At 40.6% G+C, this 72,089-nt stretch overlaps 1 protein-coding gene across 5 annotated transcripts; it reads right to left on the reverse strand.

Annotated features, from left to right (window-relative positions):
- Nucleotides 1-12,147: 12,147 nt before the first annotated feature.
- On the reverse strand, nucleotides 12,148-49,028 carry PLPPR4 (phospholipid phosphatase related 4). 5 transcript variants are annotated; one of them, XM_038414916.2, is made up of 8 exons: nucleotides 37,251-37,365; nucleotides 35,033-35,149; nucleotides 34,622-34,800; nucleotides 28,357-28,486; nucleotides 24,729-24,924; nucleotides 19,480-19,537; nucleotides 17,672-17,845; nucleotides 12,148-13,717 (listed from the first exon to the last, which is right to left on the reverse strand). In XM_038414916.2, exons 4-8 carry the CDS (start codon nucleotides 28,481-28,483, stop codon nucleotides 12,380-12,382), a joined length of 1,893 nt encoding a protein of 630 aa, XP_038270844.1. In that variant the 5' UTR covers nucleotides 28,484-28,486; nucleotides 34,622-34,800; nucleotides 35,033-35,149; nucleotides 37,251-37,365; the 3' UTR covers nucleotides 12,148-12,379. The 5 variants fall into 5 exon arrangements, with proteins under 5 accessions (XP_038270844.1, XP_038270840.1, XP_038270841.1 ...); XM_038414912.2 differs by lacking the exons at nucleotides 34,622-34,800; nucleotides 35,033-35,149 and adding an exon at nucleotides 48,537-49,028 and having other exon boundaries at nucleotides 37,251-37,436; XM_038414913.2 differs by lacking the exons at nucleotides 34,622-34,800; nucleotides 35,033-35,149 and adding an exon at nucleotides 48,124-48,277 and having other exon boundaries at nucleotides 37,251-37,436.
- Nucleotides 49,029-72,089: the final 23,061 nt, after the last annotated feature.

The following is a 72,089-nucleotide window of genomic DNA, read 5'->3' on the forward strand; positions in this document are numbered from 1 at the left end:
AATCCATTTGTAATGCTGCAAAGGAACAAGAGTTCTTGGTTCCTGATGTGACTTTGGCTATGTTTTTGTATCTTTGCATTTTGTAAAATCCAATAAAGCTTTTTAAATAGAGGAAAGAAGAACAGTATTTTTTTAAAAAAAACTTGTACAATTAGATATTAATGAGAATAGAACGAGCTCATCCATTGACTTCACACTGTTATGGTTTTCTTAAAGTTTTGACATTATTAAACCAATGACTGAATTTGTTCAGCTATCTTGAATCAAGGCAAACTCCTCAACTCAAGATGAAAAAATGGAGTCTACAGTGTTTGGGCGCCAAACTGTTTGCCATTCTCTGATCTGTGAAAGGGGTCAAACCAGGGCCCTAACAGCCCTGAGGTTGAGGAGGCATGTTATCTTCTAGGGCCCTGCACAGCGCTCAGCATTGGTGCAGAGATGAATCATGACTATAGAGGCTTCAGCTGCTTGCTTTTTAAATAAGAAAAAATATTGTTGACCTCAATGGAAGATTTTCTTGCGTGAGGAATATGGAATTAGGACCTTATTCTGTGCGTCACACAGTGCCTACATAAGCAAAATTCCATTACCTTCAGTATGAGTTTTGCCTGTGTAAGAACTGCAGGATTAAGCCCTGTAGTCATCTTTTTATTTCATTGGAAACTTAAAGTATTTACATGCAAGATTTAATTGCCTTCAATGTTTATTTAAAGCTTAGTTATTTCATTTCATATTGAGTTTTCAATAGATTAAGTTTTGTTATCTGTAACGTGAAGTTTGTACAACTTCCTTAAATTATAAGTAACTGTTACATGTCAGTTTAAGATTTTAAAATCAAAATTCTCATTGAACAAGGGGTGCTAGGTACAATAGACTGCTGAGCTGTGTTTGTCTAAAATGAAGCAATGGTGCTGTACATCTATCAGGTTTCTCCATTATGCTCCATTTGTTTCCATGGTAACAGATCTCTTCCCCATCACTCTAACAACAGGTTACTGTTGGTACCAGCAAACCACTGAGATATTCATAACTTGCTTAGTGATCTTCTGCTATTACTGTCTAACATCAGGCACTCACCATCCTTGCTAACAAATCCACTTTTTAACACCTGATCATTCAATGGGATCTGCTCACATGGACAATGGGATTCTGAAAGGATCTATCTTAATGGATCTCTTTGTAAGATCAGGGCATCAATCATTACCTGATTGTTATCAAAGAAAATTTGTTTGTATTTAAACAGTGAGACAGAACAAGCTATACAGTAATTCTGCGTAAAACACACCTCAGGGTGTGGGCAAGATGAAAATAGAAGACAAGGGCTTTCCAAGAACCAGAAATGCATTTATCAGCACTAGCACATGGTCTGAAGTGTTATAATACTATAATTAGAGAATGATTTAAATTTTTTTTTTAAATAATTGTTTTAAAAATGATGATTTCAAAGAACCAACATATAAAATAGCCCTTTAATAGAGGTTTTAAAATATTATTTTACTTGTGCATCCCTTCTGTATCCTCAGTCAGTACAGATTGCTCTGCTGCATTCTCTTATATAATGACTTTTTACATTTTCTATTAATATCAAGACCGTGTAATCTTTCAGGTTATTTATATGGTGCAAGGCTTTGTTTGACAAATCAGCTTGATGTAGACATTTCTGCAATGGATTTCAAAACAAGGCATTAGATTCTAATGTGTAAAAGAATGTACATGTTTAACACATATCCAGTTTAGGAGAGAGATCATTTTTGGGCACCAAGCCTGGAAAGAACCCCATCCAGGTGGGTCCTTGTTCCTATGTATCACTCCTTGCAAGATTGGGGCATTAAATTTTAAGGTCTTCAAGGCAGGGACTGTGTCTTTGTCTGTACCTCCCACAAGGGGGCTTGATCCTCATTGAGTTCTAAAGATTTAATACTACTAACAGAAAACCAGATAAGATTCCAGGGGGAATTTAGGAAGGCAGGATGTAATTACTGCAAGATAATTTTGGCCATGTCACCAAAATTAGTGCCCTTATGAAAATGGTCATGAATTTTCTATTTACCACCATTTATTAGCACCTTCTTTTTCTATACCTCATCTGAAAGGCAGTACCACCATATTTTGTTCTTTTCAGGGGAGCACTGATTCAGTACTGACTATGGCCCAATCCTACGCCTGTTGAAGCCAGTGGCAAACTTCCCTCAAGTGGGACTAAAATCCGGCTTTGTGGGAAAAGCACCACATATTGAATCACCCAGACCATTTCCCACTGCACTTTGTGATGTCCCCATACAAATTGTAAACTGGCTTGATTCTGCTTATTTTATTAAGTGCAGTGGGCTTATTATTTTATTAAGCTCACAGTCCAAGCTGGGATGTCTGTATTGATTAAATGCAATATTTGTTTCACCGTTGTTTAAAGGCAAATTTAACAGTTATCCTGAATTATAGGGAAGTACAATGCAAATGTACATATAAAAACTCCAGTAGCTTTTCACTGTAGGCTTCCATCTCATTTTGTTAATCTCAAATCAAATTGATTAACACTCTTTCATAATTGGCATGTACATGTTTTAAATCTTCTACTGACTTATTTGTTCTTGTTTTATTTCACTTGTTAGATTAAAAGCAATTTCTCATCATCTGTGTCCAAGCTTTCCATTGTCAAAGCTCTGGAGTTTGTGTAAACAAGGCATATTGCTTATCTTAGTTTTGGATTCATGTGAGTCCTTTTTTTCCTTTGCTCATTCTTCAATCAATGTTATGATCATTGTTAGAGGAATTAAGAAAAATCTGAACATATTAATTATCTGCCCACGAGGCTTGTTAAATCTCAGGTATACATTTACTAAAAAGTATCATTTTGTTTTTTGCTACAGGTGCTCAATCTTTTCTCTAGGAAAGCGCTTAACTTTTCTCAGGTTCCTTTGAAAATCCTAACTTTACATGTTTTTTTTCCCCCTATTTATGTCATGAACTGTCTGTTTGTTTATTAAATCTTTTACTACCTGTGTATCAAAAAGACCAATAGAAACAAAGGGAATGACAATTTCCCATAAAGAGTGATAATGTCACAGGAGAAATGAGGGGCATTTTAAAAGTACCTATCCCCTTAGTATCTGCACATATTATCCATTTCAGCCTAATGCTGTATTTTACTCAGTGTGTTAGCTGCCATATTAGGTTCACCAAACAGATTGTGGTATTTTTACCTCTTAGTCCCTGTAAGAAGGTGGCTTGCCCAGGGACTAGAAAGTGTGGTGTTAAGCCAACCCTGATTATGAAATGAACCTCACTTTAGGGAAACCAGGTGACCTTCTATTATGCTATATTATATGTAAAGGCAGGAAGCTGTAGTGGAGGGAGGAAGCCGAGGAGAATGAGCTATCCTTGGAGACACTACCAGGAGTAAAACGGCTGCAGCAGGGCCTTCAATCAGTAGGGCTAAAGCTGAAGCATAGAGTAGGAGAAAGCTGTCCAGCTAGGGAGGCCTGGGAGAGATCTCTGCCAGGCAGGGACGAAACTATAAAGGCCAACTGGGCTGAAAAATGTATGAGTATGCGCATTATGGTTTTTTGGGTTAATCAGGAGAAACACTGAACTGGGCTTGAGGCCAAAAGGGCTGAAGTGTAACAGAGGACTGAATAAAGTGGCCCCCAAGATGGGATATATTTTTGAACTACCTGTGGAAAATGAGAGGCAACATTCTGTAGGGCATCCTCAAGCCATGAGAGGCATTTGGCTGTGCACCAGTCTCATTGATCACTGGAGCACCTTGTTGCCAAATGTGGGAGTATCCCTTCTCTTTTATTTTCTTTCTGAATTATACAAATCTGATCCTTGAAGTACTACAGGCCATAGATCCAATTATCACTGCTGATAAAGCAGGGCAGTTAAACCTGGCATCTTAACCATGGCAGAGCTCAGGAATTGAGCCTATTGAATGATCAATGCATGTAACAGTCCCATTATTGGCTTTCAACAACATGAGCATTCAGATACTACTTACTACCAGAAACGCAGCCAGCAGCTGTGCAAATGGGGAGAAAACCCAGGAATGTTTGTAGCAGTAGATGGAGGCCTCCATGTTGGAATGATCTAATTATTTGAAAACTCTCCTCTCTGTTGGGACAAAGAGGATGGTCTATTACATAACATTGGTGTTATGGGGTAAACATACAAGCGAGGATAGCCACTGATGCCTTCAGTAGGTCCCAGGTACTCTTATTGATGTGCTAGAGAATAGAACTTTCAGCTACTGATAACATCTCTGCATATTTAAAGTACAGCTGGCACCTTGCAGAGCAAACCACAGCTGGGAGTGATAGCATGGTCCAGCCTGGAATTCCATGCAAGCTTGAAATGCAGAAACTCCTGTTTTCTAGTCCCAGTTCTGCAAATGTGTCTCAGTATGTGATTGTGGGCAAGGCACATAACTCAGGCTGATGAAATACCAGAAAAATATATATGTTGAATAATTTATTTGACAAATATAGCTGGTACTCATTGAAAAAGGATAGTAATATTCACCAGCAATATAGCTGATTGGATATCCCCAGAATGTTACCTCACTACATTATTAGATGGAAAAATGGCTCTACTTACTTAATAAAATATTTGTTTTCTTTGCGTGTCAGCATTCCCATGTGCAAAATGCGGATAATATTTTTTCCTACCTCACAGGGCATAGTGACTTTTAACGATTAATTAATTAAAGTTGTCACAGTGCTTTGCAAATATATAAGTGCTAGAGGTAAACATTATCTAACCATACTGGTATGTGGTCCACTATTTTACATATGAAAGCACCAATCAATTATTGGCAGATAAAGCACATTTTAAGAGTGGATGTTGTCAAGAAGTCTTTTCAGCTGTGCTCTGTATATACTTGTGGTGCTAGAGAAACAAGTGTTTAACATGAATGTGTGGTATGAGCTATTGTTGAGCTGTTATTTATTGCAGTAAAATTATTATTTTTAAGACCAAAAGACTGCTGCTATCTTCTACAGCTAAGAAGAAAGCTAAGGGGGAGGGGGAAATAGAGGGGGAGGAGGAGAAGAGAAAAAAATACAAAAAAATCCTATAGGAAAAAAGAAAATGATTTGTTTTCTCCCTAGAGAAACAGTAAATTAAGCTATTGCTCTCAAATGTATAACATTATCCTCTTTGCAATGATCATTGATCTAGATTTCTAAACACCTGAAGACCAGTGAAGCAAAACAGATATTATAATTATCAAGCTAAATGCTCTTTGGTAGTTACAAGAACAGGAAAAAAACCCAACACCTATTGAATACAATACACACACGCTAATTTCAGCTCTGAATGCTTTGGTGCGATGAGAATGGTGCTTTCAATTATGTTGTATTTAGAAGAGGCAGATATTTGACAGGTTTCAGATTCTTCTTAATGTTCATGCCCACCACATGAAGCAGTAATGCAATTTGGAAACAACTGGGTGACAGTAGCACTAGTTGACAGTCAATAATCCTTGTTTTTTCTTGGAAATCAGAAGTACAGAAAACTATTACCTCAATCCTGAGTTGGCTCTAAGTCACCTTTTGTGCCCACCCCTCTCCCACTTAGAGAAATGTTTAAACTTTTTCCTTTCTGAATATTACAGGCCTAACTAGAAGCATTATTCCTATACAAATTAGGATACTGTAAGATTAATTGGCTGTATGAAATTTTTAAATGTAATTTTTTCTTGTCAGATACAAAGTAATTGCATTTATGTGCACAGTCCTGATTCCAAAGTTTATTTATATTGGGTAATTTCCAGGGATCCGGTATGAGTCCCGGATATTTTGTCCCTCTGATGTGTCAATCAGTGTTTCATCCCATATAAAACATCCAGTGTAAATACTCATGCATAAGTTTAAGGTTCATTCTCTGCAGAACTCAAGTGCCACAAGCTTAATTCCTTTGGGGTCTCATATGCCCTCAGAAAATGAACACCTGGCGAGAGTGAGTTAATTATTCAATTCAAGGAAATAATTGCAGAAAAAACTGTTTTGTTTTATTTGTCGAGCTCTAGTAAGTGGGTACAAGCAAACCAATTGGGGCAAAGTAAGAATGACTGAATAATTTTCAAGGTTTGGATTCATGTGTTTAAGTATTCCCTCCCCCATTATTTCCTCTTGTTCTTTCAGTCCCATTTCCTCTTTATCTCCCACTGTAGAATCTCACCTACCCTCTGCTCAAATACCTGGGTATCATTCCTATTCCAGACTCCACCACATTCAGGTTCAGAGAATGTCAGTGGGAGCGTCTCCATTGACTTTGATGGGCTACGAATCAGGTCCTCAATCTTCCATCTCCCACTAAGTCCATACATTCAGTGCTACAACCTCCTGACATCCCAACCCCAGATCCAATCTGAGTTTTTCCGGAGTGGCTACTTTTATTTTACTGTTGTAGATTCATAAGGCCCAGCTGATCTGGTTGAGTTCTAAACTACTTTTCTCTCCCCAATTCCTGGCATCTGAGGGCTTCCCTTTTCCTGTAGCATACCGGAGATCAAAGCACTATTAAAGCCACAAAGTATGCAAGATTCCTAATCTCCCATGCTTTCACAAAATGGCTCACACATGTAGGAATGTATTTCTTTTATGAGACGCATAACTGAATGTGTTACTGAGCATCTAAAGCGCTTGAAGAATTTACCATAGGACAGGTGAAGGTCTACTGGACTAAGGAAGTTTTATATAGAAGAGCTGAAGTTTAGACACAATACTTCCCTAAATGTAAACTAGTTATTTTGATTGCATTCTTTAAAGCATGAGCTGAAGGCAATAGTGGGTAATGTACCCGTGTGTATGTGCATATGGGTTGGGGTGGAAAGCTGTCAGATTTTCCTTTTCTATGTATAGTTTTAAGCCACTTGTTAATGCTTGAGTTTTGATGCCTGATTCATACTGAGCTATAAGATTTGTTAGATATCTTATCTACATTTTTGTCAACATTGAATTTACTCAGAACCTCAAGCAATTTATGAATCCTTGGTTGTAAAGGCCTTTAAAATATTCCTGACAAATCAGATGTGCAGTTATGTCACATAAAAGGTCTTTAGATTTATAGTTAAGTGATTACAGTACAATCTGGCCTCATTTGACTTCTCACTTCCAGAACCTCTGCAGCTTGCTTTAAATCCAGAACAAAATATGTTTAATAGATTCACTTTATTCACTCATGCATGCAAATGCTTTGAACAGACCTTTTGGTATATTTAATTTGAGGCAATCAATGGTTTCTGTATTAAAAAAACAGACACAGGAACAATTTATGAAAGATTGATGTCTGAGCCAAGCATGCAGACTCAGTAAAACTGGAAATGTAGAGAAAGACATAGTGGACCCAATTCTCCATGGCCCTGCACCTCATATAGTTATTTACACGAGTGCAAAGTGGGCATAAAACACTGGTGAATCAGAATAGTTATGAATTACACCCCCTTTGTGCTGGTGTTAAGGACTACAAAAGATGCAGGGCAATGGAGAATCTGGTTCACTGTACTTGGCTACATATTAAAAGGCCCTTAGTACTCAGAGGTCTAGTCACCTTAAGATGCAACACCTGCAAATACTACCTGCACAGCCTTTTGCTTTTGTTCAATTCCCTGGCTACACACACACACACACACACACACACACCTACCTGTAATGTCCCAGCTCAGCCTGGTGGTAACATACATGAGATAGGCATGGTGAATAATAATGTAAACTCAACTGAATTCACTTAGGGACGGGGCTTAAAGCCTTTATTAGATGCCCAATAACCACAGCGTAAGAGTCCTGGGTCACCATTCCTTCCAAGACCACAAAACCTAAAGGCATGTCCATGCAGTTTAAAACACTAACACACTTGTATGGTCTACGCTATGCACTTTATTTAATGAGGTAATATTGTCCCTCATCTTTCTGTTTAGTGTAAATATATAGAGAGAAATAAAAATTACTCCATCTCATGCATTAATTTTCCTTTCTTTCCCTTCCCGGTTTCACTACACTTTTTCTTACCTAGAATAGGACACAGGCTTTCTTTCTCATTGTATTTCCTGTCTTTGCCTTCTCTCCCATCCCAATAATCTCTTTCTACACCACACTTCTCTTTTCTAATTTACCTGATGAATCTATCATCCACACACTTTCTAACTGCTGATTTGGTCTCTCCCCTGCCTTTGTTACATGTTTCTCTAGGAAAATGCTTAACTTTTTGCTGGTGTGGGTAGAAGAGGAATTCTCATCCGTTGCTTTTCTTCTACCTTCCCCCTTTTTCTTTTCCTTCCATTGTACGTACATTTTAAGTCCTGTCTTTCCGATTCTCCCTCCACAAGAAGTTAGTTTTCTTATGTCCCACAACAATTAATTTATGGCTTTTCTCAGTTTCCTTCTATGACTCTTGACCCCCCTCTCCTCGCCCTTTTTTTTTTTTTTGCATTCTGAGCATTGCTGATTATGTGAGTAAAATTCAGCCTCTAAAGAAGCGGAGTAAACTCCTCTGCCTTTTACTGGTGAGAACAAATGAAAAACTGCACTGTCCCCTTTTATGGAAATGACTATGCTCAATCGAAAGCACATTAATGTCAAAGGCTATCTTTCCATAGACTTTACCAGGCTTAGGATCAGGCCCTCCATGTCCAGATTCACTGGCTTCACATTTTCATGTGGATTTTTTCCCACAGATCTAAGATTTTCTGTCCTTAAGCAGTCCCTTATGACTTCCTGTATATTTTAGATGGCACGGCTAATGGCTGGGATTAGCTGCTAGATTTTACATTTCTTAAGCTACACATTAATGATACAGAAAAGAAGGGGGTCAGGAGTGGGGAAATGGGAACTTGACTTCTACGGCGCTACCAATGAAATTACTGAACTTCAATGAGGAATTTAATCTTTATTTTTATGATAGCACAATAAACTTACACAGTAGCATTGATATGTACTTATTTAACAAAATACATTCTAGCAATTTACAAATTTTTCCATTTGAAAACATTGCATAACAGTTTATTAAACACAATTTTATATATAGAATTCATTGAAAAACATATTTAATTTTATATTTCCAGTATTTTTTCTCAGTAGAGCACAGCCTAACAAAGAAATTGGTTCCCCCTTTCACAAGTACGAAAAATTAGAACACTAAGAAGATGCCACCTGTCAATTTATTTCATCCATTTTAAATTAAGGTATTAGTGGAATGTAAACACAGGTTAATTTTACAAAAGGCTCCTTATCAGAGATACATGCAGAAAGCTGAGTTCCAATGTATATCTTATTACATTTGTTTTCTAATGTAATATAATTTGATAAGCCATTATTAAAAAGAGTAGCCTTTGGCACTTTGAGTAAAAAAAGAATATATCAATATTATGTAAAGAACACAATTTCAATGATTACACAAGTGCTTTAAAATCTTTTGTTAAGAAATAGGAAAGCTTGATAGGAAAAATATCACACTGCACTTAAAATAATGCAGCAAATTTCAGAGTAGTAAAAGCAACATATGCTAGATACCCATAAATGGCTCAACTAAAACCAAGGAATAAAGAGCAACCACTCCCACCAGAAACCCTGTCATCTCCAAAACAGTTATATTGCTGGAGAGAATAGTGTATAATCCTTGGTTTATTGCCAGTATTTCCAGTTGCAGTTTTCCATTTTTTTTTCAGGTTCATCTACTTATGTCCCCTCCTCTTGAATTTATAGCAATGACTGTGTCATACCCATTCAATTAAAGCTAATCCTACCTGCTCAATTGTACACCCAAACTAAGCTAAAGCCAACATATTTTTATCCAAGACAATCCAGGTGTTTGCAATCCCTAGGAAATGTGTAAAAATGTTTGATATTAAATACCAAGGACTGAAGACTCATATTTTTATATATATAAGATATACTCATATATATATATACACACTCATATATTTATATATATAAGAAAACAAACCTTGTAAATATTGTAATCTGAAACTGCATATTCTAAAAAATTACTTTTCTTTTCTCACCGTTCCCTAGTTTCTATGGTTACGTTCACCACTATAGTGCCCAGTAGTAACACTCATCGTTAATAGCAGGCTACACCAACACCACAGGATAGTTCCTTAAACCTAATCTGCAGAATTCAAACTTGGAATCTCAGAGGTGGGAGGGTGGGGGCGTCTTTGTTTGGACTGGTGGGGAAAACTGGCTCCATTAAGGGTCTCCCTGCCCCCTTCCTTCAGGGGTTTGGGGAAGGGGAAAGCATCACCTGAGATGGTAGGCTGGCCAGCAGGGCTCAGGTCAATCATTTGTCCCTATACACTGGATTGGGGAGAGGATATATAAACCCTGTTCCTCTGGCTGGAATCCCCTTCCATGCCTCCAGTCCCTGGGATTAAAGTAGGTCCTGGGATTGTTTGGTCAGCTGTAAGCATTGCACTAGGCACCTTATTTCTGACTAGGAAGGATTTTTTCCCCTTACTGCCAGATTGGGTGTTTTTTGCCTTCTCCACAGCAGCTCAGTAACCTGGTGGAGTAGATTAGGTTCAAGCTGCTGCAATTTAGTAAATTGAAGATGTCCAGTACAGGTACTCATTCCATGGGGGCCCAGCTCCCTCATGAACCAGAATTGGAAGTTGACTTAGGGGGTGCCTTCCCCTAAAGAAGTTGACTTAGGGAGTGCCTGGAGAAGAATGGGGTTAGGGCTCCTAACGTCTGATTCAGCAAGGAGACAGCTCCCCATCATCAGCCCCTGAGCCCTCCTATGAAGGCTCCCAGCAACAGGCTAGAGACCATCTGTGGAGAGTTGGGGGACTGATCCACTAGGTGGAAACAATTAAGGAAGGAATCAGGACCTGAACTGTACAAGATATTGCCTGGTAGTTCCCAGATGAGCTAAATTAATAAAGTTGCAGCCTAATTACACCAAATCCCTTGCAGCTTGTCTGTCCTCCTGCATGTACAGGACAAAGCCATTTCAGTTCCCTTTAGAGTCTAGTTTAGTAATTCCTGGCAACAGAGATTCCAAGAAAGCAAGTTATTTCCTCATATTATAAAAGTATTACAGGAAGGATCACACCATTAGGAGTTCATCCATATTCTCTCCAGTGCCAGGACACAACCCTCTTGATTCCTAACTGAAAAAAGTCATGTTTAAGGAGGTTCTTATGAGTCTGTCCTAGGGACCCCAGTAGCACCTGAGGCACAATGCAACACTCGTGTATTGATTCTGCATACTAAGACATTCCAAATTTAAAGCAAACCATTATAAATAAGGATTCACTACGATGAGAGTGAAGCTTATGGTCATTTTGTGCTAAGCTAAGCAAGTGAAGTGAGTATGTCCAAGTGTGAGCTAGAATGCTGATTAATCAATAGCTAGTGACTGATCAGGCAGTAGCAATTTCAGTTTTCATGGCTCACCTTCTTTCACAGCAAATTTCTTTGCAGTTATCAGTGTCAAGCATTATCTAGTTAAAAATTAACAGAAAAATATAAGGTCTGCAGAGAGACAAAATGAGAGCTTGTAAAAATGCAAAATCTGTATTATTTTATGTGCTTTAAAAGATCCCTTTAAAAACAATATTTAAAACTGTTCTGCAAGTTAGCCCACTAAGAAGAAGCCTCTTCATTAGCAGCACCTGTACTTAAACAAAAGTTGAGCAGCAGCAGCTAAACTATTCAAACTAGATAGTTATTCCATTCCAATGGAATGTCACCCACATATTTTTTTTGTTGCAGTAAACATTTCAAAGAACTACACAAAATCTTTGCAATCTTTTAATGTGACAAATCCACTATAACAAAGCTGTAAATATTTCCTACTCTACATGAAAGCAGCCAGCATCATCATAGTATTAGCAATATTACTTTTAAAGTAACTGCACATCAATATGTCATGTCTGTTGAGTTTAATGCATATGTAAATTTTCAAAATATATAAAGTTATAATCAGCACCACCCTGTATTAAAGTTTTGGTGCAAAATCTGCAAAGGTGAATATACAACACTGATATAGCCTTTGCTGTGAAAAATTTATTTGTCCTCAGACATAAATATAAATAAAATCAAAAAGTTGGCACATTCAGGAAATAAAGTGTCTGTGTTCAAGACCATCATTTTGATTGATATTGTCACCCTCAGAGAAATGTTTTTAGTCTGATGAAACAAGTTGTAAGAAAACTCTTTGTATTAGGTTCTTGCATTGTGCTTTCCCCCTCCCCCCAACCACATGAAATCCACAAGCTCATGCACACCATACATCAGCAACATCCAACAATAGTCAGGCTGATGCTCAGTAAATTTGGCACATCAAGAATATTTCTGAATCCGCTCAAAAAGAAATAGAGCACAAGCTTTATCAAAATGTGTTAATTCTTGGTAATATGGATCAGCTGACATGTCTCCTTTCATTCTTTGTAAGCTCTTGTGGGGGATGTTCCTTTATAGAAGATGTTTCTGGTGTTCTCTGGGCTGCTCCCCCTTTCAGGGATTAAAATAATGTTACCTTTTCTTCGAAGTGTGGAGTCACGGCTCGAAGAGATGGACAGAGTTTCTGAGCCAATCTCACTTCCCTCCACTGGTGTGACTCTTATAGTGGTAACCCCATGATGGTGATGTTCGCTGTTATCTATGTTACTTCTTTTCCTGTCACCAGATCCATAACTGTCTTTCAAGGATTCACAGCTCTCAGAGTCTCTATTGAGATCATTTAGCTCATAAATTTGACGAAGGCTACCTTTCTCGGGAGCTTTCCATTTCCAAGATCCACTCCCTTCACCTTCTGATGGCACCTGAATTATGGGTCTGTTATTTTCTGGATGGGCCTCAACTCTTACAATACCACTGGGTTCATGATCTGTCAAGGTTTTATATCGGATGGCTCCAGTACAGGTGACTGTGCTGCTCTCTGAATTCTTAGGACTGCTTTGAAGCACTCCTTGCTGCTTTGACATGGCTATTACTTGCATGATCCTTGGCTGACTGTTGCTTCTACATGCAACGCTTTTCTCTGCAGCTTTCAGCCATTTGGCCCTAGCTGAACTACTTTTGGGAGATGTGTTTATATTTTCCTGGGTCTCTTCAGGAATATGGACTAGCTGTGAAGAACCAGGACGTGACTGAATAGAGACTCTTGGCCCACCAGAAAGACCAGCGTTATTACAACCCGGAACGCTGCCAGGCTGAATTTTGAGGTACTGATTGCTGGGGCCATGATGATCACCATTAACGCCCACTCTGGATGGCTCAGAGCTTGATCTCATTTCAATAGCCCTTGGTGGTGAATGGCCAGATTCAGTCTCTATTACTTGCAAAGACAATTTTCGACTTTCGTTCTTGTTCTTCCATTGAGAAAGAAGTTGCTTGGAACGGGCAGAGTCCATTGATGCGTGAATTGTTGCGTTTCGTCTTGCTGGATCTTCCAGTGATGGCGTGTTGACTCTTGGCAAAGTGTTGCTGAAAGTAACCATATTTTCCTTTCCCATGGGGCTTCGTGGAGTTATAATCTCTACATCAGCATTTGCTCTCTTGATGTTAGTCAAGGATCCAGAATCTCTATGGTTTCGATTCAGAATACTCTCAGAATGGTGAGAGGAACGTCCATCACTATTGCCACCATTTTTACCTGGTAAAATTCTGTTGGCATCTTGACTAAGGTCTGTCAAAGATCTTAATGGTTCTCTTTGCAGATTCTGGTGAATTACATTCTCTTCACTTGGCAAGAAGTTCCCCACAGCATAAAGACCCTGATATTTGGATAGAAGCATTAGATAATTACGGAAAAACAAATATTTTCAGATACTTTAATTATACTTTCATGGCTTTAAATAAATAGAAAACTCATAATATTAATACAGCTAAATGGACAGGATTTGTTCAGTTTGTTTTCTTTCCATTACTACTTATCCTCACCAATACAAATCTTATTTATTGTTCCAAATTTTGCCCTCAGCTCTCTACATGCAGGTATGTATAAATTGGTACCATTGTGATCCTTTGTTATACCCATTTAGTCTAAGGATTATTTCCCCCTCCTACAAAGCAGCAGATACAGTACAAGGAAGAATGGTTTGTTTTTAAAATAATGTTTTCACAATTCCTGGCCTTTGCTTAAGTAACGTTTACAGCTACACAACTGTCTGCTCTGATTTACTAAATCTTGTTCCAGCTAGATTAGTTCTCTGCTCAATGGTTTTGCCCTTTCTACTGTGTAATGACCATGTAATACAATATCTACATGATAGAACAATTTGAATCAATTGGCTTCCAAGGTATGCAGAACTTCAACGAGGTTTAGCTTCATGACATTTACTCCATTCACTGGACCAGCTGTAAAACAATATCATTTTAAAGAAATTCTAGTGAGAGAGAATATTTAATAAACAGTCCAAATGCTTGAGCTAATCACTCAGGTTAATTCTTTGCACTACTCCCAGATCTGTTTGTAATTACACAGTATTAATTTTTCCTTCTCAACCTCCCCATTGATTTTTTTCTTTTTATTTTTCAGAGCAGATTAGCTGGCTGCAGAGTATTTAGAACGAAGAGTCTCTGAGGTAAGCCATCATACAACACCCTATGGGCAAGCTGATTCAATAACATGCTTGTGTGTGTTTCAAACACAGGCAGAACTCAATTTTGCTGTGAATTTTGTACGTCTTTATTGTCTTGTCATTTTATGTGGCATCCAGAGTAAAAAAAAAAAAATCAATTTCAGATCAGGTTGCAATACACAGGAACTGACCATTTTCACATACAGTGTGATTTCAATAGTCTACTCATATTGGTGTTACTTCTATCACTCTAAAAGCTATTGCCTCTAATATCCTCTGGTGAGGGCATTGCATAGCAGAGGTTCTCAAACTTTTGTACGGTGACCAGTGGTGAGCTAGAGCCGGTTCGCACCAGTTCACGTGAACCAGTTGTTAAATTTTGAAGCAGTTTTAGAACCGGTTGTTAACCCACTTCCCTGCAGGGGGCACTGAGGCTTTGATGGGCTCCGGCCGGGAAGTGATGTAATTCCTCCTCCGGCCATCAGGGGCGCTGCGCTGCGGGAGCCATGTGGGCTGCTGCTGGGCCCTGGGCACAAGCCTTGTTGCTGCTGCTGCTCCCCTGGCCCTGTGGCTCCCGATGCTGCCTGGTGGGTCCCCAGCTGCTCTGCTGGGCTTGGGCTGCGTCCTGCCGCTCTCCCCGTGAGTACCCACCACACTGCCCGCAGCCAGCCCCTGCCACCAGTCAGCCCCGCCCTGCCTCCAGCCAGCCCCACACCCCTCTGTCTCCAGCCAGCTCTGCACCCCCTGCCCTGCCCGCAGCCAGCCCTGCACCCCCTGCCTCAAGCTAGCCCTGCCCCAAGCCCCTGTCTGCAGCAGGCCCCATGTCCACTGGTGCCCTGCAGTTCCCAGGGCAGTAACCCTGCACACCTGCTTCAATAAGGGTGACAGGGAGCAGCTGGGACCCACACATGTGCACACCCTAGAGTGACCAGACAGCAAGTGTGAAAAATCAGGACAGGGGGTGGGGGGTAATAGGAGCCTATATTAAAAAAAGACCCCAAAATCGGGACTGTCCCTATAAAATCGGGACATCTGGTCACCCTAGCAGACCCCCAGGGAGTGGCGGGGACCCACACATGTGAAACGGAGCTCATTTCTAGTTCAGGACCATCTTTTTAAAAAAGAATTTTAGACAGGGTTAACATACATGTGTATTTTCCTGGACAGTCAGGCTTTTTGGTTTTTAAATCGTTGTCCAGGAGGAATTTTTAAATTTTAAAAATTCCTCCCAGGAAAATACAGACGTACAGTAACCCTGTTGGTACAAAAAAATACATACTGGGGCACATTCCTTAAATCACAACATTTTATAGGGAACCGGTTGTTAAGATTTTGGCAGCTCATCACTGCTGGTGACCCCTTTCACACAGCAAGCCTCTGAATGTGATTCTTCTTATAAATTAAAAACACTTTAAAAATATTTAATGCTATTATAAATGCTGGAGGTGAAGCAGGGTTTGGGGTGGAGGCTGACAGCTCGTGACCCCCCCCTCCATGTAATAACCTTGCGACCTCGAGGGGTCACAACCCCCAGTTTGAGAACCCCTGGCAGATAGCCTGTACTGTCATGTGATTATCATGATGTGACTGAACATCATCTGTTTTAATATTATATTGAAAATCATTTCTGACTCATTTTGGTTCATAGCTGGATGCAGGGAAACATCTTTTCCTCAGCCACACAGGACCCAGGCAAAATGCTGTCACTAGAATTCCTTGAGCATTGGGGAGGCTAGGAGGTAGCTAGCCTGACAGTGTTCTGAAGACTTAAAATGATGTACATCAGTCAGACTGGGGATGTGTCCAGAGCCCCATTTCCTAGCACACACAACACCAAGCACTGGAGGAATATTTGCTATGCTTTTCACCAACAGATATAAGGAGAGCTAAGCCCTTCTTGAATCCTTCTTCCTGCTTCTATCCTATACACATGGAGTGCCTCAGAGGATCCCTGCTCATGCAGCAGAATTCTGTACAACCTCCCAACATGTTCCAATGATGTACAAGGCCACTACGTTGCCCTTAGTTTATTACCAACTTGGCAATTTATTGTACCTTCTTATGTTAATTTTGACCGTTTTAAAGTTCATATTTAATTGTGAAAACAAAACTGATATTTGTAATATAAACTACACATGGCAGCAAATTCTGATCTAATCCATTATTTTAGCTAGTGTTTGGATAGAAAAGTCACAAGATACTTTCAGATAGCACACACTGTCTTAGAGCTGTTTCCATGCTGAATCTTAAATTACATTTCCTTTTAATAGCAATGTTGTACATTATGGCATTTTCACTGGGTGACTGGCTCCTTTAAGATAAAGCAGGGTCCAACGCACTGCGACTGACTGGCTTTCCTTCCACAGGGGTTATGAGACAGCTCTGGGCCCAAGAGGGGAGCTTCAGGGAAGGGCAGGGTGAGCTGTGCCTGAGAACACAGGCTGGAGGAGCAAGGAAAGGGTCAGGTGAGAGCTTCTTGGGGGGGACAGAGAACCTGCAGAAAATGGAAAGCCCTGCAGGCCTCCGTGGAACAGGGAGGGAGGCCGAACTAGGAGACCAGCGGCGGGGCTAGCCTGCTGAGCAGGGGAGCCAGTGCTGAGAGGTCGAAAAGGACTAATCCTGTGTCTGGGGTAGAAGAGTCATGAAATTGCTCATTCCCAGGTGGATGGCCTGGAAAGGGAGGCCCTGGAACAATGCAAAAAGGAACAGGGAATACTGTTGACTTTTGGGTGGGTGACACAGAGGTTTGTCCCTACGGAGGAGAATAGAGAAAGTGTTTATATGTTTACTGTGGGTCTCTGGAGAATGGTTTTACTACGAAGGTTTTGGGGAAACTGCTGCTTGTGAATAAATTATACCTAGAGATGGGGCTTTGTGTTGGACACTGAGAAATTATCTTCCTTTCATGGGTGGAGAAAAAGGAAACTGATGCTGGCACACTTATTGTGCTGCAGCCTGCTGCATGAGGGCATCAAAGGTGGGGTGTCATCCCTATGACAGGCATCCATTTTAAATGGAGAGACTCCGGTTCCCGCTTTATCAGTTTATCTCCAGAAATGATACTTGATAGTGTAGAATTCATTAGCCCATTGCAATATGAATGACTTTTGTTTTCTAAAACTTAGAACACATTCATACTGTATTTACCAAATAGAGAGCAATTCCTCCTCCTATTAGAAAACCACAATAGACATCAACTGGATGGCTCTTGTACTGGGTGATACGAGTCAGGCCACATATAATTCCACAGATGATAAATGCGAAGACGAGAAGAGGTTTCAGAAGTTTGGAGGAGTCGGTTAAAGTGGAATTGAAGTACATCTTGAAAAGAAAAGAAAAAGTGATTTATGAAATTTCAGATTGACCTAAGAGGACATGACTTTATTTCATGTATGGTTTCTTCAACTGAAAACAAAGGAATGCCTGGTATATTCTTATTGCATCAATTTTGTTGATTTTATTTTTCATTCTTGGTAAAATCCATTCAACTGCTATAGAAAAATCTTTAGTCAGATGGGACCACTTCCAAAGGCCTTATCCAAGCCAAACTCTCACCGAAGACAATGCAACTCAGACCTGAGTAAGGATTTGGTGTGTTGCAAATATAACTAGCTAAGGAGATAGTGCTTTTGGAACATAGGAATTGTCCTACCAGATGAAACCCATCGTACATCTAATACAGTGTTTCTGAGAGCAGTTAGTACCAGATATTTTAGAGCAGCCAGTAGGTCATGACCCCTGGGTGTATGTCACAAAAAGCAATCATGATGTTCTGAAAATTTTATTATAATCTAAAGCAAAGAAAATCTTGCTCCTCCACTTCCCTTAACCTTCATGGTCAAGTATTGTCTGTTGAATATATAACCACACACACAATTAAATTATATAGACTTCTCCTGGTTATCCTTAATATATTTTTTACTCTTATTTTGATAGTAAGTGTAAGGGGATGGTGTAATGTTTTGACTTTGAATAAGGAATCACTAACCTAAAAAGGTTGAGAAACACTGCTTTAGAGGAAGGTACAAGAGATCCCACAGTGGGCAGATGTGGGGTAATCAATCCCCACCCCCTTGGAAGGTTTCAATTTAATCAGTAATGGTGTTTTTTATTTATTATTTATTTGCATTGCAGAAGTGTGTAGAAGCCCCTGTAATGAATCAGGACCCCATTGTACAAGGCACTGTGCAAACACAGAACAAAAAGACTGTCTGCAGTAACTGATTTAAGCCTAGAAACATAAGGTTTCACATTGCTTCCAATCCTCTGTTAGCATTAACTCTAGATATTTTTGTTGTTTACATAAACAGCCACTTGCTCTTTGAATCTTGCTGAGTTCCTAGCCTCTGACCTGTGCTCCTCCCAGATTTTAAAAATTAAACATTCAACAAAGGCACAATTAACTATAAATTAGCCAGCCCATCCTATTGGTTAAATATCAGTGGAGCTATTCACATCAAACAAATAAATTCCTGATGTAATTCCACTGAAGTCAATGCCACAATATCAAGGAAGAATTTGTCCCTTAGAGTCTAGAATTTGGATGCAATGTTTGAAGTAAGATGGGAGGAAGAAAAGAGGCAGGATTTGTTAAGCATTATTTTAACGGCAAACTAAAATATCACTTTATAAGACAAGTATCATATTTTGTATGTGAATAATACGAAGCATTAAATATGCTTTAATGTTACACTCCACTACAAAGGATAATGTTGCTAGATAACAAACTCTGTGGAACTACTGTGTCCCTACTGTTTCTTTTATAGTAATACAATATTGAGTTTATTTTAGCTATTTGTAATTTCATTTTGCTGTCAGGCTCGGAGGATAAGAGCTTATTTATTTCCTTACTACGTTAGGCAACAATCTAAGTCAAGTCACTTTACGCCAGACAGTAAATGACATTCTGATTTTTCTCTAGTACAAATGAATAATGAACAGAGTTGATTACTTACCGAAATATATACAGCTGCAAAGGCTGCCAGAGTAGCATGTTGAGAAGGGAATGACTTTCTGCCAAGGAAGGATACTCAAATTATGCTTCTCAGTTCAAATACACTCTGCGATTGCTCATTTAAAAACATATGGTATGGTACAGTCTTTTTTAACTTACAAATCACAAGCAAATAAATTATCTTTTATATTTTTTCCTAAGTCCTCATTCCATATTCTGGGGAAAGGATCAGCTAAGAACTGAATTAATAAAATAATCACATTTTGTTTTAAATATTCAACACCAAGTCATTTTCTGATATTAAAAAACTAATTAGATGCAGCAAACTCTGAGATATTTGATTTTTTAAAGGGGCAAATATATATAATTACATTTCTGGATATTTTTTCATGATGGGCCAAATCCTGCAAAAGTCTGTTCATATGAGTTGTATAATTATTCCGTTGACTTCAGAGGGACTTCCTTTTTGACTAACAACTAATAGTAGGTGTTTGGATGATTGGGCCTAAAGAGATAAGCTCAAAAAATCTCATTAAAAAAATTCTTACATAGTAAATAGATTGAGATTTCATTAATTCTTTCTTTAAGCGGTTGTGACTGGAATGAGTATTACAGGAGGACTGCTACACATTATCTACCTTATTCTCTTCTATCAATCTAGGTAGTTCTGATTGAGGGGAAAAATGTGAATAATTTATTTGAGGCACATTGTTTAGCCATCTATAGAGCTAGTCAAATAATGGAGTTTTATTATTTGTGAATAATTTATTCATCAACAATATTACTCTACTGCTAGTCAAATAATATTTGCAAATAATTAATTACATTATATATATCTTCATAATCTTAATCAATGAAGTTCATGGCTCAGATGATTAGATGTGGCCTAAGAGTGCACAGCACAAGTACGGAAGCAGTCTGCTTCTCCAAATGTTGGGCCATCTAAATGCCACTCCTGGGGGCTGCTCTAATTTGTGACTGCTGCCAATGTACTGTTATAGTAACTGGGGGTTGCTGGAGCATGAGGGAGTTGTGGTCACACCCTGTTTTCCCTAGCTATGCCCCCTGTACAGTCAGTCAAGATGGTGATTAGAATAGTTGTTGCTACCATGTCTCTATACCAACCAAGGATCACCCTAAGCAGAAGAGCTCCTCTGGTGCCAAGATCCACTGCCTGAAGGGCAGCTTTGCACCACCAGAATAGCAGAAAGTTGCCTCGCTGTATATGAGAAATGGGGGCCCATAAGTAAGACTGATAATATGGAAAACAGAAAGTGCCCTGAAATATTGTAGGTGGTCTGGAGGAGCAGTGTGAAGGCTTAATTTCTTCAGCACTCTGACATCCCCCTAAATGTCTTCCTCTGAGTGCGCAGAGACCCTGCATCCTCTCTATGCTTTCAATCTCCTCCTTCCTCCCATATTACTGTTGTGAAAAGGGGGGAATAACAATGGAGCTTTCTTGTCTTAAGGAGGCAGGCATAGTGAACCTTCATTTGCTCTGTCTCCTGGTTCCTCAGATTCAGCTCCCAGTAGTTCCTGACGTGACAGGCTCACGTACGGCAAAGGAACTGGAGAAAGCATTTCAGGATAAAGTAATCCAGCCCCTTCACCCAACAGCTAAAGAAGCAGACCACCAAGACAAAAAAATTAGAAGATTCCATGAAGATATCAAGATTGTAGGGCCCTGATTTTTGGCCAGATTCTGCAACGTGCTGGGGGTGGGGGGGGGCCTCAGCTCCAAGTGATGACAAAGTTGAGTGCGTGAGAGTCCCAGGGAGCCTGTCAGGGGGCAGCGGTGTGGATAGGGGTCAGGGCAGGCAGGAAGCAGGGGGGGTTGGATAGGGGGTGGGGTGCTGGGGGCAGTTGGGGCTGGGGGTCCCTGGAGGGGGCAGTCAGGGGACAAGGAGCAAGTGGGGTTGGATGGGTTGGAGGTTCTGAGGGGCCCAGTCAGGGGGTGGGAAGTGGGAGGGGTCAGATAGAGTGCAGGGCCAGGCTGTTTGGGGAGGCACAGCCTTCCTCACCCGGCCCTCCATACAGTTTTGCAATCCTGATGTGACCCTCAGACCAAAAAGTTTGTCTACTCCTGCTCTATAGGCTGTGGTAGAAGCCACTCAGTTTCTCCCCCAATTTGGGTGAATGAAACCATGTATTTATGGTCTCCACATCTTAGTCAACGAGTCAGCTGTGCCAATGAACAGAGAGAGAGGCCTGAGCACAGCACTGGATCCAGCTCTCTGAACTTTGACAAAGTTCAGGTCTGGATCTTAATATCTGTGTCATTGTGTTTTGGTTTATTTTCTGTTTACTGAACCTTTTCGTTTCTTTGTATTCAGTGCAAATGCAGGCTGTTACAGAGGAGAGGTACATACAGGGCTCTCTCAGGGAGATATTACTTTTATTCTTTCTTGTTTTGTTATCTTTTAATTTTAAAATGAAAGTAATTTTGGCTGAAAATGTATGACTCTTCTTTGTGAATGGAAAGCTTGACATCTAGTATTAATGTGGTAGATAAATTCAGAGTTCTGAAAGAAAACCTACTCTGAGCACAAGAAATAAGCTACCACTCAGAGTCATGAAATATAAACATGGGGAATAAAACTAAGGAAGCTATGAGGGAAAAATAGTTCATATAACATGCAGAGTGTAAGAACACACAATGCAAAGGGGATAAAGAGGATTATGAAACAAAACTGAGAGATTATAAAACTGATTAAGAAAACTAGAACTAACAAAAGGAGACAGAACTCACCTATGATATGAATAAAATTATGGAAAGGCACTTTGACTATAAACCGGGGAAGAGATTGATGAGGAATGCCACTGGACCACTAAGGGATAATAGAGAAAATAATTTTCTCTATCAGCTGAATAATTACACAAATTCTTCTCTTTACTGTTCACAGGGGAGTCTGGAGGCAAGTTACCACACATGGAAACAAAGTTTCTGGTGTATTATAAATTAAAAATGAAGGCCATTAGCAATCTCACAAAAACAAGGCTTGTACAAGTTAAAATCATGACAGTCAGATTAATCTCCAAGGTTGGAGAGATTATACCATAAAACCCAACAGGGGTGACTGAAGAGTCTGTTGGACCAATAAGAGATATCTGTCCACTCCAGCATGAGTGGAGAAGGACTTGAAGGAAGCAAAAATAATAATTAAGGAGGAGCCAGAAAATTATAGATCATCAAATGCAATCTCAGTGTCAGGAATAACATAGAGATATTAATATGATATGAGATCATAACATTTCTGAAGAAATATGAGCTGATTAAAATTGGCCACTGGCTTCATAAAATATTCATCTGATGTGACAAATCTGATTGATGTTTTAGAGGTGATGATATGCGAAGTGAGGGGTGAAGTACTATTCTGAAACTTCTAAAAGGCATTTGACACAGTGGACTAATAAGTGTAGCAAACACAGAACAGTAGATGCCTTACTTGAAAGGATAAAGAAATTATTTGGAGCAAGAGTGGACCTATGGAACCCCACTGAACTCAGTGGGATTCCATGCAGATGCAAGGTACTGCCTGCACTAGTCACCTTGCAAAATCAGAGCCTAGGTGAGAGTAAAGGCTTATGGGGTAGGAAGGAACAGAGTGAAGAATTAGCCATTATAGAATGATAGAAATGTAGGGCTGGTAGGGACTTTGAGAAGTCATCTAGTCCAGCCACCAGTGCTGAGGCAGGGCCAAGCATACCTAGACCCTATACTCTGACAAGAGTTTGTCTTACATGCTCTTAAAATCCTCCAGTGATGGGGATTCTGTAACCTCCCTTGGAAATCTGTTCCAGTACTTAATTATCATTATAGTTAGAGTCTTGCATGGACACACAATTTACATCTGTGGGCATAAAGTAGATATCTGCAGAGCTGAAGGGCTCTAGTGACAGCAAGCGAGACCAGCAGGGCCATGGTCAGCACCGGGGCCAGGAACCACACAGTGAAAGCAGCAGCATGTCGGGCTGTCGCTTGCAGGAGCCGGTGCCCAGCCCAGGCAGTTCCTCTGGCCTGGCTGTACTGCCTCCAGCCCTGTCCACTACGGTGGGCACCAGGCTTACTGGCAGTTGTCCCTGGTCACGCTAGTGTGTCCAAGCAGCTCACATGATTCTACCATTTTATAATTGTGCTGAATCTCTTTTAGATAGCTATGTGCAAATTAGAAAACCACAATATAGAACATTCAAGGGATTTCAACATGAATGATAAATTAGAAAGGAAAGTTAACCTATTGTGGGAGAGCTAGGAAAAACTGGTGTTGTATTCAATGGAGTAAACAGTTTTAAGAGGAGATGTGACTGCATTTTTCAAGAGCCTAAAAGTATAATTAGAGTAGTACAGATAAGTTTCTTGAACTGTCAAATATTAAGACTCATGGTGAGGACCAGGTGCATCAGAGCAATAGGATATAGAGTCCTTCATCTCTAGTAGTGACTGTTTTACCATCTGATGACTGCTGGCCTGTCTAAAACACATTTATGGTCTCTAAGTTTCCAGTGAACTGATGTCCAGCATACATAAACTACCACCACAAATAGCGTTAACTTCCATGCTTGTTGGCCATCTCCATGGGAGGGATCTACCTGAGTGACCTGAGAGAATGAACTATCCTCTTGTCCCTAGACAGGTAAGGATTGAAGCTCATATTGGTTGGGGAGTGTGGAGTAGTTTGCAATGCTGCAATCTTTTCTTAAATAAGGGACTTCAGTCTCAATGTCTGTCAGTCAATGTCTGACTTCAGCCAAGCAGAAAATGCACAAAAAAATATTAAAGAACAAAGTGTAGTGGACTTCATGAACTAAGGTATAAGGAGACCTCAGGTAACATGGGTATTTAGCCATGATCTTTCCCTACACATCATGTAGAACTTATGAAGACCCTGTCAAAAGTAACAGTAGAAGCAACCCATGTTGAAAAATGAGTTAGATATTGTGCCTACTCGAAAGGGAAGAAAATTGTTAGTTCATAGTGGGTACCACCACACTATTAGGCACTCAAGACTGTCTGAATACTCTCCAAAGTCTCCCTTAGGCCTTAGTTAAGTTTACGGTAGACATATCTAAAGATCAACTTATTCACTGAATTTTGTTATAAAAAACTGTCAAAACTCACTCAGAGTTGATGATAGTTACTGATTAAGTCCGATAGGTGGGACAGATAATTAAAAATAAGAGCGAATACTTACATCCTTTAAAAACAAGCATGTAAGGAAAGATTATTACACAATGAAATATGGAACTAACCTTCCACCATTGATGATTATGGGATCAGATCCTGAACAAATGTCTTCCACGATGTAAGAATTTTCTGAGCAGGATACATTTAGGGATGTGTAGTTAGGTTTGCATACAGTGAGGAAATATGGTGTCTGATACCCTGTTGACAGTTGTATGATGTCAGTAATGAGAGCAGTAGAACAAAGGCCAAAGACATGAACACCTAGAAAGTAAAACAAACCAGCTTAAACTTAGTTAAGATCATTGGATCAAATTCACAGCAACATGAGTAACCACAGCACCACTGCATTCAGTGGTATTAAGCTTGCTTACGCCAGAGTTTAGGTACGATTTAAGTGGAATATTATTTAGTCTGTAAGCTTTTTGGGGCAGGGCCTGTCTTTTTGTTCTGTGTTTGTACTGCACCTAATAACATCCCAGCCCATTATTGGGGTTGATAGGCATCTGATAATAATAATAATAATTAATAATAAGCCTTTTGTGGGCCCTCTGTGCAGGGGTAAATTTGGCTTATAAACTGTAGTAAACTGTACAATGTTATGAATATAAGAAACGGAGATTCTGTACTTTGGAAAATTGACTCTACACTGATTTCCTTTTTTCTCTCCCAATTTAACTTTATAACCAAACATCTTCTTAGCAAGGATTTTTAATATATCTATCAAACTGAGGTACCGTATAATTGGAAACTATCAAACCTAGTACCTATATAATAGGAAAGGGGAAAAAGTGATCTAGGTAACTACAGCCCTATTAGTCTGACCTCAATAGTATGCAAGGTTTTAGAATAATTAAAGACATTGACGTAAACTGAAAATGGGATAATTGCACATAGGTTTACCAAAAGCAGGTTGTGTCACACAGACCTGATTTTTCCTTAAGCTGACTGATCTTTTAGACAAGGGAAATGTGGTAGATCTAATCTATCTGGACTTCAGTAAAGCATTTGATACAGTTCTATTTGGGAAATTATTAGTTTACCTGGATAAAATGGGATTATTACAATAATTATGAGGTGTGTAAGGAACTGGATAAAGGAGACAGAACAATCGGTTGTTCTAAAAGAAGAACTGTTGGGCTAAAGGAAGGATATTAGTGGAATTCCTCAAGGATCCGTCTCTGGACCAATCTTATTTAATATTTTCAATAATTCATTAATCTGTTTATACACCGAACTGGCAGTAGAGGAAATGGAAGTCATGACAGTGCAAGATTTTCCACACTGCCCCAAGGATGGGCTACTCTCTAGGCATGAGAATATGCATGTTCATTCAACACTTGTTCGTTCTCGTGAGACGGCCATCTGCGGTGCCAAATAATGCGAACTGGGATGTGTGGTGTTTTTTTATTTTCAGTATAGACATCTGTCTATTAGTAAGGAATCTGAGAGCACCAGCTCATCTCCCACAGACCACCAAACACCAGTCAGATTGTAATGACTTTTGGGCATTGCAGACCTTGTGTTCATGCAGTGGTTTAATCCTTGAATCACAGTGTCACTCTTTTTCATTACATTACAAAAAACAAACTAAATTGTTTAGTTAAATTGCACTTCCTGTTAAGAGTTTATCTATTGAAAAATGCAGTCTTCCTCCAAATGTTCTCTTTTTGTTACTGACTAATAACACTAGTATCTTGAATGCCAAATTCCTGAGACAGAATATATATAGTTCAAGTAAATGTGGTTGCTTTACAGTGCATTTTTTTCCTGCTTTGGATGGTTTTCAGATTTGTTTCCCTGACCAACTTGTACTGTTTAAAGTAGTTTTTTCCATTGGAGAACTGGAAGAAGGCTTTTATTATTGCTTTATCATGAGATTATTAAATAAGACATATAAATGAAAGATCAGATTCAGGGAATAAATTAAGGGTGAAATCCACACACCTCCAAAGCGTGGTTTGTATGGAGTTGCAGAGGGACCTCCTTAGGTTGGGTAGAGCAGGATAGGAGCAATTTTGCAGCCCTCCTTCATGGCTATTCTAGCCTTGTCAGAGTCCCCACCCCTGCTGCTCTTATGTGAGGGTTTCTGGCCACTGAATCTGTGCTGTGTATGGGTCCAGTAACTTTTTCCCACGCTAGCACTTTCCTCCATTCCAGCATAACTGGAGCTGTGGTGAAGCCCTCCTCTGCTCAAAAACATTGCCCTCCTGTGCACCTGCTCTGCCCATGCAGGTTTCTGCAGCATAGAGGACTGTGCTTTGAATCTCTCACCAACAGGTGCACTTCATTCTACATGAAGAGCAAAGAATAACTTGTCAATTCAAATCCAGTGATGGTCACCAATAATTAAAAACAGAACAAAACACCTAATTGCCTTCTTATCAATGGCTTATATGAAATGAATATGTCAGCCTTCATCCATTTTCCAGGAGATAAGGGGTAGATTCACAGAGGTATTTAGGCACTTAACCCGCAGATATAGGCAACAAATTTCCATTTTTAAGCGCCACTGCAATTCACAAAACTCCTGCTCAGCTGCCACCTACCCCTGTAGGTGCCCAAACTCAGTACCTAAGTTTTTGCAGTAAAAATTCCTAGGCACCTATGTTTCTGTACACCTCTGTCTCACTCTGTGTCTAGTTGCCTATCTCCACCACAGAGTGATTCACAAACCAGTGGAAGATAGGTGCTCTTCCACCTAACTTGTGTGGAGACCCAATCTGGCAAGCATACACAAGGCCACCTACCTCCAGGCAGAGCAGCCAAGGAGGAGGCTCTCCGTTATAACCTTTAGTCCAGTGGTTGGAGCACTCACCTGGGCTGTGGAAGACCACTGGTTCAAGTCTTCCCTCTTCCTGATGAGGAGATGGGATTTGAACAGGCACCCTGCCACCTCTCAGGAGAGTGCTTTAACCACTGGGCTACATTATATTGTGCTGGGACAGTGGGGGAGGTCTCTCATCTCTCCTATAGAAGTTGTTCCACTTTAATTAAATAACTGAATATTATTTGGGCCAGAGAGAGTTAGAATGATACTATGGCCTACTGGTTAGGCCCCTCACCTGAGAGGTAGCAGATTCCTGTTGAGTTCCCTTCTTCTCATCAGGCAGAGGATGGACTTGAACAGCTGATCCCCCCACATCCCACATGAGTACTCTAACCATTGGGGTAAAGGGAGGTCTTCTATAACACCTCTGTCATTTTGTGAAGCCAGCCTGAGAGACCCACCATCCACACATGCAATATCAAATCCACTGATGTTTTTTGATAGGGCTATCAGCTCAAGCGGTTTCTATTGTGTTGCTCATGAATAGTGATTCTTTTTACAGGGCAAAAAGCATTCAAAACAAAACAAAACCCATACACCTGAACAATTAAATGGACTTTGAAAGGAGATGTGGGGGTTGGTGGGATAATGATAAGCCAAATTATTGATTTAGCAATACTGATGATAATGCAATAGATGAAAGTGAAAAATGGACAACAGAAGTGTTACATCATTGAATGTGTGTTTTTACTTTGCAATACCATTCAACAGCTTCTCTTGCACTTTTTTTTGGCAGGATGAGAGCTATGCCAGTAACTGCAGTTTACTGTCCTAAAAGGCTATTTTAAAGACTGAAAAAACCTGTGTAATTAAAATAAAAAATATGTCACAAAAGGCATTTTTGGTAACTAATACCCAAAACCCACCAACGAATCTGACAGCTCTTCTAAGGAAAGAGTTGAAGTTGCAGCCTCCCGCATTAATATTGGCCTCGGCTCCAATCCCATTTCTTCTTTTAGACAGGCAACAGTAGAGAATTCCTTCTCCTATCATTATCTGCAATGACAAAGGATGGCATAGGTAGCAGTTATGCAGCAGTTAGTGACTGGATTGTAAGGGCTGAAATATATTATAATAGAACAAATCTCATCATTCACAGATGTGTACTTGCCTTTAAAGGATTTGCATCAATATGTAAACATTCACAAATGCAATTTCCCCTGAGTGAGGGCAGGTGAGAAGATGTCACTGACATTAAATATAAATGACATAAGCTCTTTGGGGCAGGGACCATCTTTTCATTTTGTGTGTATGTATAGTGCCTAGTGCATGGAACGCTGGCCCTGCTTGGGGCCCCTAGGTGATACAATAATATAAAAAAGTAATAATTAGAAAATGCTGCATCATAAATGGTGAAAAGCCATAGCAGTCCCATAGCATTTCTAGGGTGGATTTAGCACTCAGCTTTGGCTGCCTGCCTGCCTAGCAATCCCTGGCAGCCTAAAATTCCATGACAGCTTGTTCTTCCCTAATTGTATAATGGGTTTGGTTTTTAACCAGATCCACTGCAGAGACTGGGGTTCTGTCCTTATAACCATATAAATTAACAAAGTGAGAGAGATAGCAAGCCTACTGAGGGGTTAGAGTGGAGCTAGGAAGGAGAAAGTAGAAGTGCAGACGAGTGGCTGCCTCATGCCATCCTGGTGGCCTCAGAGAAACCCTGCCTCTATAAAATCCCTTATCTCAGTTTCCCTTCTTGGATCCCCAAATAAAATCCACACAGGGTTTCCAGTCCAATCAGAACAGCCTTGCTTACGGGCTGAATTATTAATTAAAGTTCAAAACTAAATACAAAAGTTTTCCCTCCAGCCAGGTACAGCCAAACTCCCCTGGTCTGGGCAAAGTCCTTTCTGCATTGGTAGGCTACTCCCAGCCCTTCCTAGCTGTACCAATTCCCCTAGTCTCAGGGTCTTCCCTGCAGGAGCCTCTCTCACTGATTTCAATCTCACTAGGGCTTTCTGAGCTTTTCTTACTATGGCTCCTTAAAGGAAAGTCTCTGATTCCCCTCAAGTGGGGCTCATTCTGTAATTAGGGTTGGCTTGCCCAGGGCAAGTCACCCTGATACAAGGAGGAAAGTGTGTTGCTCTATGGAAGCCATGACATGGTTCTAAATTCCACACACTCAGATTTATTTGATGTTTCTGCTAAAATTCTCAGCAGTGATATAGTTATGTCAGCAATGCTGACCAGAGCTCTGTGAATAATTGTTTTCTTTTATTTGTTGGCAATTTTGAAAAATCATAAAAAAAAATGGGGGCGGGGCAGTGTCAAACAAAACGTTTTGTTCAACCTGAAACTAAATGTTTTGTTTCACTTTCAAGGTATTTTTAACATTTTTATATATTTTAAATGAAATTGAAAACATTTCAAAACAAAAATAATTGCAAATTGAAAACTGAAATATTTCCTTTAGACAATGTTTAAACAAAATATTTAGACTCTTCCTCTATGTTTTTTTACATAAACAATTTGGCGGAACAGACACATATCTGCAAAATGTTTTAGTATCAATGAATCTGCGTTTTTCACCAAAAATGTTTGGCTGAAAAATTTTGTCCAGCTCTAATGTTGGCAAGTATATTGTTTTTAGACTTCAGAGTTAACACTGCACTGATGTGAATGGGCAGTTCAGACCTCAGAACAGATTCAGATTGTTTGTCTGCAGATTCAGTAAAACGGCACTGTGTAAGGTCTGATTCAAAAGATTTGCAATGTAGCTGAATGCTAAAAACTTAAAAAAAAATGAAGACAAACTATGTAGGACCTGATAGAACCATCAGACAAGTGCTGATGCATTGTACTATCTCAGTGAAACCCCCTGTACAGGGGGGGGAGGAAATTAAATGGGACAGCCGTTTCTGGACAATCAACCCCCTGCTGACCACACATTTGGTCTTAATTGAGTTTCCTTTCTTCCTCTAGAGCAAAATAAATGCAGTGAAGGTTGCATCAGTATATGAGAAAGTCAATGGTAGAGGAAATGTAGAGAGTTTTATTAGCTAAGAGTTAATTTCACAAAGAGTCTATAACATTATTATCCATCTCAGTATCGACATTATAATGCTAACACTTTGTCCAGGAGCAAGCAGTGGGATTTTAAATTAAAATTTTACAGAATCTTAAATAGCTTTTGGCGAGCATCAGGGGATATTTGGCAAGGAGAAAAAACCTGAAAAGATAGACCATCATGTGTTATAGAAGGGAAATCAGGGAAACAAAGTGGACAACATGGAGTAGTATATTCAGCTGATCATGGTGATGTCTTTCCAGAGAACTGGATTAATCATGTTAGAGATTAGGGCTGGCAGATTCAGCAGATTGCGAATTTGCTCTCCTTCTTAGGTAATTTACAGGACAAAAGCTTGGACCATGGCAAAGCCAAAAGTTGTGCTGCTACTTTACTAAATATTTCTGGGACTTTTTGTTTTATTTTACTCAACTGGGTAGTTGTGTTGACTGAGAAGGGGACAATATAAAGCTGCTGCAGTGGTGCAAAGCCTCTATTCTTTCTGCTTTGGTACTGTCAGTCAAACTTGCAAACTATCTGATAAACTATATGATCTAACATTCAGTTACTCTGTGACAAAGCAGATAGGTTGCACAAAGGGAGCAAACAGTCTTTAGCCATCTAACATACACTGACATGGCTTAAATAACCACACCATATGAATTTTGTATTCTTTATAGTGCTTTTATTTTCCTTGTAAGAGGAAAAAATGTTAGAGGCCTGATTCAAAGCCCACTGAAGTGAACGGGGGTCAGGCAAATGCTGGAGACACAGTACCCATTCTGAGAGTTTAATACTTATGTTTCAGAGTCATCTTCTCATTGGGAGTTACTTGAAAAAAATCCTCTGTGTGTAAATGTGTGTGTGTTTGTGTATTTAGGCACACACACACACAACGTATGCCTACACCAAGTACAGTCATTTTAGGAGGAACCTCAGGGCTGCAAATAAGTCTAGTTAAAAACTGCTACTATTTAATGAAACTGATAGTGAGCAAAAACTAATTTGGTTTAATAGAAAGACACAGATACTCCTAAAGTAATAGCTTGGGAAAATAAGTTACTGGATGATACTGTAGTAAGGACTATTTACTCTAAAGAAAATAGACCTAAAACATACTCTAAACATGGGATAAAGTAAGTGAATATCTCACCAGATAACATAGGCAAACTGGTACCTGCTCTAACTGTTTTTACCTTTCTAGGCCTCTGGATAGGGATTGAGGTTAGGGTTTCATAAGGGATTTGTTTTTCTTTTCCTCTTTTCTTTTTGTTAGGCATGATCATTAAAAATTATTAAATATTACATCAATTTGTATATGAGGTTTTTTTTTAACATGATTGTCATAAATATAAAGGAAAGGGTAAACACCTTTAAATCCCTCCTGGCCAGAGGAAAAACCCTTTCACCTGTAAAGGTTAAGAAGCTAAGACAATCTTGCTGGCACCTGACCAAAATGACCAATGAGGAGACAAGATACTTTCAAAGCTGGAGGGGGGGAAACAAAGGGTTCTCTCTGTCTGTGTGTTGTTTTTGCCGGGACCAGAGCAGGAATGCAGGTCAGAACTCTTGTAAAAAGTCAGTAAGCAATCTAGTTAGATATGTGTTAGATTCTGTTTTGTTTAATGACAGGTTTCAGAGTAGCAGCCGTGTTAGTCTGTATTCGTAAAAAGAAAAGGAGTACTTGTGGCACCTTAGAGACTCACAAATTTATTTGAGCATAAGCTTTTGTGAGCTACAGCTCACTTAAATGGCTGATAAAATAAGTTGTGCTGAATGGAATGTATATTCCTGTTTTTGTGTCTTTTTGTAACTTAAGGTTTAGCCCTTAAGAGGGATTCTCTATGTTTTGAATCTGATTACCCTGTAAGGTATTTACCATCCTGATTTTAAAGAGGTGATTCTTTTACTTTTTCTTTAATTAAAATTCTTCTTTTAAGAACCTGATTGCTTTTTCATTGTTCTTAAGATCCAAGGGTTTGGGTCTGTGGTCACCTATGCAAATTGGTGAGGATTTTTATCAAGCCTTCTCCAGGAAAGGGGGTGTAGTGCTTGGGGGGATTTTGCGGGGAAAGATGTTTCCAAGTGGGCTCTTTCCCTGTTATATTTGTTAGACACTTGGTGGTGGCAGGGACAAAAGGTAAAATAGTTTGTACCTTGGGGAAGTTTTAACCTAAGCTGGTAGAAATAAGCTTAGGGGGTATTTCATGCAGGTCCCCACATTTGTACCCTAGAGTTCAGAGTGGGGAAGGAACCTTGACAATGATATTCAGTTCCTGTTGCTCCCATAATGTAGTAAGTTATGTACAGATCTCTTAGGCTTCTGGAAATTTTATGTTAGAATACTGGAGTTCCTGGTATGGTTCTCAGTGCTTCATTTTATATATTGCATCTTGTGTATGAATTATGAGTCCTTGGAAAATTAATGAAAATTTAAATACAAAATACTTAACTGTGCAACTTGAATTTTGCATAAGTATATTCTTTGTGCATCTAACTTCCTAGGATTTTTATTTAAAGGAAAGAAGAAAAAAATGAAGAAAGGTAAGTCCCTAATTCCATAATTCACAGGTACCAGTGAGTAACAGACAACTGGTGTGTACCACTGTCATTAGTTTCTATTATTAATACAAGCTAAGTATGCATTTTGGTACAAGGAAATGTACTGGTGTATGTCCTTATTAGTATGCTTGAATTAAGGCATTCCTAGAGCTTGCTGATAATTAATGGTTATAACTTTGACGCTTCTGGACTTATTTTCTTCAAATTTGGCTCAATATTTAAGTCTCAAAAATATTTAAAAAAATACTCAGATGATTATAGACAAGCCAAGTTTGGAGAAAATAGCTTGAGGAGTTTCAACATTATGAACATTTAAAATCAGCAAGATAGTTTTGAAAAAGGCACAATGAACTAACTGTGATGCATCTTTTATTCTGTAATCCTGCTTGATTTACACACCTATTTAACTTGACGCATATGAGTAGTATCACTGACTCACTCAGACTAATGTGCATAAAATAATCTCACATGTAAATCTTTGCAAGACAAGGGCTTAAATACGCACTTGTTGACGACAACATTTTCTACTGCACAGTCTCATGCAATTTTAAAATAATCATAACTGGCAAATCAAAACCATCTTTTTTAAAAGCAAGAAAATGCACTAGTCATCGGTGAGGATTATTTTCAAAGTAGGTTTTAATTTTCAGCCTTTTTTGCATTTAGCCCTGTCTAAAGCAACATTGTGATTAGAATTGTTTAAAATGGGAAAGTACTTTTTTTTTTTTTATTCTCACTGAACTGAAGCCTAGTTCAAGGTATTTTGCTCAGACGTAGGTTTTGTCTACACAAACACATAATTCGCAGCAGGCTCGGGTGTAAATCTACCCTGAACTAGCCTGCCATGCACTAAGTGTTCATGTCCCCCCCCTTTTTTTTTTGCTATGCAACAAAAATGTTCTAGTTCCCTTTGATCTGCTCCTGCTTCCAAGTAGGATAGACCAAACTGCATTAGAGAACTTTTTTAGCGTTTGACAGCTGAGTCCACACAAACACTTAGTTGAGTGGCAGGCAAGTGCAGGGTAGATTACACCCCAGGTTGTTGTGATCTAAGTGTTCGTATAAATGAGCCCTTAGAAAACATAATCTTCAGGCATATACAAAGCATTGAAAATTTCCATCCAATGGGTGGCTGAGTAAATTATGATCATATAAAAACAAGGGCTTAAAATAGGAACTGTTTTGCAATCTTAGAGCATTCCAGTTGACTCGTACATAGAATCATAGAAATGTGGGCAGTTCCTGGCCCAGAGGAATGACCAAATAAGTCCTATGAATCCAGTGTCAAAAAAGACATGGTAAAACTCATAATATACCATGGTTCTTCCATTCAGGCTAGAAGTGCTCCCAGAACAGAGATTACTTCCATTGAAAGTGTCTGTTAATAGTCAGCTTTGGTATAAATACACTGAAATCAATAAAGTTCAGTGCACTTACGCCAAGACTGCAGCTGGCTCATAGTCCTTGAGCCTGTATGACTTCAGTATGACTCCTGCAGTTGTTCCCTGTAGATGCCAATGTGAAAATCCAGTCTGACAGAATTAAAAAAAAAACATAGTTACCCAGCCAATCTGTTCTCCAAGGGCAAGCCTTTTGGATCCAGTTTAGTCAGCAGTGAGTAAGCCCAAGATGGCCACATAAACAGCAACATTGCCAATCTCTTGTTTTTATCACAAGTGTCATGATATTTCATATTTTTCTTAAAGCCCCTGCTGCTGAAACCATATTATTTACATGAGACCTATAAAAAGAAACCAATAAAAAAAAAAAACCCCTCATGATTTTTTAAGTCAATCACATGACTGTTTGAATTCCACTCATGATTTTGAAATGCTTGGGCTGGCAATACTGAAATTAGACGCACACCAACATGAATGATCCTGAGGAGGAATTCCTCGGTGAGATGGAAGGGACTATAGGCAAGAGAGGAGCAGCTGTTCAAGAATGATAAAGAATGTAGGTGAGCTTCCTACCAGTTTATGAACATGGTTGTTCTTAGCAAAGTTCTCCCAGTGTATATACAGGGCCCATAGGTCACTTTCAAGGAATTTTGTCACTCATTGCGTTGCACATTCAAAAAGGTGGGATACCTGAATAGAAGTAATGGCACAAATGTTTACCAGAGTACCTCTATTTAAAAACTCGTAGGGTGAAATCCTGGCTCCACTGAACTCCATGGGAGTTTGGGCTTTGGCTTCAATGGGGACAGGATTTCACCCCTTCTCTTCATTTCTGTATATGCAGAGTCGCATTTTAGAGTTTTCATAATTTCATATTGTCTGATATAGCACAAAGGAATGAATTAATCCCTGGTTAAACTCAATGGAGTTTGGAACAGGGATGAATTTGTTGGCCTGCCTGTCCTTGTGTACTAGAGGTAGCTATAGCATTGTGGTATCTAAGCGCTTAGTTAAATGAGCAAATGAGTGCCCCAGTAAAGCAGTGTAGACAGCACTCTAAGTGTACATAAAAATAACGTTTTTACATTTCATTTTACCTTCACATTGTCATTCCAGCAGGGTTATTATACTAGTAAAGATCATGTTATTTCATTTACTATATAAAAGTAGTTGAATTGCTCATACACTGATATTTAAGAGCTGTACTGGGAAGGTTCTGTTAAAAATTTGTTCTCCCTTTGGATGAGCCAGTTTCCTTCTTGCCCATCCTATAGCTTACAAGTTAGATACTCCATGGTAGTTTTGGAAAGACTAATAAATAACCACAATGTCATGATCAGTATTCACTCACTGAAGAAACCTGGCTCTTATATCTAAAACTGCATGTAAGCCATTGCTGAGTGTAACCTGGCATCTCCATTTGCCAAAAAAATTCTGCACTAGTGATCGCGCTTATTAACAAAACTATGAAAGGTCCTGTACAAACACTATTTCATTCAGCATAATATGTAGAAAGTGATTTATATAGGGTGATGTTCACAAAGGGACAGAAGATCCATGCACACCCTCTAATGTTCATGCCCATAGCAAAGAGGGCATGGGTGGAACTCCACAGTCTCTCCTGTGGACTACAGGTGGAAATATCTTTATGCTAGTTTTAATTAGGCCAGTGTTAAGGACTTGTTTGATTGGCCAATGAGTCAGTCAGTGGGATCTCAATTTATGCAAATGAATAGTCGAAAAACACTGTGGAGGAGGCTATGAAATGCACTGAATGAACAGCCATACACAGCCTGCTTTTCATCCCAGGCTGTAAAAGGTGAATTCTATCCCTCCCACCTGTTCTCCGCACAAAGACCAGTTGCTCAGGGAGGGGTGAATTGCAACCATAATTTACTAGTGTGCTACTAGGAGTCATTTTAAGACAGAGTTAAGGGATTTTTTTTCACATTGTGTAGAAACTTTCTGCTGTTCCCAGCCTACACACAAATGTACTGGCTCCATTTTGTTGAAAAAACACATCTCTGAGCACAGCAAGTTTCAGCGCTATAAAGCGCCAGTGCAGACAGTGCACCAGCCGCACTCCCAGCGCTGGTAGCTATTCCCCCATTGGGGGCAGCAGCTCTTTAACGTTGTCAGTGAAGACGTGCCTCCAGAGCAGAATTTGGCTCTGGCTCTGTAACCACAGAAACATTTACTTGACAAAAACATTAGCACACATGAAAAGGTATTTAAAGTCTGAGTGAAAAGAGGAGAACAAAATTAATTTACATTTAAGAGTGTCTTCCATGATAGCCTTTGTCTGATTATGCATTTTCGATTGGCATCTCAATATAAACAGTTAAGAAGGAAACTTTCTTATTTACTCTCATCCTTTTAACATATTTTAACATTTCGTGTGTGTGTGTGTGTGTGTGTGTGTGTGTGTGTGTGAGAGAGAGAAATTCCATTGTTAATTTCAATATGATGAATGTTTTATTCTTAATTCATAACTGTACTACTTAGGATTAATGGGTAAAATTTTCAAAATTGCCCAAGTGACTTGGGAACCCTAAAGCCTATTAAAAGTCAATACGAGATTTTTAAAATCCACACTTTTTCTGTTGTAAAGTTTGGGGTCCTATTAACATTTTGTTATAGAAGGATAAAAATTGCATGTTAAAAACTAAGAATTGGATCATCAGCTCATATAATTAATTGAAGTCAATGGAGTCATGTTAATTTACACCAACTGAAAATCTGCTCCTAAATCTTTTTTTAGGGGAGACAGGTGAACATTCCCATAACTTACCGTGATTGCAGGTCCAGCAAAAGTCAAACTAAGCAACATCAGGAAGGGAACAGCCTCTTGTGTAGGTTCAATATATGGCATACTCAGACTCCTGTCATAGCAGCTGAATCCAGAATGAACTGGCTTGAAGACATCAGTAAGTTCAAGAAAATAGAGACTAATAACAGAAGATGCCAGTATGGGCAACTGGGAAGGAAGGAAGAAAAAATTATTTCTTTGTAATAATAAACCTAAAAACCCAAACACTCCTATAATATTTATGCAAAAGCAGGAAACTGCGGCTCGTGCCGCTTCCCACAGCTCCCATTGGCCAGGATCAGCGAACCATGGGAGCTGCAGGTGGCTGTGCCTGTGGACGGTCAATGTAAACAAACGGTCTTGTGGCCCACCAGCGGATTACCTTGATGGGCCGCATGTGGCCCGTGGGCCGCAGGTTGCCCACCACTGCCTTAGTCAATTGAGCTGGTCAAACTATTTGTTGCAATCTCATTTCCCAAACAATTTAGCCTCTTCATCTGTGAGACAATCATGAACAGACTTTGATTTTTTTCAAAAGTATGCTCCAATCCTGCAACATAGTGAATTCAGGATGACCTCTTCACATGTATGGTGCCCCAAGGATTACTACATACAGGTGCAGTGGTCACTTGTTACAGGATTCGGGCCTCATTTCCTATTTATAATTGTTTGACAAAATATATATGCCAACATATGGGTTGTTAATGTAGTCTGACAATTTGCTATATATAGTGAATGATTGTTCAGCTAAATCATATGGTATTGTTTCTGTTTTCTGCCTGAATGAATTATTCATCAAAAGTTTCAAACACCCTGGTTCTTTCAGATACGTTTTATAAGCTGTTCAGTCAGACCAGACTTAACACTTGCCCCAGAAGTACACCAACAGTCACCTTTTATCCTATGCAATGGTTTGCTGTTTATCATTGCCTTTTGTTTAGGGTCCTTCGATCAGTTTTCAATCCACATGACAGTGTATATACCCCAGCCAATTTGAGTTCAATTTCTAAGGAAGATTTAATGAGAAATTGTATCCAATGCTTTTAGAGAGAGAGAGAGAGAGAGAATTGCCTTCACCTATTTATTATGGGTGAAGGCTTTTTTTCTATTAAAAAAACCCAAACAATTAACTTTGCCTGGCAGGATTTACACCTGTAGAAAATGCTGATGATTATGGGTCATGGTTCCTTTATCTAGATGTTTAGTGATTTTATCCTTTAGAGATTAGTTCCATTAATTCATTAGGGAGAAAAGTTAGACTTATGGGGGGAAACTTCACCCAGGCTCTCCATGAGCTTCTGAAAGCACCGATTTTATCAGAGGGCTCTCTTTGGCAGACAGTGTACCAGAGAAGTGTACCAGAGAAGCTGTGGCAATGGCAAGCAGGCAAAAGCACCCTTCTACGAGGGTGCATGTAAGGGCCAGTACAGTCCACAAAGTGACCAGGGGCGGATGGGGGAGGCAGCTTGACAGGGGGCAGCAGCATATGATGATTCACTGCATCCCCTTGCTTGTCAGTTTCTATTGAGGAGGTCCTCACTGAGTGCTCAATAGAACTGAAATCTGCATTTACCCAGCATCATCCCTGGAGGAGGGCCATAGTAGAAGCATCCTTCCTGCCCTCCCTTAGGCTGAAACCCCTTGGGATGCAATGAACCTGGCTGACTCAGGGAGGTAATATTTGCAGTTCCCTGCGGCAGTGAAGGTAAACATGACTAATGGAACGGTAATTGCTAGCATTACTTTTCCTTCTTATTTTGAAGGTGGCTGTTATGTTTGCTTTTCCTCCACTTCTTAATATAGCTAAAAGTACAAACTTGCAAGGTCCACATAGATTTGCATATACCTACAGCACCATACAATGAAGATATTTCATAGCACCAAACATGAATTATTCTATTTCCCTTGCAGAAAATATTCTTCTATGCCAATACATCACACTGAGAAAATGTAGTTTTCCTTCAGAATTTAATGTACCACTGGATTATGCTGCATTTTAAATCTTTATTGCACATTTCATAAAAAGGGATAAAATCAGGTGATACACTCTGCTTATATCCATTCTGGAGTAAAACAGAGTGAAGACTGGGTGTGCAAGGTATGTCAGGTGACAAGATAATGAATGATAATGTTTGTAAAGGGCAATGGGAAACTGTCTGGATCCATTAATTAGCCATTTCCAAACTTTAAAATGTTTGCTTTTTTTAGTACAGGTTTTTTAAAAAGAAAATGTAATTTTAGGGTGGGGTGAAAGAGGTTGTTAGCTGGACTCCACTGAAACAGGCTTTATAATGGGTCTTGGTTTTTGAAAATAACAGCTTTGCTTTGAAGCACTACACAGTACAAAGAGCTGCAGAGTTTAGCTTGTATTCAAAAGTATTGCTATGAAAAGTGCACTGAAGGTAGTCTAAGGAATAACTTTGCATTCCTTGTTCTCAGTGGTCAGGTTGATTGCATTGTAATTACATTTTTTAGGCTGATTGTGATTGCATAGGAAAGGAATGTGAATTGACATCCTGAATAAAGCAAAGAGTGGCATTCCCAAGAGTGTCTTGAAAATAACACAAGAAATCCATTAGATTTACTTAAATAAATAGTAAATTCATCCCATTTGAATTTTGTGATTTCTGCGGTCATTGGAAATAACGTTTTTTAGTTAGATGAATTGTTTAATTCTCATCTCACATTGGGCACTCCAGAGAACTCCCTTTGATTTCAGTGGCAGTCCTGCATGTGTAGTAACTCAGTATGATTGCACGGATAGGCAAGGAACAAGGAGCTTTCCTCCCCCAGCAGTTGGAAGGGACAGTAACAGCCCCTGTGCTCAAGGGATTATTGAGACTGCTTCTGGGTGCACAAATATCTCCAAATGGGGTGGGAGGATGGAAGCTTATAGTGGTGTAACCCCTTATCTTCTCCCGATGCACTCACCCAGAGCTGTTCAGGTGGGTTCCACTCCTGTGTGACCTGGAGCAAATCACATAATCTCTTTGTGTCTCAGCTTGCGGGAGGTTGGGATGTCCATTCAATGGAATGGTACAGTGTACGTGTTGTTCCTAACCACTGGAAAACTCAGAGAGGGGTAGTGGCACAATCCTACCTTAGCTCCACCTAGGCCAGTGCAGCTCTGCACCACTCTATCGTGGCTAGGCAACACGTAGGCCCACAAACAGTGTGATTTCAGTGACACCACACATCATGGTTTGGGCAATTGTAAAATCTGACATCAAAATTATTATTATTATTTATTTGCAATACAGTAGTACCTAGGGGGTCAACCGAGATCAGGGCCGCATTGTGCTAGGTGCTGTACAAATCACATAATTAGAGATAGTCCTGGCCTCCAAGAGCTGAATCGACAAGACAGGCAAAGGAATAATTATCCTACTTCTTACAGAGGGGGAGCTGAGGCACAAAGAGATTATGTGATTTGCTCCAGGTCACACTGGTGTGGACCCAGATTTCTTGAGTTTTAGGACAGTATGTTACCAACAAGTCCATATTTCCAATCTGATTGTTTCCCAGCTATATAATTGCATTTTTCTAGTGAGATTCAGCTATTATTAAATATGTGATATTTTATATAGTGATGTAGTATAATGAGTTAATGTTCCTACAGATCATTTTCAAAGGGATCTGTATTCTGCATATGCTAACTGCAGTTTTATTATTGCTAATTACAAAATCCAGGAAACATCCACATTTGCTTAGAAACCCCAACAAATGACAGGACTCTACTGTGCTTTTCACTTCTAGGTTTACCATATTCTTTCGGAACATAACCACCCTCTCACCAAAAGAAAAGAATAACTCTAAAGGCCTAATAACCCCTACAATAATTCCTCAGCAATACAAACAAATACTTTTATAGACAATTTGCAATATATTGTATGTCACGTCCCATAGGACGTCTCGTTCTCATATCTTTTTTATTAACCTAAATATAAAATGCATCTTCAAAAAGGCAAAGAAAATAGAAATGTTTGATCAATATTCTAAATAATTCTAAGTGGCTGTTTAAAAATACGAATATTTATTGAGTATTCTGCTTAGGGCAGCATTAGCATTGTAATTATAGGCATTAGCTTCTGACACCCTGAACATGTCAGACATAATTAGAAGGTAATAATATGCATTGTTTTAATTACAAAATAGAAAATCTTTTTCTTATTTCTAATTGGAATACAAAAAGTAAACCCAAAGACCTGGGCTAATGATTCTTCATGTTCTGACATGCTCAGTCGATTGAGAAATTTCTGACTTTTAATCTCTGCTCTGGATTATAATTTATCACTGGAAATAGAAGATCTGATACAAAACCAATGAAATCAATTGAAAGATTCCCATTGGTTTCAAAGGACTTTGTATTAGGATCATAATCAGCACAGTTAGGAGAAGAACTGGTTACAAAACTTCAGATGTTGCCCATTTTTGGTCAAATTTTCATGACACCGCCCCCACCCCCATTCTAGTTAAGAGGCTTTCTTAAGCCATAGAGTTGTATTATTCATTACTATGATGATTATTATTTATATTGCAGGGGACCTACCCTATCATGCCATTCCCCAAAAAGCTTAACAAGAGATAAACATGTACACAAATACTTTCAGGAGAAGAATAAAAGGTCAAATGCTCCTTTGTGTTGCATGATGCAGTGCAAAGCAAAGGAGCTCTAATTAGTCAGCAGGACCCAAACCTTATAGAGGGGGTCCAGATCTGGTGGAAGCCCCTCCAAGAGATTTTTGTAAACTCATACATTCATAGTTTTTAGTGCATGGGAGGGGGAAAAAGCCAGGCACCAGCCACTCTGCACTGCATATGCCTTTGTGGCCATACTCCAAGAGTAGGTTTCAGAGTAGCAGCTGTGTTAGTCTGTGTTCACAAAAAGAAAAGGAGTACTTGTGGCACCTTAGAGACTAACAAATGTATTTGAGCATAAGCTTTCGTGAACTACAGCTCACTTCATCGGATGCATTCATCTTTATTTAATTTCATTTTATTGATTTCAGACCAATTCTCCAATTTGTCAGTCATTTTGAATTCTAATCCTGTCCTCCAGAAGCAATCATCAGTTACCTTCTGCCACCTCAGATGTTATCATTACCACTACCACTTGTATTGTTGTAGTGTCACTGGTGCTGAGTGATGGTGACAAACCCTGTTACTAAAGAGCAGAAGCCTTTATTAAAGAGCAGAAGCCTGAGAAGGGTAAGATCAATGCTGAGTTAGCACAGAATCTATGACTTGATGCTTCTAGTCACAAACCCCTCCTGCTAGCTTGGTGCACTGAACACAGTTAAAATATTGGGCCGAGGGCTTTACCCTTTCACAGGTTCTTTTCAGAATCCCTACATTTGCATTCATAACCCTGCTGTCCAGCTATCAGATAAAAACCCAAGGTTTTCCTCCCCCTTGGAGAATTTTCCAAACCAAAGCTTCATTTTCTCTGCAAGTGATGTTTGCTCTGAGTCACTAGCAAGCAAATTTAATTCATTATTTAATTGCACAGGTGAGAGAGCAGCTCCTCATGTCTTTCTCAAAATACAAAATGAAACTAATTGTTGCTTAGCCACAAGGAGCAGTGGATTGGGACTTGCAACTAAGAAGGGGCAAGGGGAGGGGAAGCCTGACCTGAGAGTAGGGCAAAATGGAATGGGAAGGAAATATACAGAAAGGCGAGATGTACAGAGGGGAGAAATTGCATTTTTCATCATTTTTCATTATTCACCTACTGAATTAAACCCTTTAAAAACATTTGTTATTAAATAAATTTTGAAAATCCCAAATTGTATACATTTAAGAGGTGGCTGGTTTACTTAAATCTTGTCTCCTATATTCATGTTTACACTTATTTGGATGATGATGTTGCCTATGGTATGCAAAAAGCATCCACATTATGTACTAATGCCAGTTAACCTCCACAGGGACTGCCTATCTTGTCCCTTACACTGGTAACTCTATTGACTTCAATAGAGCTATTCCCGATTTAAACACATATATATGAGAGGTGAGCCAGTTTCACGTTCTTCACGTTAACCAATCACATTTCAAAAATGTTTAAGGCATTTTCCTCCTTCTGCTAATGCCACCGCAGGAGCTATCAGGTGGTTGTTTCATTAATCTCAGTATTATCGTGTACTATAAAGTTCCAGGAGCACATTCTCAGGGATCAGATTAGAGTTGGATATATGTGGGTAAATCATAAATATATGTCTTACCGCAAGAAACTGAACAGAAGAAGAGTTGGGGCGGGGGGAGGCAACCATAACAATTTTCTAATTTGAATACTGGATATTCTGGACTCAGTCCACTTTTTCGTAGGTATCAATTAAGTCTACTGCATTTACTCTTGTTTTACACAAGTGTAACTGAAAGCAGAATTTGGCCTTCTGTCTCATCAAATATACCTGCAGATGAAAAGGAGAGAAATAGAAGAGGAGGACAATAGCCTCACCCCTAAACCTTTAGGGGAACTGGAGTTGGGCCCCAGTTGCAAAGTTTGAATCTCTGGATTTGGATCCAAATTTCCCTAAATGTTGTATTTGTTTAGATCTGGAGCTTTGGTTTTGAACAATAAACAGATTGGGGCCAACCATAAAATTCAAATCTAGATGTGAACATCCTCAGTGCTCCCAGGTGCTAGACATGGGCAAGGTGGAAGGGTCTTCACAGCTTGTCCTGGAATCCCAAGATTTTCAGTTTTAGTTCCCCTCTCTACTTGTAAGGGTCTGTATCCTGACAACTTTCCTTACAACAGATGAGGGCTGAAGCCCACTTCATCTGATATACAGAAAGCCAATTTCTGCATAACAACATGGATATGCTAAAAACCTCTCCACTCTGCCTCTGCAACAGCAATAATATAGCATGGGAGATTCCCTTGCTTTTCTAGTTTCTATTAAACTCATTCCCCAAGCTGGGCATATTCCTGCAGCCCACCACTGATGAGGTTTGTGCACAGAAATACATACAAAATCTATTTGCTTTATCCTTTGCTACAAACAAGCAAAGTAGTGCGGGGTCTCCTCTCTTCTCTATAAACATATGTAACTCCCACTGACACTAATGGAGTGTGCATAAGAAGGGGGCAGAGTCCTGCTTTGACCCAATGGAGGTAAATCAATAGAAATGGAATTTAATAATGAAGAGTTTAAAAACAACTACAACAAAGAAATCCTAACTATTACGGACATGTGACATTTTGCAGTAATGCAGTTTGTCACCTGACAGCATTTCCCAAAGTGTCTGCAGAGTGGGTAAAATTTTCTAATCCTACATAAACCCCAAGCACAATGGTCATACTTAAAAACTTGTCTGTTGTCTTAGATAACCATCAGCAGTAGCAGTTTTCTCTAGGTCAGTGGACGGACTATTATTTGTATTATAGTAGTGCCTATACTAGAGGCCCCAACTGAGATCAGAGCCCCATTGTGCCAGGTGCTGTAGATACACAAAATGAAAAACACGCCTTGCCCCAGAGAATTGCAGCCTAAATAGAAAAGACAGACAAGGAAGAAGGGGTATCCCCTCTTCACAGCTGAGAAACTGAGATTCAAGGAGATTAAGTGACTTACCCAAGGTCTTACAAAGAATGTGCATAGAGCTGAGAACTGGCCCCTTATCTCCTGAGTTCCAGTCCAGTGACTTAGTCATAAGAGCTGCAGTCGCTTTAGTGTGGTTTGCAGTATTCACTATACAAAGTACAGGGAGTTTCTAAGAAATACTGCAAATAGATTCCAAGGCCAAAGAGACCATTGTGAATATCTACTCTGACCTCTTGTATAATAACACAGGCCAAGGAACTTCCACAAAATAATTCCTAGAGCAGATCTTTTAGATAAACATCCAATCCTGATTTAAAAATTGCCAGTGATGAATAATTGGTAAATTGTTCTAATGGTTAATTACTCTCACCATTAAAAATTTACACCTTATTTCCACTATGAATTTGTGTCTAGCTTCAACTTCCAGCCATTGGATTGTGTTATACCTTCATCTGCTAGTTTGAAGAGCCCGTTGTCAAATGTGTATTCCCCATGTTGGTATTTATAGACTGTGATCAAGTCACCGCTTTAGCCTTCTCTTTGTTAAGCTAAATCGACTGAGCTCCTTGAATCTATACTAAATTCTGAGGTAATATTATCCCAGGCAAAACTGATTTTAAGTGTGACCACTGTTCCTGGGCTATGCGCTACTGTTCGAAAAAAATCATCCCACCACAATGTGGGATCATACCATAGAGTTGCAGTGCAACCTCTCAAATCCCCAAGTGGCTGCTACTCCCCTTGTGTACATGTGTGAGGGGGCCCTTGGTTACTAGATCTGCATCAGTATAGAAGTGGTCCCTTCCCTTGTCTGCCCCCTAAGCCCTTCTCAGTGATGGGATGGCCTCCAATAGTATAGAGCCCTCTGCTCCAGTGTGAGGAGGATAGAGAGGCCCCCACCTAGGTGGCTTCTCTACCCATGACCTCTTTCCTCTGACAAGAATACCATAGGCATTATAGGTTTCAGAGTAGCAGCCGTGTTAGTCTGTATTCGCAAAAAAGAAAAGGAGTACTTGTGGCGCCTTAGAGACTAACAAATTTATTTGAGCATAAGCTTTCGTGAGTTACAGCTCACTTCATCGGATGCATTCGGTGGACAATACAGTGGGGCACTGTATTGTCCACCGAATGCATCCGATGAAGTGAGCTGTAACTCACGAAAGCTTATGCTCAAATAAATTTGTTAGTCTCTAAGGCGCCACAAGTACTCCTTTTCTTTTTTGTTTCATAGGAATTATGTGGCCCAGAAGGAGCCTTATATCAGTGGGTACATTTCACCAAGTGGGCCTAATCCACAATAATAAGACAGTCTGTTACTTTAAAATCTAACATTCTCTGAAAAGTTTCAGAGTAGCAGCCGTGTTACTCTGTATTCGCAAAAAGAATAGGAGTACTTGTGGCACCTTAGAGAATAACAAATTTATTTGAGCATAAGCTTTCGTGAGCTACAGCTCACTTCATCAGATGCATTCAGCGGAAAATACAGTGGACTGGTCCAGGCTGAGGTTGATGGTGGGATGGAAATTGTTGAAATCACATACTATCAGAGGCTTGTTCACCTGCGCATCTACCAATGTGATATATGCCATCATGTGCCAGCAATGCCCCTCTGCCATGTACATTGGTCAAACTGGACAGTCTGTACGTAAAAGAATAAATGGACAGAAATCAGACGTCAAGAATTATAACATTCAAAAACTAGTCGGAGAACACTTCAATCTCTCTGGTCACTCGATTACAGACCTAAGAGTGGCTATTCTTCAACAAAAAAAACTTCAAAAACAAACTTCAACGAGAGACTGCTGAATTGGAATTAATTTGCAAATTAATTAGTTTGCAAATTAACTTAGGCTTGAATAGAGACTGGGAGTGGATGGGTCATTACACAAAGTAAAACTATTTCCCCATGTTATTCCCCCCGCCCCCACTGTTCCTCAGACGTTCTTGTCAACTGCTGGAAATGGCCCACCTTGATTATCACTACTAAAGGTTTTCTTCCTCCCCCCCTGCCCTTTGCTGGTAATAGCTCATCTTAAGTGATCACTCTCCTTTACAGTGTGTATGATAACACCCATTGTTTCATGTTCTCTGTGTATATAAATCTCCCCACTGTATTTTCCAGTGAATGCATCTGATGAAGTGAGCTGTAGCTCACGAAAGCTTATGCTAATATAAATTTGTTAGTCTCTAGGGTGCCACAAGTATTCCATTCTCTGAAAAGTATCCCATCCAATACTATTTTTAATATGATTCATCTCCCTTGTCCCAGGCAACTAGTAGGGAATTTAGGGGGAAGAGAGACAGCCTGCCACCACTTACAAGCCCCTCTCATACTGTGGCCTCCTATCTCCCAGTATATTTAAGCAAGATTTTTAATATTGCGTTCAGGCTAAAAATTATACTTAGTTCTTACATAACCCTCCTGTTTTTAACCTTCAAAGTTCTTTTTGTGCATTATCTTCAGCACACCTCTGTGAAGCAATTACCACCATCCTTGTGTTACAGATGGGGAAACTAAGGCACAGAGGCCGAGTGACTCAGTAACTGCCCTATTGTAAGTGGAGTCATCAGAAGCAAGCTGTGTTCACTTACTGCTCGGTTAACAAACACAGAAATCACATATTTATTTCCTGAAGCTGAAACCATGTTTGCTCTTTTACTTACTGTCAAGAGGCTAAAATCCTCTAAGCAATACACCAGTTCTGAAGCAGTGAGAGCCGGTGGAAGTGTAACTTCACCTGGCACCAACAGAGCAGCCATGACATGTTTCAATCTTTCAGTAAAAAATCTGCTGAGAAACTCCTTCACTTTTTCAAGATACAAAACATGCATCGTTACCTAGCTATCTCTGACAATCCAGGCATATTACTGGGGACTGATTAAAAACACAATACTGATTATCTAAAGACTTTAAACCATACTCATTTTTTTAACATTCCTTCTACAACGTGACTTTTCTTTCATGGAGATAATACGTGCAATATCTGTTTGCATATAAACCCCTTTCTGAAACATGTCTTCCTGTTGAGATGATCCTATGTCTGTGACATGGTTTCATTTAGCTGCCAGTCCATTTGCAAGATGACTCTCTCGGAAATAATTCCCATAAAAGCAGCCTGTATCCTGCAAGGAAGAGTTGAATCTCACACCAGCTCTTCAGAATACGGATGGCTGTCTGGTACTGATTTTATTATGCAAAGCATCGCCTACATCTTTTACATGAAATGGTTCTGAAACATCCTCAAAATGAACTCCCTCTTGTTCGAGATGTAAAGAACATCCCCCCCCCCCCCCCACACACACACACACACCGTGGATTGGAGCTCAGATGATGCAGACCCAGTTCCAGAACCAGACGTGAACTCCATGCAAACATATCACAAGCAAAGCTTAATGTTACCCCAGCTGAAATCCACAGCCACGGGCGAATCAGACCCGGAGCCCGGGCACACGCTGACACAACAAACACTCGCAGAGGAACGAGACGCGCTGCCACACGCTCACACATGCATCATACGCCGATGGAACATTCTCTGGCTCCGCATGCCCAGCTCCCGGTAGCGCTGTTCTCTACACCTTCCCCCAGGCAGCGAGGAAGGCGCTAAGCAGAGCGGAGCCCGGGGAAAGAGGCCTGCCGTCAGGGAGCGAAGTTGCTCCTGAAATGCCCCCACCGAGCTGCATTATGCCAAAGCCCCAGGGACACGAGCTCAGGGTCTTCACTCACCTCCACAAAATAAAAGCAGGGCAACAGAGTGACGCTCTCCTTGCTCCCTTTGCCCCTTTGCCTCTCCGTCGCAGACATGCTGGCCAAGGGGCTGAGCGGGGCTCCCCTTTTAGGGACGGGGACGGGGGCTTCGAAGCAGGCTTCCTCTCCTCCCGCTCCGGCGCCTTGCGCGGCTGTCACATGCCCCGGAGGCCCCCGTGGAGAGCTCAGCGGGAAGCTTCCCCCCTTCGCAGCAAGCCCCTTGTGCCGCGCGCCGGCAGCCCAACGCCTCTTCTCTGCGCGAGATCTTCCTCCTTCCCCAAAGCTGCCGCAATGGCTTCCGCCCCCGGCGCAGAGCCCTGGCTTTCTCTGCCCGACGAGCACTCGCTGCACTTACGGTCCTGAAGCTTCGTACAATATTCATGGGCTTGACGTCGAGAGAAGGCAGGGGCCCCCGTAGCCTACAGGAGGAGGGGAGCGGGCTCCAGCCACCTTAACTTAACCCTTTCCCTCCTGGATGGATTGGCTTTGAGTGTTCGGGAGGGGCGGGGAAAGCCGCTGGGCAGCAGAGCGTGGAGGTGGGACGGTCAGGAAGGATGTAAAGTGGTGGGAGTTAGTCGCCGCCGCCGAGGGGCAAGTAGGCCCTGAGATTCCTGCGGCGCACAAGGGGAAGGTATGTAGGAAGCTCTGAAAAGGGAATGGCCAAGTGCAGTAGGTGACCGTGGCTCCACTGTCCCACCAGTGGGGCATCAGGGGTAGCAACGATTCCCCACCTCCTCCATTGCAGGGACAAAAGTAGCTGCAGCAGGCCCCTCCTCACATGCAGGGCGTGGCGGCCTGCTGGGGAAGGCAGGAGTGATGTGAAGGTGAGTCCAGTGGTTCTGCCTCCCTGTGCACCCTCAGCATAGGGGAAACAGGAGGCTGCAGTGGTGGGTAACCGGCAGGTGGCAAATATGCACATCATTGGCTGGGGGGGGGTGTCTGTGTGCTGGTTGGACAGGCGGGATCTGCCCAGGGGTGAAGGAGAGAGCTGAGAAGGACCTGCAGAGCTGGTTGGCTTTTCAAGAGTAAGATCCAAAGTTGCAGCGCTCCAGAAGCATTACAATGGGGGAATTTTCAAGTGGCTGGGGCCACTTTGACAAGGTAACTAGTTTGGTGGATAGGACAAATGTGATGGACATAATATACCTGGACTTTAGCAATGCCTTTGACACAGTCACACATTCTGTAACTGAACTGAAGAAATGCAGGCTCAGTAGACTACCATTAAATGGATGCATACTTGATTAAATAACACTGGACCCAGAACCCCTGTGGAACCCCACTTGAGACCTTCTTCCAATCTGACTTCATTCTTTAATAGTTACTCTTTGTTTGCTGTTGTTTAACATCTTTATTAATTACCTGGATGTAGGAATAGAGGGCATACTGATCAAATTTGCAGATGACACAAAGCAGGAGTGGGGGGATTTGCAAACACTTTGGAGGATAGAACTAAAATTCAAATGGATCTTGATAAATTGGAGAACTGGGCTATAGACAGCAAAATGAAGTTAAACAAAGACAAATATAAGGTGCTACACTTAGGAAAGAAAAAACAAATACACAAATACAGAACGGGGGAAAACTGGCTTGGCAGCAGCACTGCTGAGAAGGATCTGGGAGTTGTGGTGGATCTCTACCTCAACATGAGTCAACAGTGCATGCTGTTACAAAAAAAGCAAATGCGATTTAAGGTTGCAGTAACAGAAGCATAGCATGCAAGTCATGGGAGGTGATAGTACCGCTCTACTTGGCTCTGATTAGGCATCGGCTGTAGTTTGGTGTCCAGTTTTGGTCACCAATGTGTAGAAAGGATGTATAGAACCTGGAAATGATCCAGAGGTGGGCGATGAAAATGATCAAAGGGATGGGATGCAATCCATATGAGCAAAGACTTAAAGAACTGGGTATGTTTAGTTTGGAAAAGATGAGGTTAAGGGGGGGACATGATAGCAGTCTTCAAATACTTGAAAGCCTGCCATAAAAAAGGTGGTGAAAAATTGTTCTCTCTTGCAACAGAGGGAAGGCCAAGAGGCAATGGGTTCAAACTACAGCATAGCAGCTTTAGATTAAATCTCAGGAAAAACTTGCTACATGTAAGAACAGTAGGACAATGGAACAAACTGCCTCGGGAGGTTGTGGAATCTCCTTCACAGGAGGTTTTCAAAAAGAGGCAGGATGGCCATCTGTCTTGGATGGCTTCGACCAGAGGTGGACAAACTTTTTGGCCCAAGGGCCACATCGGGGAATAGAAAGTTTATGGCGGGCCATGAATACTCACAAAATTGGGGTTGGGAGGCGGAAGGTGGTGCGGGATCTGGGGTGGGGCTGCGGATGAGAGTTTTGGGGTGCGGGAGGGTGCTCCAGGCTGGGATCAAAGGGTTTGGAGAGTGGGAGTGGTATCAGGGCTGGGGTGTTATGCTTAAACAAAGCACACGAGATCTTTTTATAGGGGAAAAGGCAACACGCCGCATTTATTGAGAATACAGCAATTAGCATATGCTTTTCAGTCACACACACACACACACCATGCACACAGTCCTGCCAGTCAATGTTTATCGTTACCAGTCCAGAGTCTGGATCAATCTAGTGGCCAGCCAGATTAGTCGCAGAGGGGAGCCAGGCTCTGTTGGTCGCGATCTGATGCTCCTGGAGTTGTTGGCAAGATGAACCCAAAGCCCCATGGCAAATCACCCTGTTCTTATAGTCCTTTTTCTCTGTAGAAGTCTGTGGATTTTGCTGTGTCAGTTTATGACTGGTTACTCCTCAGTGGGTGTTATCTTTTGAATGGCCCAAAACACCTCCGGGAGCATCATCCTGTCTGGTTTCGATTTAATCAATTATCTTGTGTTTTAAGGGTACCAGCCTTCACCTCAGGGTCGTCAGTCTGCCCCTCCTCAACCATGGATTCGCCTTGATGGTTCTCTGGCATCTTTAAGTCTCTTCAGTCTCTTCACTCCTCCTCCTTGGCCATCTGGCTTTAACAATGGCCTTATCTTTTCTTGATGTATACATTCCTCATTTACACAAACAGTTCTTTACAGAGACCTCCAAAAGGTAACAAATAGCAGTGTTTTATATTGAACAAGAAAGGCATCGTAAATTAGGCCTTACTAAGGGCATGGCTACACTTGAAACTTCCCGTGGCAGCGCTTTGAAGTGCGAGTGTGGTCGTGCGCCAGCGCTGGGAGAGAGCTCTCCCAGCGCTCCTGGTACTCCACGTCCACGAGGGGATTATCGTAGAGTGCTGGGAGCACAGCTTCCAGCACTGGGGCACTGTTTACACTGACACTTTACAGCACTGTAACTTGCAGCGCTCAGGGGGCTGTTTTTTCAACCCCCTGAGCGAGAAAGTTGCAGCACTGTCAAGTGCCAGTGTCGCCATAGCCTAAATCTTGCAACTATCTTTTCCTACGTTGGGGCCTAGGCCTTCGAAATTCCTCTAATCTAATTAACATAGACACAGACAAAATCCTGTTCGTTACTTGCAAGCCATGAATAAAAAGAAAATGACTAATACTAGTATCCACTATCCTATTCATTTATTCTAGTACCTTAATTCTTACTATAAAACATACACTGTATATAGCCAAAACATAACCAATTATATAGCACGGTACCCATGGTACAACAGGGGCTGGGGGTTGGGGCATGAGGAGAGGCTCAGGGGGTGCAGGCTCCAAGTGGCGCTTACCTCAAGCAGCTCCCGGAGGCAGTGGCATGTCCCCTCTCCAGCTCCTATGGGAAGGCCAGGCGGCTCTGCACGCTGCCCCGTCTGCAGGCACTGCCCCTGCAGCTCCCACTGGAGCACGTAGGAGCTGGAATGGGGCCATGCCATGGCTTTCCGGAGCCGCGTGGTGAGGCCCCAACCCTGCACTCTGGCTGGAGGGGGCCGAGCCGCTGGTGCAGCCCCCGACCCAGCGTCCTGGCTGGAGCACCAGAGCAGGGCCTAGCTGCGTGGTGTGGCCCCGACCCAGTGCCCCGGCCAGAGTGGGGCCGTCCGCTGATGCAGCCCCCAACCCAGTGCCCCGGCCAGAGCACTGGAGCGGTGCTGAATTACTGGTGCGGCCCTGACCCATCGCCCCAGCCGGAGCACCGGAGCGGAGCCAAACCACGTGGATGACTGGGTCATCTGGTCTAACCTTGACCTAAATCCTGCCAAGATGCAGGATTTGTTGTGTCTAAGCCAGAGGTGGGCAAACTACGGCCCGCAGGCCAGATCCAGCCTGCGAGCCGTTTGTGGTCCATTCTAACCCTATGGTTCTAAGTTCACTTTGTGCCAGGTATATCAGCACAAAGCAGACTCCATACACAAGGGAACTGGGGCCATTGACCTCATTGGAATTACTCCTGATTTACTCCAGTAAGAGGGAGAAGAATCAAGAAAAGAATATTTCAAAGTAAAAGCCACGAGGACCACTGATTAAAGTCATCAAGGGAGTTCTGAAAGGCAGGGCCTCGTACCAGTTTGATGGTTTCATGGTACCAGTATGATGGTTTGCAGTAGTTTGCCAATTCAATCACCAAATCTCACTTTTTAAAACTCCTTTTAAAGAGTTTTTTCAACTGCAGCAGCTTTAATATGTACTGTTGGAACATGTGAATCTCTGTGGCTACTGGCACCAGATTTGCTCTCCAATAAATCTTTATTTAAGGATTGAAGATGACCTTGTCCCTAGTTCAGTGAGTGGGTAATTTAAAGGGCTGTCAAACGACTAAAAAATTAATCACAATTAAAAAAATTAATCATGATTAATTGAGTGATTCATCGCACTGTTAAACAATAATAGAATACCATTTATTTAAATATTTTTTGGATTTTTCTACATTTTCAAATACATTGATTTCAATTACAACATGGAATGCAAAGTATACAGTGCTCACTTTATAGTTATTTTTTATTACAAATATTTGCACTATAAAAAACAACAGAAAGAGTATTTTTCAATTCACCTAATACAAGTACTGTAGTGCAATCTCTTTATCATGAAAGTTGAACTTACAAATGTAGAATTATGTATAAAAAAAACTGCATTAAAAAATAAAACAATATCAAACTTTAGAGCCTACAAGTCCATTGAGTCCTATTTCTTGTTCAATCAATTGTTCAGACAAACAAGTTTGTTTACATTTGAAGGAAATAATGCTGCCTACTTCTTGTTCATAATGTCACCTGAAAGTAAGAACAGGCATTCACATGGCACTGTTGTAGCCAGCATCACAAGATATTTACATGCCAGATGCGCTAAAGATGCATATGTCCCTTCATGCTTCAACCATCATTCCAGAGGACATGCGTCCAGACTGATGATAGATTCTTTCGATAACGATCCAAAGCAGTGTGGACTGACACATGTTCATTTTCATAATCTGAGTCAGATGCCATCAGCAGAAGATTGATTTTCTTTTTTGGTGGTTTGGGTTCTGTAGTTTCTGCATCGGAGTGTTGCTCTTTTAAGATTTCTGAAAACATGCTCCATACCTCATCCCTCTCAGATTTTGGAAGGCACTTCAGATTCTTAAACCTTGGGTCAAGTGCTGTACCTATCTTTAGAAATCTCACATTGGTACCTTCTTTGTGTTTTGTCAAATCTGCAGCGAAGTGTTCTTAAATGAACAAGATGTGCTGAGTCATCATCCAAGACTATTATAACATGAAATATATGGCAGAATGCGGGTAAAATAGAACAGGAGACTTACAATTCTCCCCAACGGAGTTCAGTCCCAAATTTAATTGACACATTTTTTTTTTAATGAGAGTCATCAGCGTGGAAGCATGTCCTCTGGAATGATGGCTGAAGCATGAAGGGACATACGAATGTTTAGCATATCTGGCACGTAAATACCTTGCAATGCTGGCTACAAAAGTGCCATGCGAATGCCTGTTCTCACTTTCTGGTGACATTGTAAATAAGAAGTGGGCAGCATTATCTCCCATAAATGTAAACAAACTTGTTTGTCTTAGCATTTGGCTGCACAAGAAGTAGACTCTAAAGTTTTACATTGTTGTAAAAGTTGTAGACTCTAAAGTTTTACATTGTTTTGTTTTTGAGTGCAGTAATAAAAAATATACATTTGTAAGTTGCATTTTCATGATAAAGAGATTGCACTACAGTACTTGTCTGAGGTGAACTGAAAAATACTATTTCTTTTGTTTATCATTTTTACAGTGCAAATATTTGTAATTAAAAATAATAATAAAAAGTGAGCAGTGTACACTTTGTATTCTGTGATGTAATTGAAATCAATATATTTGAAAATGTAGAAAAACATCCAAAAATATTTAATAAATTTCAATTGGTATTCTATTGTTTAATAGTACGATTAAAACTACGATTAATCGGGATTAATTTTTTTGAGTTAAGAATATGAGTTAACTGCTGTTAATTGACAGCCCTAGTAATTTGCATGCCTGTTACCTTTCTTGTCTATTTCTTAGGCTACCTCTTTAGAGCTTCCTTTCTAGATCAGAACAGCAATCCCATGTTACCTCTTGTAAGCACAGAAAGTGTCATTAAAACTTGAGAGGGCAGATATTTGAATTACTCATCACCATTGGTTCTGTGATAGGTGCATGCCTTCCCAAAGCCAATGCTTATTGGAATATATTACCTATAAAATGGCCATATTTATCCAAGCCATGTCTGGAGTGAGGCCCTACAACTCTGTTTGTTCAGTCTCCTGGTGGCCTACTGAGTCCTGCCCGATTGGCTGAGGAAGCTAGCTGGCCGGTTCTTAAGCCCAGGAGCAGCAGCAGTAGCTCACTGGCTGCTCAGTGGACTTGGCTGTGGATTCTCTGTCTTCCTGTGCTTGCCTCACTCCAAGCCCTGCTTCTGCTCTGTGCCCACCTTGACCCTGCCCTGTAACTGGTCTCATTCCAGTCTTGTCCCAGACTTGCTCCTGCCTCTGAAACCAGCCCTGGTCCTGCCTTCTCTGACTCCAGATAATCCAGTTCTGACCCTGATTCCCGGCTCTGACTTTGTCTCAACCCTTGGCTCTGGAATTTGGACTCTGATTGCAGTTCTGATCCTGAGCCCTGGTTTCTGGTGATGACTCTGTCTTAACCCTTGGCTTTGGCATTCAGACTCTGACTCTGGTTCTGATGTCCTGGTCTGGCCATTGGTCCTGACTGCCTACAACCTACTCTCTTAGCAAATTGGAGTGACCAAATGAACCATAATTGATGTATTTAATAAACTACTCTCTGTACCCCATATGTGTTTAATGAGGTTTAATCTTTGATAGGCTAGAATCTTCCAATTCTATGGTGATTGAGGGGAAGGGGATATAAGTCCTGAGATGGATACTAATATGGAAGCATATGATATGATATTTGGTTGGCTGCCTGAATGATCCCGCCTTTTTGGATGGAAAATGGGCACTGTTGAGTCTGACTGTCCCTGCTGGATGGAGGAAAGGGCATTGCACACTACAGCATGTGTCTGTTTCCCACCTTGAAAATGTGAAGAGATCCTCACGTGATGTAGTGCACCAGGACAAGAGAGTAGGAATTTAGGCTATTTTTGGAGGTGGAGATGCTAGCAGTAGTGGGCCAAATTTCTTAAAGCATCCCACATGTCAGCGAGTCTTGTAGAGACGACAACTGGCTAGCTTGGTGGATACACTCTGTAGAACCTGGGGAGCACCAGAAGCACTCAGGCAATGGTTATGAGATGTGCTAGGAGGAATCACTTTTAAACATCAAAAGAAGCTGGCTCACAAAGCGTCCTTAATGAGACCAGGATACCCATCACTTAGAAGAGAAGATGACCTCTGGTATGGCCATATTTATTTTGACCAATTTGGGTTGGTTGCACACAGCAAAATATTTCAAGAGTGGCAACTTGCTGCACATGCAGCTAGACACCCTAGCTAGTGAGAGCAGCAGTTTTTAATATACAGAGCTAGAATGAAAGTTTGTGAAATAAAAAGACAGAAATCAATCTCAATATTTAGCAAAACTTGGACTCTAGACAGCAAATGTGCACATACATGCGCCGAGAAATCTGAAAGCTATGCTGGAAGGCCTGGTGAGAGACAATGGAGAGAATAGACAACATTCCTTGAGTTTGGGGGAATCTTTCTATAAAGCATAATAGTATCCTAGAACTGGGTATCAGAGTAGCAGCCATGTTAGTCTGTATTCGCAAAAAGAAAAGGAGTACTTGTGGCACCTTAGAGACTAACAAATTTATTTGAGCATAAGCTTTTGTGAGCTACAGCTCACTTCATCGGATGCATTATTATGTGAATAACTGGGTATGTTATTCACATAATATATTCCTGAGAACCCACTCTTTTTCAGTTTGACTTGCCATTAAGGGCTCAATCCTGCCTTCAGTTACAACCAAGTAGAGTTACACCACTGTAACTGAGTGCATAATTGAGCCCTTAAACTTTATATGCAACAATGATGCACACTCACTGAAGGATCTTGTGCAATTTCTGCCAAAATCTCGAAAGGAGCTGAGTTACCATGAGCAATTGTTTCCATGGTGAAGCATGTTCTTCTGACACAATGTTTATTGGTCAAACCTGGCAGCCTTTCTCAAGCTAACTCCCATTGATGTTAATGAGAGCCTTACCTGAGTAAGGACTGCAGAAAATACATAATATAGCACAAGTTCTTATTTTGTAATGCAATTAAAATGCCTGTGCCTGCTATATTGTGCCTGTGAACCTAGCTCTGTGAAAGGAGTATGTGATGGAATGGACACCCCCACACAAGATCTGAAAAGGTTAAGGTGGCTAGATAGGCCAATTAACTCCTCAGGCTGCACCTGGAGAAGGAGCCAGGGAGCAGGGATTGAGTAGATGAAGCTCAGCTGGACAGGAACAGGAGGGACCTGTATTGAGTTCAAGAACAGAGTGGGAGGGGTACAGGGAAGTAGTTTTCTGTCACTGCCTGGGTGTGGGTGTTTAGGACTATAAAGGGTAGACACAGTCAGCCCCTGGGATGGGAGGAGTTTGGTCTAGCAAAATGGGAGGCTGTGTGGGGGAAGGAACCAGAAAGGTAAGCATGGCTCAGGGGAAAAGCAGTAAGGAATATGGTAGTGTGAAACTTGGCTGCTGATTATAGTGCCCCTGAGCTGGAACAGGGGTAGGCCTGGGTTCCCCTATTGGCTGGGCAGTGAATGGAAAGACTGCCTGAGCTTATATGTCAGGATACATTTTGGTACTCAAGAAAGGGGAAAAACAGATAGTGACCTGGCCATGGGGCTAAGTCATGAAGAGAAAGCAAGCAGCATTAGAGAGCCTCAGAGCTGGAAGGAGCTAATCCCTACAGTGGCCAGGAGGAGGAGCCCCTAGTGGTGAGTGGGCCCCTGTGATAGGGTGGCATATAGCTGCACCATCCCAGGAGCAGAGTGGAAAGGAAGTGTGACTTAGGTAATCATAGGTTTCAGAGTAGCAGCCGTGTTAGTCTGTATTCGCAAAAAGAAAAGGAGTACCCGTGGCACCTTAGAGACTAACAAATTTATTAGAGCATAAGCTTTCGTGAGCTACAGCTCACTTCATCGGATGCATTTGGTGGAAAAACTGAAGTGAGCTGTAGCTCACAAAAGCTTATGCTCTAATAAATTTGTTAGTCTCTAAGGTGCCACGGGTACTCCTTTTCTTTTTAGGTAATCATAGTTTCTTCCCTGCTCCTCCCTTATTTCTGGGGGAAATAATCTGCTCCTGGCCCTGACTGCTAACTAGTAGCAGTTTACTGCTTCTTCATATGACTTTAGCTACACTAGAAGTGCATTATTGGATGTGGAGTTAAGGCTCAATCCAGCCCTTTCTCTTTCTGACCACTTTCTTTTCACCTGCATAGATGGGAAACAGAGGGTATGCATATGTGGCATTCCCTAGCACACATGAAGTGGATGTGCAGATATGCTACATGGTAAAGTGTGTTGCTTTCCCTTTATACTGCTCTGTAACCATGGAGAACCAGTCTACAATCTGACTCTAAATGAAACTTTTCAGAGCTGTTACAGGCTGGCAATGTTTCCATGAGACATCACACCTAGTTAGCAGATGCTGATCCTGCTGGGACACTGAAGCAGGTGACTCTTGATCTCAGTTAGGAGGCAGGAGTGGCCCTCTGGGATGAGGGCTGGGCAGTTCTTGAGAGGGAACTCTGGAAGCAGTAAAGCTGCTTGGAGAAGCTGTGAGATGATCTTTGTTGTTTTATTCTTTATTAAGCTAAACCCTGGGAAAGGGAGTGGAATGTGGCCTGTACAAAGCACGAGTACTGTTTGTGAAGAGACACTGACTCACAAGCAGTCAGGCATTTTAATTAAATCCACATGTTTTTGAGAAACTCTAGCTAAAGGTTGAGATCGTGAACCAGTTAGTAGTTAATGGAGAAAATCCCTGATAGGGAAGTCCACTCACAGTAAGTGCTGCTCTATCAGTACTGCCAACCCCAGGTGTAGGAAAAACCATGAGTAAGGCTCCAAAAGCATGAAATGGGCTTAAAAATCACAAGACTTCTTAAAAAGTAACACATGTGGGCTTCATTCTGGTTTCTGTCCCATTAGGGCTCATACAGGCCAGGTATCCAAGCTTTTCTCCCCTACTGTGAGGGTTGGAAATGTTTGGGGGGGGGTTATAAACTGAATGTCTCATGTAGCTGAGTGATTCCAGGAGTTGCAGCTTTAACAAGTATGTCAAATATTGAGTCAAATGATAAAATCCTGTGAGCTGGCAAAAGCATAGTGACCAATCTCCAAGAATAACCCTCCTGGCTCTTGACAGCAATGACACCATTGTCAAGACCTCATGATGTCACATAAAGAATGCTGCAGGGAGCACTGTCTGACCTCACCAAATTATAATTGCCTCCTATGCACATGCACTTGGAGCTCCGTGTCCCTACTCTAGAACACCAATGAAGGCAGCAGTAAAATTCAGCCCTGTGATGGGATGTATAGACACTAAATGGGTAATGAAGAGAGCAATTACCCCACCCCACCCACAGATGGGGCTGAATGGCTGGTTAACAACTGTGATTAAAAAGCTGCAATCCAGACAGAGGAGGAGCCACCCTAGAGAAAAGCTTTACAGGATCTGATGGGGGAGGGGAAAGCCACTGTAATCTTCAGGGTGCAATCAAGACCAGTGAGGGGCTGTGTAACTTCTTCCCTGAAAACTTACAATGCCTTGCTGCAGTAGCTCAACCTGGACCACTCACAAATAGTCTGCCAGTCTTCAAGTCGTGTGTGTGTGTAATTGCAGCCTACCCCTAACACATGGATTACACTCTGGCTTTTACCACCCTCGGTTACTTCTGCAGGGTGATCCCAACACACTCCCAGTCTCAGATTTCTCCCCTCCCCCCCAACAAGTTCTGTACTGTCCAGCCCTCTTCTGGACAGTCAAAGGTATTGGAGCCATTGTCCCTTTGAGGGAATAATAAACAACAAGTTGCCACCTTAAATGGAGTTACCCAGACAATAATTTAAAACACTGGATTGGATCAAACAATAAAACAATTTCATTAATAAAATAAGATGGGATTTTAAGTACATACAAATAATGAGGCATAAAAATCAGAAATGGTTACAAGAAAAATAACTCTTCCTAACTTAAACTATACTTGAATCAAGGTAAAATCCTTATCACATCCTTCAACATAATTACTGACCAAACTGTTCAGGCCTCCCCCAAAGGCCAATGGCTGTTTCTTTTTGTCATCTTTGGTGTAAAGAGAGAAATGGACAGGGAGTTAGATACCCTTGGGGCGTTCGCCCCTCACTTTTATAGTTAAGCTCCCACTCATAAAGTTCTATTCAGTTGAGCAGAAGGAGTCTGGTAGGAAAGATGGATCATGCTGTTTTCTTTCACCTGTGTGTGTGGATATGAAGATTTTCTTAGTCTCCTTTTCCATCTTGCTGTTTGACTGTTCACAGCAGTGGTCGCCAACCAGTAGATCACGATCCCGCAAATGTAAACAAACTGTCTGGCGGACCGCCAGCAGATTACCCTGACAGGCCGCAGGTTGCCCACCACTGGCCCAGACTATCATTAGCAAACATCATGCATGTGTTTCCTTCTGTATGTTCCTTATAAATGCTTATATACATACATCAGAGGGGTAGCTGTTTTAGTCTGTATCCACAAAAACAATGGAGAGTCTGATGGCACCTTAACGACTAAGATTTATTTGGGCATAAGCTTTTGTGGGTAAAAAACCCTGCATGGACTCCATGCATCCGAAGAAGTGGGTTTTTTACCCACAAAAGCTTATGCCCAAATAAATCCAAGTCGTTAAGGTGCCACCGGACTACCTGTTGTTTTTGTATATGCATACACGCTGTAGCTGATGTAGAAGATCTGCATTAAAGCAAACTGCTTTTCTGCCATGTTTCAAACAGCTTTTGACTACAAAGCATTAGGGAAATAGCTCAACTCTAACAAAAGCACTTAATTATGTTGATGGAAAAAACAAAGTTCCATGAAACAAATTAGGGAAACAGAAAACAAAAGTCCTTGATCTGGAGGATGTGGCATCTCTCTGACTAGTCTGTAGCAAGTAATAAAGAAGGGTGACTCCCATTGACTTCAATAGAAAAAGTTTGGCCAGGGCGACTGTGTTTTTAAAACTCCCATGCTGAGTCTTTAAATCTCATCCAGGGCCAAATCCTGGCCCCAGGCTATTTAGTCAAAGTAAACCAGCTTTGTGAAAGGGGATAGGGGCCTATGCAGTTGCTGGAGGGAAACTACTTTCCCTCCCGATCTTAAGACAGATTGAGAGCACTGACACAGCCCTTTAGCATCAATATGTGGTTTTATTTGGTGTGGGCTTTCTTTTTGTGCTAAGCATAGAATAGATGACCTGATTAAAACAATAATCCTCACATGAAGGGAGACCAATATATGGGAGACAGGGTTCCCTGTGTAGAGAATTGACAGCTGTTTTTGTTTTTGTTGCTCTGTTTTGCTTATGTCAGAATTATGTTACAATTTTTTTTTCTCAGTCCTTCATAAAGTTATTTGGTGTGTAGAATTTGCTCTGTGTGTAGAATGCACATATTACTCCCGCAGAAGTGATTCTGTCTGCTGTGGGTGGTATGGTGATTTCTTATTTCCCAGTCTCTCTCACTTATGAGAGATTTGAGTTCACAAGACATGAACCTAGAAATATTTAAGATACTCCTTCAAAAGGTTGTCCCCTCTGTGGTGCAACTGTTTTGATACATTACCTTCTATGGGGGTGAAATGGTGCTCCTGGAGCAATCTTCTCTGCAGACATCTTGCCAAAATAATTTTGCTGTATGCTACCAGGCGAAAAAAAATCTGTTTAATATCAGCAGGGAAAAAATACTTGCAGGATAAGTGAAAACTATTTTTGAATGACATGAAGGCCAAGCAATCACTTAATAATTAACATTTACAATAGCTTTCAGTGATTGTAAGTTCCCCCCCTTTAGTTTCCCGTATAGGACAAAATTGTCCTCTTTGATCCACACTGTTAGCAGTGTGAAACTCTCTTGAATAACTGGCATGTGAAACCAGTGGTTGTTCCACAATGGAACAAGTTCAGCATAGGCAATAGACGTCTGCAGTGCAGACTGGAGAGGTAAATTCTGTCTTAAAATTGCAATTACATAAAGCAATTGTTTCTTTTCTATAATTTCTAACAATCTCCTGTCACAAAGCTATGTCATTTCTTCATAGTTGCTATATATAGATCACTGGTTTTGAAAGTCACAGAAGCACACAGTATGATCCTAAGAGCACCTCAATACCTGCAGGCAGAAGGCCTACTAGGCTGTAACTCGTACCAAGCCTGATACACTCACTATCCCTAACACATAGTTGTTGTGATAAGTCTCCAAAAAGTATCTTATAAGCTATCAATGTGTAAATGGTGACGTGATGGTCAGGAATATCACTGAGTGATGTTGTAAGGGATATATGGGACTCGTGTGTCTTGACTGATTAATAGCTAATGATTCCTTCTGGTTCTCAAAGATGATATCCCACCTCTCTTTATCCCAAAAGAGGACCCACCTATGAAGACAATAAGAAAATGGTTCATCATGTGAGACCCTTTTGTCTGAGAACCCACAGATCAGATAAGATTGGGCATTTCTCCTCCCCAGCTGTAGAAACTAAAATAGCTAAATGCGGGTGGTGATAATCACCTAGGCAAGAATCTGGAAATATGTTCTTAAAATGTGTTTTGGAGGCAGTGACTAAATCAAGCCTGCATTCCGCAAAGAAATGTGGATTTACCTGTCTGACTAACTTGATTACAGGAAGAGGAGAATGAAAGTACATTTACATATAAAGTAAACAAAGCAATTAAGCTAACAAGCAGCCCCTTAGTGAGCTCATCCTGGGATAGTCTCCATCCTCAGAAAGTCATCCTGGCTCTTGAGGCAAAGACAATGGACTGTAGGCAACATAAGGAGAGAAAAAAGACACTGTAGTTATTCATCACTTGGGGGATGAAGGGGGCAGCACCCTCTGAATCTCTTAACAAGAATGGCTGGAGATGCTGTGAGTGACAGAGTTGTTTAGGCAATGACATAGCTTGCTTGAATTAAGTTTTAGGCAAGGTTTTTTGTTTATTTTTAACCATATCTGTCTCTCTTTCTCTTACTTAGTAGCACTTTATTAATAAAGAATAGAGTTTTAACTTCTTTTTAGTTTTACTATAAACCATCTCAGGGCCATTTATACTGAAGTGAAGAGGGAACCTCAGTTAACCTAACGGGCAGGTGTGTATGCTGTCTCTTTGGAGGCAGCAAGATAATGATGATTTTTCTAAGTGTCCGGTGATAGGGACTAGACATTGCAAAGAGATGTCTCTGAGAAACTAGGGTTCATTAATTGTTACCTGCAAGGTAAAGTTAAGACTGGCAGAGTATCAGGGAGTGTGCTGGTGGGATGGACAGACTGGGGTGGCAGGGAGCAGACAGTTTAAGCCCCAACAAAGCTCTGCCATGCTGAGGCAGAGGGGTAACACAGTGGCTTATGGTTCTGGGTGTCCTGAGGAGAGCAGCATACACAGATAATACCTCATGTTATCTCTCGGATTAGAATGTTTGCTCTAGATTCAAGTTCTATACCTTTTAAACATTTGTTTACATGATCTGTTACTCATTCCAGTAACTTTTCTATGTGTGGTTTTTGGATACCATCTAAGATGCAGTTCAAAATTAGTTCATGGATAGTAGCATCAAGAGACAAATATAGTTTAAAGGGAAACCATCTAATTCTTATACACTACACATGGGTAAATCCCTAACTTGCCAGCCTAAACTGTACTCCTTTGTGTACTCTGAAGAACTTACTTCTGTATGTCAAATTTACTGTCTTAATGTCCTATATCCAAACTTCTGGGATATGTAGTTTGTGACTCTTGCTTGTCTGGAGTATATTGCTGAAGTTCAGAATCTAAATTCTGGTCAGACATATTACAGTGATACAATAGTTGTCCCTATTTTCAGGCACTTATAACTTTCCAACAAAAAAAAACATACTTTGGGATGAAACTCGGAAGTAGTATTTTTTTATTTACAGACCTGACGCCTACAATATCATTAATGTCTGTGAGGGACTGAAAAAAGGAGCTGGAGAATTACCTTAATGTATGTAAACATAACACACATTTTGGTCTCAGCAACAATAAAATTAGGCACTTTTTATCTATTTGTTGTTTGCTTGAACTATGGGAAGGAATCAGTTTTCATAATGCAAGTGAGGGCTGAAATGAGGGAACTGTGTGTATTTAAGCAAAGGGGAATCACAGTGTACAATTAGAAATACAAACATGTTTCCTTTAATTTTTTGCAAAACCTGATATTTTGAGTGTATAACTGCCATATGATAGAATGCTCAGCTATGCATTCAAAATCACTTTCTGGGTTCTTAAATTTCCTTTATGAAAATATTGCTGTTTGCACGCACAACTGCACATAGTGTCTTAGAATCATAGAATATCAGGGTTGGAAGGGACCTCAGGAGATCATCTAGTCCAACCCCCTGCTCAAAGCAGGACCAATCCCCAATTTTTGCCCCAGATCCCTAAACGGCCCCCTCAAGGATTGAACTCACAACCCTGAGTTTAGCAGGCCAATACTCAAACCACTAAGCTATCTAGTGGTTGCCTGTAATGAATCCTTTCACAATGTAACTCAGTGATTAGTTTTTCCCTAGAACAGCCTCTCTGTGAGAGCATTTTGTTCAATAAGACTGAAAGGTCACAACTGACTTAATTTGGGTCCCATGTATTTGATTTTCTGATCTATTTATAGGGATCCACAATGGCTTTTTTTTTTTATCTAAAAGTTCCCCATGTTTGACGTTCAAACAAGATTTTTTTTGGCCATAGCCTATTGTATCAATTTGCCTCCATGGGAAATTGGTCCCCTTCTGATCAGTGCTTCTATTGCTTAAATATGCTGATAAGGCCTAGAGGCTGAGGATTTTGTGCAATTTGGTGGTTACAGTCAGTCCCTATTGAAGTTAATGGGAGTTGAGGGTGCTTAGTACCTGGTACTAAAAGCTTGATTCAGATTAAATAAATGAGAGGTATGTGCTGTATGCTCAATATAGAAACTATACAAAGTGAGATTTTTATGGCTAAGGTATTTGAATAACTTGTCAAAGTATAAGGTACTCAAGTAATCTCAAATGTATTTATCAGAACATCCTTAGAATCTCCATTTTACAGATAGGGAACTGAAGTACAGAAAGACTAAGGTCTGACCTATGCTACAAAGTTTTGCTAGCACAGCTATGTCAGTTAAAGGTGTGTGTTATTTTCTAATGTAGCTATGCCAGCAAAAGCCTTAGTGGTAGGAGCTTTTGTTGGCATAGTTATGTCATTAAAGAATCTCACACACCCCAACATAACTATATTGACAAATGTAGAGCATATCTTAGTGAGTTACACAAAATCACAATCTTTGGAGCTGGGAATCAAACCTGGTCCCATGCTACCAGCCGAACCACTGGACCATCCTTCCTCTTTTACTGCACTGAACACTTGGATATAGAATAATAAAATGCAAGTAGAATTAAATAGCTTAATATCAAAAGGAAAGATGATGATGATGGTAATAATGAGAAGATATCCATCAAGTAAGGAGGAGTGATTTATCTTGATGCACTTCTTCTTTTCCCTTTAGTAGGACATCTTCAACACATTCCTGCCTTTGTTGTTATTTGAGTTTTATAGAGTCTAAATACAGAGGATTAGCTAGTTTAGGAAGTGGAAGTGTACATTTGTAACTTAAATAACATGGACCATCTTCTGCTCTGTCAAATCTGCATAACTCTGATATGACCCTCAGCTAAATTCACTCCATCATCTGTAAACGCTCATTGTCAATTGCTTTTTAAAACTGAAATTACTGACAAATAAAAGCTCTATTATGTAAATAAGATATTTTATTACATATATTTCTACAAGGCATTGGGAATAATGTTGAACATTAAGAGCATGTGCAATTTTCAAGATCTGGACTCTAGACCACCTCAACTTAAGCCTGCTTCTCTTACTTTTAAGCAAAGCTCGTACTGATGCTGATTCTTTAGATTAAGTGTTTGGATTCATGTTGTTTTGGTGCTAGAGGTGCCAGGTTCAGTCCCCAATGCTGACTACACTGCTACAGTTTTACACTTACACAGTGCACAGAAGAGTGCAAGGCAGTGGCGTGTGGCTGCACAAGACGGAGTGAAGGCTATGTGTGTTAAGAGCAAGCTGTGATACTTCCCCTCAGTGCAGAGGAAGTCCAAGAATGTTGCAAGCATGCTCCAGTGCTCATCAGAGTATACAGGGGGAAAAAAGTGGCAGGATGTAGGTGGAAAATAGCCATGTTTGAGGATACAATGAAGGCTCTTAATTACATACCAAGTAGAGTTCCACAGAGACTGGTGCTGGGTCCAGTTCTATTCAATATCTTCATCAATGATTTAGATAATGCATAGAGAGTACATTTGTAAAGTTTGTGGACAATACTAAGCTGGGAGGAGTTGCATGTGCTTTGTAGAATAGAATTAAAATTCAAAATGATCTAGACAAACTGGAGAAATGGTCTGAAGTAAATAGGATGAAATTCAATTAGGACAAATGCAAAGTACTCTACTCGGGAAGGAACGACCCATTGCACATATACAAAAGAGTAAATGACTAGGAAAGAGGGCTGTGGAAAGAAATCTGGCGGTCACTGTTGACTCATATTTAGCTTATGCTCCACTGTGTAACTCTGTTGCAAAAAAAAAAAAATGAACATCATTCTGGGATGTATTAACAGGAGTGTTTAAGCAAGATACAAGAAGTAATTCTTCCACTCTACTCAGCCCTGATATAGCCTCAGCTGGACTATTGTGTCCAGTTCTGGGCACCGCATTTCAGGAAAGATGTGGACAAATTGGAGAAAGTCCAGAGGAGAGCAACACAAATGATTAAAGGTCTAGAAAACATGACCTATGAAGACAGAGTGGGGCGGGGGGAATGGGTTTGTGTAGTTTGGAGAAGAGAAGACTGAAGGAGGACATAAATTTTCAAGTGCATAAGAAGTTGTCACAAGGAGGAGGGAGAAGAATTATTGTTCTTAACCACTGAGGATAGGACAAGAAGCAATGGGCTTAAATTGCAGAAAGGGAGGAGGCTTTAGCACTGGAACAAATTGCCTAGGGAGATTATGAAATCTGTCATTGTCTAACTCCTAAAAAACCTCCAATCACTGGTCAGTGCTGGTCCAGATGCTACTTTGTCCTGCCTTGAGTGCAGGGGACTGAACTAAAGATCTCTCGAGGGACTCTTCCAGTCCTACAATTCTATGATTCTGTGTTCTCCTCTTAACCCCCCTTTGGGTTGCTGCTGTCCTGAACTTGGTACAGACCAAGTAGGGACTAGGCAAAGGTTGCTAAATGCCACTTCTGTGCCTCCTGGATTCTCAGGGCAGCTGGAGAGATCAGTGTTTTCCAGCATACACTGGAGTATCCCCAGGTGTAACTCAGGTTATGTTGTCTGCATCAATACCCTGTGGAGTCATCCAGCAATGTAGAATAGCTGGAGCTCCCCCTATTCGTCTACACAGTGGGAATGTGAGGGGCTGGAGAAAGAGACTGTTTGCTGGCCATGTAATCTTCCTACACTAGCAGCTTTCCTCAGTGGGATGATCTATCAGCATTATGGCCCCTTTACACCCACAGAGCTAGTATACAGGGGCTGCAAGCGACATCAGAATAGGGGCCTTAAGCTTTACTCCAGAAACTCACTGTCCTGTTCACCACTTCATCTTGTGCGTTGACATTCAAAATTCCACAATGCACTGCACATTGAGCTGAGTGGTAAGTTTTTGTTTTTGTTGTTTGGTTTGTTTTTTGTCTGAGTACAAGGACTGAAGACCTGTACCCTGTCTAATTTTTTCTGGAAAAAATTAGACCATTAACAATTTAATTTGAGAAACTTAATTCTACACTCATTGCCATGAGAATAATTAAATTGTGTATTAGCATAATAGAAATACCCCCCACAAGGTTAAATATTTAATTATCCCCTTTCCTTCTAATGACAGATGTAAGATGTCTTAAAATAAAGTTTGCAAAATATGGTGTGTTGAAATGATTGCAGTATCAGAAGTTTACAGTGTATGTATGTGTATTATATATGCAATATAATATATAAAATAACTGCAAATCAGTGTATATATGCACAGGTGCATAGACACTGATTTGCAGTTGATGAAAGCTATTTAGGATAACAATGCTGTATTTTTATTTCTGACTGTAATACAAATATGTAGGATTTGCCTATTCTGTGCTGAGGAAAATCTCTCTGAAAGCCCAAATGGGACAGAAGACCAGCTCTACAAAATTAGACAGTTCTTCCAGGCAAATTCAAGCCTCTTAACAGCACTCAAGTAATTCAGATTTAATAATTTTAATAATTCTGTAAATTCAGAAATGTTTTAATAATTTAGTAATATAAACTGACTTGATGTACTCCCTTTTTTTTCCAAGGTCAAAATAGCTGTCTGAATGGATTATAGTCCTTTTGATTAGTGTTTTATCCACAAATTCTTCAATGATTTACTAGTTCAGACTGGCTTGAAATCTATGCATAATTTGTTCCGTAGCTAAAGTTTAACAGCTTAGGTATTTTAAATTTAGGTAAATCGATTTTTCCCAAAGTCACTGTGGTCTCATGATTTAAAGAAAATGGGGAGCCACATTAATTTAAGCTGACTCACCATTTCTCAATCTATTAGTGAGGGTCAAAATAATTTTGACATCTCAGTGCAAAATTCATCTCTGACTTGTGTGCAGGAAGGATGGGACATGGAGCCTTTTCTGTCACCCCCTATATGTAGTAGATCCAGACAAGGCAGGATAAGAATCTAGGGCCTGATCCAGTTTCCACTAGAGAGTAAAAACTTCTCTGATTTCAGTGGGAGTTAGATTGAACACTAAAGATGCTCAGTTGTATGCTGGGCAGAGGGACCAACTAATGCATTGAGTAGCGTTCCATGGCCCCTCAATGAAACGGACCATATACAAAGTGCTGCCAAATGCACAAAGTTATAGAGTGGTAGCTAGGTTAGTCTGTATCAGCAAAAACAACGAAGAGTCCTTGTGGCATCTTAGAGACTAACAAATTTATTTTGGCATAAGCTTTCATGGGTTAAAACCCACTTCATCAGATGCATGGAGTGAAAAATACGGTAAGGGGTGGGTGTGTGTAATCTGTGTTTCATATATACACAGCACATGAAAATAAGGGAGTTGCCTTACCAAGGGGGGGGTCAATGCTAATGAGGCCAATTCAATTAATGTGGAAGTGGCCTATTCTCAACAGTTGACAAGAAGATGTGAGTATCAGAAGAGGGAAAATTACTTTTTGTAGGGACCCATCCACTCCTAGTCTTTATTCGGGCCTAATTTGATGATGTCCAGTTTGCAAATTAATTCCAGTTCTGCAGTTTCTTGTTGAAGTCTGTTTTTGAAGTTTTTTTGTTGAAGAATTGCCACAAACTGGAAATAAAAGAGAAATAGTGTTTTGCAAAATACTTTTTTTTTTTTTTTGGTCCCCAGTTACAGGAATCTTACTAGTCCTCTTTATAGGTACAACAGTCACAAGAAGGAATGTGTGGGTTTTTTTTTTTTTTTTCAAATTGCTGGTGTTCCTTTAAGTTAATAGGAGTTTTCTATTGTTTTCACTGGGACGGGGGTCAGGCCTGATATGCTCACTTATTTCATTTACTGATGACAGAGGGTACCACTGAATACCTTTTACCTGTTCAGAAGTCAGCTCATCTTGGCAACCTGATAAGCACCAAGATCATCTGCAAAGAAGCTGATTCGATCCTGTGAGCTCTTCTATCTCAATGGAATTTAAGGGTAATAATCAACTCGGGGTCTTATAAAAGAGATCTGACAAAATATACAAAAGGTGGTGGGAGGTTATGGGTTCTTTGCTCATAGGGAAGTGAGAGATACTCCCCTCCCTCCTTTGCTGGTGCTGTATGCATGTGATAAAGATGTGGAATGGAAGCCCGGCATTAACAAAAACACTTGAGTTAACTTGGAAGCCAAGCTATGTAGCCCAATAATATTTGGCAACCACACAGAGTTCCTCCACACTTAGGTGGGGCTTTATGAATTGGGTCCTAAGATCCACAAAGGGAGGTCATCTTATTGCTATGCCTAGGTAAAGGTAAAAGAAGAAAATGGCTTCCACAGGCAGATCTTTTTACTGAATAAGTCAGCTGCTGACTTACTACAGAGCAAGGAGCCATGACCCCCTGCATTGCTCAAGGCTATGGATCATTACAGATGAACAGAGCCTTTATTGATTTGCTTTGTGAAAACTGGCTCTGAGCTAAATATTAAACAGATTTCAGATAGGATTATTTTTCCCCCCAAAACAACGAAGTGCTATTAAAATCCACAGCAGTCAACCGGTTCTTTATATGAAAGATCATTTTTAGCAAAACCCAGTGCTTTACATATTTTAAATCTCAAATCCATGTGTAGGCTATTTGATCCTAGATAATGTTGTCTAAAATCTATGTCCTGTTCTGTGGGCAAATAGATTTCAGCCTTCCCTAATTTTCAGAGAGATCCTTGCATTTCACTGAAAAGGCATTTTCTTGTAGTGGTTTTTTTTTTCCTCACTCTGATATTTTCACTTGGGACTCAAATTTAAGAGCAAAGAAGGTCACATTTTTGAAAAGTAAAAAACAAAACAAACGTAATTCCAAACCCATTCAGTCCAAAATATACAGCAATTTGGCTTTCCTAGGTGATTTTTTTTCCAGTAGTCAGTTCTTATTCATTGAGGGATTTATTTGTTGGGATTTAGAGGGCATTGATAACAAAATGTCAGTATCAGCATTTATTTAGCATAATGTAATTCTCAAGAAATTTCCTTTTTATTTGCCTTGCTATATTGAGTGCTTTCAGGCTACAAATCCTAATGATAAATGAACAGGAAATTGTGAACCGTGACAAATTAAATTATCTAAAATGAAAACAGAAAATCTATTTCAATAGACAGGATATGTTTGACACTGCTTTAGATAGAAGTCAAATACTTTGAACTGTGTTCATTTAACTCTCTAGATAGTGTTGGGTTTTATCTAATAACTTTGTTTCCAATGCATCTTTTTGGCTCCCCCACCCTTTTAAAAAAATTAAGGTATACTTATTAGTACAACTCTAATAGGGCCTGATCTGAAGTCCTATCTGTTCATTTTCATTGGGATCAGATTTAAACAGACTGGCTTTTGGAGGTTCTAGTGCAGGATACAGTTTCCTGCTTAGGGGACAAGTAGGGTACATTGTAAACTAATAGGTGAACACTTTGTTTACTTCTAGGATGCATGATAAATATGTATGCAGATGAACGTATTCTCTTGGGGCCCAGATGGAAACTTTGACTATTGCCTATTATCAACCAGTTTACTGATGGCACAAAACCTGCTAGCACTTTAAAAAAAAAAGTCTCATATTGACCAACTTAGAGGAAATAATAAAAGATTAGGTTGAGGGGAGATATGATTGCTCTCTATAAATATATTAGAGGCATAAATACAGGAGAGGGAGAGGAATTATTTAAGCTCAGCACCAATGTGGACACAAGAACAAATGGGTATAAACTGGCCACCAGGAAGTTTAGACTTGAAATCAGACGAAGGTTTCTAACCATCAGAGGAGTGAAGTTTTGGAATAGCCTTCCAAGGGAAGCAGTGGGGGCAAAAGATCTATCTGGCTTTAAGATTCTACTCGATAAGTTTATGGAGGAGATGGTATGATGGGATAATGGGATTTTGGTAAGTAATTGATCTTTAAATATTCAGGGTAAATAGGACTAATCCCCTGAGATGGGATATTAGATGGATGGGATCTGAGTTACCCAGGAAAGAATTTTCTGTAGTATTTGGCTGGTCAATCTTGCCCATATGCTCAGGGTTTAGCTGATTGCCATATTTGGGGTCGGGAAGGAATTTTCCTCCAGGCCAGATTGGAGAGGCCCTGGAGGTTTTTCGCCTTTCTCTGTAGCATGGGGCATGGGTGACT

Source organism: Dermochelys coriacea, chromosome 8 (assembly GCF_009764565.3).
Source record: "Dermochelys coriacea isolate rDerCor1 chromosome 8, rDerCor1.pri.v4, whole genome shotgun sequence".
NCBI lineage: Eukaryota > Metazoa > Chordata > Testudines > Dermochelyidae > Dermochelys > Dermochelys coriacea.

Excerpts from the sequence above, each read along its gene's own strand:
- PLPPR4 (XM_038414912.2), bottom strand. The coding sequence starts at position 48,614 with ATGTCTGCGACGGAGAGGCAAAGGGGCAAAGGGAGCAAGGAGAGCGTC. Across the intron at positions 24,925-28,356 it reads AAGAGCTGTCAGATTCGTTG|GTGTTCATGTCTTTGGCCTT; the intron begins GTGGGTTTTGGG and ends TTTACTTTCTAG. Across the intron at positions 13,718-17,671 it reads GAGGAATTGCTCTCTATTTG|GGTCTTTATGCTGTGGGGAA; the intron begins GTAAATACAGTA and ends TCCAAATATCAG.